Genomic DNA, 72,089 nt, shown 5'->3' on the forward strand with positions numbered 1-72,089 from the left:
GAAATTAATAAGTTGAAGGATTAATATGCTAGGACTTTTGATATGAAGGATCTAGGAGCAACAAATGAGGTTTGGGTATAGAAATACACAGAGACAATGAACATGGTAATCTTTGGTTATCACAGGAGAAATATCTGCAAAATATTCTCACTATATCTAGTATGAAAAATGTGAAACTTGTTAATATTCTTTTGGCTTCCTGTTTTGATCTTTCTTCAGGCTTACGTCTTAATACTAAGAAAGAAAATGATTATATGTCTTGTGCACCACATGAAAATGTAGTAGGAAGTTTAATGTATGTGATGTATGTAGAAGACTAGATATTTCACATGCATTGGTTAATGTTAGTAGATACATCACAAATTTAGGTAAGGAGCATTGTAAAGAAGTGAAATGGGTGCTTTGATATCTTAGAGACACAAGTAATTATTGTATCACCTATAATGGTTGTAGTGATTTAGTGTATGGTTATGTTGATTTTGATTTTATAGGTCATTTGAACAAAAGGAGATCTACATCAAGTTATGTATTTACTCTTGTAGGTGGAGCAATTAGTTAGATGTCAAAACTCCAAGCAATAATTGTGCAACCTGCAACTAATTCCAAGCTATAATTATGCAATCTACAACTAACTTAGGATATATGGTTGTCTCACATGCATAGAGGCAATTTGGTTGAAGGGTTCTTTCATGAATTTAGAAAATTGTAGGACAATGTGTTTACATTATGTGATAGTCAAAGTGTTATCCATTTAGCTAAAAATTAAGCTTGCCATAGTAAAACTACAAATATTGAGATTAAGTACCATTTTTTAAGATATGCTATTAAAGAAGGTAGAACATCTCTCGAAAAAGTCCAAACACATAAAAATTGTGCACATATGTTTACTAAATCATTGTTGGTAGAGAAGCCAAAGTTCAGTGTGACTTCTCTTGGTTTGCAAAAGGGGTGATACATGGGATTGGAAAAGTATTTGGTAAGTTATTGTCAAGGTGGAGATTGTCAGATAATGATAACAATGAGGAAAATTGGAAAAATAGTCTTTCTCTATTTTAGAAAAAGAAAAAGAATTAGTTTCAAAAGGAAACTTCTAAGTTTTTTGAAGGAAAAAATTAGGTTTTATTTTATGTTTAGATATTTCTTTTATCTTCAAGAGGTTATACGTATTTCTTCTCTATGAAGGCACATAATAATATTTTAAAGAGAAATATTGTAGCAACAATTGTGAAGTTGGAGATATAATTGTTTTTCCTCTGAGTAATAAGATTACTGATACTTTTCCTATGGATGTTTTCTTGACATATTGTTAAGGTTTTACCATGTATATATGTGTATTGTTGGTTGTTTTTATTCTTCATAATCTCTCTCATTATTTCTTTGCATCTAATTTGTGTTGTAAGTTTATTGTTTATGGTTAATGCTTACACTTTCATAACAAACTCTACCTAATGATGCATATTTATGTTATTCAATTATCAATTAAAAAGAAAATTTTAATATTATTTAATATTTTTAATTGATCATTAAATACATCAAAAGTGTGATCTAATTTCTACAATACAATTCAATTTGGATAGGCAATTAGTAAGAATCATGCAATTTGATTGCTAATACTTGCAAGACAATTGAAGTATTTACAAATCCAAAAGTAGTGGAGATTTTCCTTCATTGTCAAGTAGTTTTTCACTTCTAATAAAAAATACCTAGCACAATCAATATCTACATCAATAATGACATGTTGATGACATACATGGAATAATGCATTTTAGTCACATGAAGAAAATTTATTTTCTCACTCAAGCATCTAGTTGGAATGATACCTAAGAGATTTTCTAGATTGAAATAACTAAAAAAACAACAAAAAATTAATACTTCATTCCATTTCACCAAAACTCATATGATAAAAAATGTTATATTCTATTACAAGTGATTTGCATTTGCAAGCTTGTCTAATTCTGATTGAGTAGAATTGGAGACTACAAGACTTCCAGTAAGTTGATTGTCTACAGATCAACTCATTCTAGATCTGTTGACTTACTCAAAGTTGCATGAATTAAGCTTGTGAATTTACCAAGAGTTTTCATTCAAAGAAAAATAAAATACAAATATCAAAATAATTTTGACATATTTATTTTTTAATCTACTGCTTGATCTTATTCTAAGGAAAAAAAACATCATTATTTTTTCTAAATAGATAGTGGTTATTTGGAATATAAAAGTTCCACTCTATGCAAATTAGGAAGCATCAGGGCTAGATTAGTGTATACTGATACCTATGTTGATGCTTCTATTGGAGAATCTTGTTATCCAAAACTAGTATTAAGAGGATGGGTGAATCAGTAAAAACTTTTAAACCAATTATGTATGCGCCAAATTGTATAACCTTTAATACTAGTGTTCTAAGCAATAGAAAGACAATATAATTGATAAACTATAAAACCTTTCAAGCTCACAAATAAACACATACATCAATTATAGATGGTTTTTTTCATATAGAAACCCTTGACAAGAGGATGAAAACCATGGTAGAAGTAATATACCCACTAGCCTTTTGATGCATGTAAAAGGTTTCCCTGTTACGAGCTACACATGTTCTTTATAAGAACACATTCTATTTAGAATGTTCATAACCTGTTAGGATTAAAAAATCTTGTTAAATCTACCTAGTAGGAGGATTTACAAAAGCCCCTTCTAGGAGGTACCTTGTAAGAGGATTTTTAAAGCTTGCTATTGAAGCTTGTTCAGTTAAGAGATTACAAGTAGATGCAATGGTAAGAAATAAATCTATTGAATGAGCTAAGAACAACACTATCTTGCCTTTTAAATCTCTGTGATAACTCCTTGATCATTATCTCACTTTCTTCCTTTCTCTTTCTTTGTGAACTGCAGTGGTTCACTCTGTCCTTGTTGTCCTCAACATGCAATATATTATTTGTATCTATTCTCTACAACTATGATCTTATTCACCATCTTGCACTCACAATGTGAACAACCAATTCAAAATTGAAGTTCAATTATCTTTATACCCTCTTCAATCTAGGCACCATAATACAAAAAGAAAATCCCTCTAAAAGTAGATGAATTCAAAATTTCAATTGCATACCCCAGATGGTCATAGATTACCCATGACACCTACTAGTAGGGGTATAGACTAGTGGGATTTCAGTCCCATTATGAACCTACATCTATCTTTTATGCTTGCATCCATCAAGCACTTTGACTTGGACCCCTATCACATCACTCTTTTCGGCTATCCTTTCATCTTGTCACATCCTCTATGACCTTTCATGCTTAATCCTCAATTCATTGCTTCATTTATCTAATGATTTCCTATCATTACTTTAATTAAGTCACAATACACATTTTAATTAGTGTAGTCTTATACCAGTGGTTGCATTGATTTGCAACCTCTTCATCTTCTCTAACTGGTTGTCAATCAATGAAAATTCTCAACATCTTGTGATGCTACATGATAGTCATCACCATTCACTTTTATGCATGCCAAGTGGATTTATTAAGTCCAATAATATCCCTCTTTAACATTGAAGGAAAAACCTTTTAACTATCCTTGGATCATTCCATTAGAACCTTTTTTGTTCAACTTTCTTTCTTCATTCCTTTGACAAACTGGTAGAAGAATCTACATGAGTGTGAACTTAGTAAAAAATCATTGGGAATTCCCCTCAATGCAAACTCCTCTTCCTTGTCTATATTCCTTTTATTATGCTTCTCCCTTATAAGATGGATTCTTCCTTTGTTCATTCTCCCCTTATTGGTTCTATTGGCTTTCCTTCTTATGAGTGGTCCTTCCTTTCACCTTACTTTTCTCTTACTCTCCCCTTGTGTTTATAATTCTCCTTTCATTCTTTCTCGTGTCTCTTTTATTCTCCCCTTAATTTTTTTCTTGTTCATTCTCCTTCTTTCTCTTCCTATTTCCTATTCATTCTCCCCCTTTTTCATAGTATCTAATTTTATCAATCCTTCCTCTTTTTGTTATTAATGAAAACTGGTTACAACTTGTCAAATATATCTTTGTATTACCTCTATGAACTTGGAAGGCGTGCTTCCCATGATGCCTTTAGATTGGTGAGAGATACGGTGTCACTTCTTATATACACCAAGTTTTCTTTGATCATATCCAATATACTAACCAATGGCTTGGCTATGAGTTCCTTGACGTCTTTAATATGTCCTTGGATGATACTTGTTAGGGGTGACATAATTCTTTGAAGTTCAAAGAGATTGAGAATATAATTATCTTTTTTAGCCTTTACTCTTTGAATTAAATGGAGGGTTTCCCGAGTCTTAGCTATATATGTGGTAGAAAAATCAATCACTACATCAAATGTTCTTTGCAGTTGTCAAAGCTCCTATTGATATTTCTATATTGTCTATTCTAAATCACTTGAAAATAAAATTGGATCAAACACCTTTTGTAGTATAGGCGTTATGGCCTTAAGTGTCTGAATAATTTCATACTTTACCTCCTACAACATCACCTATCTAATCTTGATAGGGTTTTCAAGTTGGTCAATTTTTTTTGCTTCAATTTCCTCTTGTGTTATTTTCTTAATATCTCTAACCTATTCCTCAATATTTCAACTAAAAGAGCAATTTGACTGATTAGGCCTATTTTAGGATCATGGGTGGCCTCTGAAGCTAATTCCACAATTATGTCTCTAGTATTGATCAATCTTCTAGCCCTTTGTTGTCTCTTACTCATGACCTTAATATTTTTACACTTTTCAATTGGTCTTGAGTACTCCTTGATCTTTGGAAGGCTCATTTTCTTTACTCTTGTCTTCATTTCAACAATTGTCTCATCAAGTGAATTCGTCTCCACTTCAATTTCTACATAAATTTCAAAAATTTCTCCTTCTTCCTCTGAGTTGGATGATGATAGAGATATTGGGAAAATCATCCATCTTCTTTTATTCTAAGGTTCACTTCCTTCTATCATCGACTTATTTTTTATGCTTTATTATCCAAGTGTTTTTTCTTATGATACCTTGGATCTTGATGTTGTCACTTATCTCATAGGTGACCTTACCTCTCCATTGCACTTCATCTACTATTGAGTCATACTTTCTTTTTGATGACTCCTTTAGTTCATCTATTTATTCCTATCTAAGATCTTTTTTCTTGGGTGGTGCATCTTCCCTAACTAGGACCTGGGTCAGCTTAAGAGACTTCTCTTTCTCTAGTTCCTATTCTATATCATGAGATTATTCAACTACATGTTTAGCCATTTTAATGATTTCCTCTATCTTTGGGTTAGTCATGATGATAGGTGACTCACTTTTATCTTCACTTAGTAGCCTCCTTGGGGAATCCATGACATTTGTTATGTCCTATGCAATTGATAAAATACTACTTTCTAATTTAGAATCCAATTTTTAAACCTCAGGTCCACTTTACTACTTTAGTGGACCATGGTATTTTTCCTTCATGATTCTAACTTGATCCTCCTACCCTAAATTTACTACTAATTTGGGATTCTTTGTGGAATCCACCTCCTATGGAACTTGTTCTCTTTATGGACTTGTTACAACTTCAACTTGTCATATAGTTTCTTTCCCTTGCCTTGTTCATCTTTCTTACTTTTGTTATTCTTGATCTCTTCATTTGTGACTTTTCCTTTTGAGTCTTCTTGTGCCTTTGTGACTCCTCATTGGTTGTTTACAATGAACTCATCTATCCCCTTGGATACACCCTTCTAGTGCTTGACTACACTCTTATGATATTCTTTTAATTGACCAGTGATTATCCTTGATATATTATTTTTCCTATTCTCCATTTTTCAAATACTATGTCTCCAAGTTCCTTAGGAAATTGACTTCTAATTTATGAAGCTTTCTACTAGTAGTTTTTATGCTTTCTAGTACTTCTTTTACAATTTTTTAATTCTCTTTATTGAACTTGGAGAATCTATTCTTCAATATGGTATAATTATTATTTCTCATTATATAAGCTATGATTTCATTTAATGAGAGTGAGGGCGGTTTCCTCTTACCTTCTTTTGCTATCCTCATTACCTCAATATCAATCTTTGTCTTAGATGACCCTTTTGATAGTGATGCCAGTGAAGATTCCTTCTCAACCATCCATGATTGAGCCTTTTGTGGGGATCTTGTTGTAAGATCATCCACTATTTCTTCATCATCCATCTTTTCAACTTCTATGTCTTTGGATGACCTTGTCTCTTGACTTCATGTCACCTTCTTCAATGTAGTTTCCTCTTCCTCCTTTTTCCTAAGAAGTCTATCTCATATTTTTATGAAGTGCCAAAACTTGGGAAAATTAGGTTTTCTAGTATAGCTAGTAACTGATTGATGTGTAGTCTAGCCACTTCTTTTCTCATCTCATACTAAAATGGCTATCAACTAGTGAGTTCTTTGTTGCATAGATTACACAATAAATTTTTTTTTTTTTTCTATAAAGTATATGTCACTTTTGTATTTCTCCACCACACTAGCAATAATCCTTTCTTTCTTGTGCATTTCTTATTGAAATCTCTTATTTGCACAAAACAAAATTACCTTTACCGTTGAGTTTTCTGTACATTTTTCTGATTTGAGTTATAATTTTTTGTTCCTCTAACCACTTGAAGGGTAAGAACCCTAACAATTATCGAATGAAGTAGAATAATATGCATTATAATGTTGAGCCAATATTAAGAACTTGGTTGTTTTTATATGTGTTCATCTAATCTATATTCTCCATGATTTTCCTTTAAATCCTTCTACTCAGGTCAAGCGTAGTTTCTTCATGTATAATTTGATGAGATCTATTTGATGTGCTATTGGGGTTACTATTCTCCTTGCTTGAATGATATTTTATGCATCCTATCACCATAGCCATAGATCTTACACTAGGATTTTGAATGTCATTCACTGTGTGTTCCCTTCCATCACAATGTCCTCTTATGTGGTCTACAACCTACCTTGTTAGGATTAAATTGTTAGTTAGCTCTCTTCTAGTATATTTGAATCTCATTACTCTCTATATCACTTCATGATTTTATATGCTTTTTCCACCTCACATATTGGTCATGAAACTTACTCAACATAAATATCATCCAATCCTCATGAAAGAAGTTCAAAATGTGTATAGCTAAATGTAGGGTGGACTTATCCAAATATTTGTGTTCTTCCTTGAAAACCCCTTTTGTGAAAAATGTCTCATACAACTTGCAAATTATAACTTGCTAACACATTTAGTAAGAATAACATCAATACGAGTGAAGTTCTCCTTCCACTTATATTTCATCTCCTTTCAATAGGGTACCCTCATATTTGGTATGCTCGATGAACCTCCCATCTACCTACATCATTTTGTTGATTTGTTCAACCATTTGATATGATCTCTGTCTGTTATTTCACAACTTATCACAGTAGCTTGTCAAGAAACTTTGAAGGCTTAATGGATTTATAGTTTTCAAAGTAATAAATGGCTTCATATGCCACTATTTATAGCCTAATATTATAATGTTGGAGTTATGACAGTAAATTAGAGTTTTACCTACCACTCAACACATGTCATGAATGCTTGTGATTTGTTGAACATAAATCATGTTGATGCCCTTTTCTCTTGTGAGCTAAGGTGATGCATGTTCAATGGTACTACACCTAACACTCATAAAATTTAAGCATCACATAATGTGATTTACTAGTTTAGATACATGAACTGATGTAAGATTTTCCTTGTTTATATAACACCTTAAACTATAGTTAGATTAGTTCATCTTGGAGGTCACACCACTGACTGGTGAGCACACAACCTTCATAGGTATTACTACCTCTAGTTCTTTGTTCTTGTCAGTCCAAATCTTGGTGAAGTCCTCCTTAACTTCTTGTTGTCTACAACCTTGCTCTCCCTTTTTTCATCAAGGGACTTGCTATTTGGATTGCCTCCACTTCTATAGTCTCTAGTGAGATGTTAAATTTTATGACATTTGAAGCATATCATTTTGGTTCCTCTCTAAGTTCCAATGTTGTTTCTGTGACCTTTCCTCATCTTGAAATGTGATGTAAGGTGGCCTTGGTTTCCACAAGTTGAATACATTGGTGTAGAAAACCCATCCCTTTGAGTGGGACTCTTTCACTTTGAGGATGACTAGTTTGATCTTTCTCTAGATCTACAATCCTCAACCTTATGTTCATACTTCTTATAATAGTAAAAATATCAACCTATTCTTTTCTCATTAAATAATATTTTTAGTTATATGATCTATAACCATACCAGTGATAATTATGACAATACCCATTAAAGCTACACTAACTACTAGGTGATGTCTGTTTGAACTAACATACATTTGAAGTATGACATATCTTACCACAATAATAACAAGTAGATTTTCTGAGCTTTCACTCTAGGAAATGTCCTTCCTTTCTTCTTGAAGTTATATTATTTTTCTCTAGATGATTCACCAGCTTTAGTCTTGTAGTCAGCTTCATATCTAACACTGGTGGTACCTTTCTTTCTTCTCTGAGCTATCTCCTCAGTTAATTTGAGAAGTTTTTCTATCGACTGTTTAAAATTCTACTTGTGAGGATGATTGTGTTCCTCTCTTATCTAAATTATTTCTAGACCTTGTTTTTGGGATACTTCCCCAATTATTCTCTTAACCTCTAGGGATATTCTCAATGCTTCTTCAACTTCATCTTTGGCTAGAATAACATTGTCTCTTTCCTTTAGTTCTTTGTTAGTTCTTGTTGCTAACTATTCCTCTTCTTTATTCATATGTGCAATAGTTTTCTTTATCTTCTCACTGCTAGTCATGAGATAAGTTATAGATTCATCTAACACTTATGGTCCACTATAATCCTCAAGTTATTCAACAAGTTCATGACTTTCATTGAGATTATTCATTAGCTTCTTCTTCTTGCTCAATGAATCTCTTAACATATCCTTCAAATCCTCAATAGTGTTAAAATATTTTTCAAGTTGTTTCTATAGTCTAAATTCTTCCATTAGATCTTCCCTCTGTATACCAAAATGTTGACACACTTCAACAAACCCTTATTCTTAAGAATACCCATGAAACATAACATCTCAAGAGGAGACTTATAGCTCTCTATCTATGACATGCAAAGGTGCAAGTAGTAGTGTTGTGGCTCTTAAATGAGCCTAGCTATGCAACCCTTGCAAGGTGCAACATAGAATGAGAGATCCAAAGATGAGAGAAAGAATGCTAGCATCCAAGAATCACAATGCAAATGCAATACAAACTAAAGCTAAATGAAGAATTCTAATGCAAGCTAAACAAGCAAGAATGCAAGTATTACAAATCTTCCTAGTTAAACTATGTCATCTAAACTATAAGCATTAACATAAATCTAAGCTAGTATACCATGAAGCTACAAAGAAAGCAAGAGAATAAAAATGAAAGATGAATACCAAATGAGTGCTCCAAGTCCTCCAATGTAGTACCTCTCATGTTTGTAGTCTGTACCTTGTCTATTTTGATTCAAGAGATACTTGATACTCTTATTTTATGTACTTTGAGATGACCTAAGGGTTTTTATACTTTGATTTAGTATCATAGATGCTTTACTACTATGCTATTCAGTTTATCATACTTGCACATTGATGCCATTTTGAGATGACAGTAGATCTATGATGACATCTTATTATTTGGTATTTGGACATACTTTTTGATTATGTTATGAGATGGATTTTATGCTATGGTAATTTATGTCAGTCTTGTCTCTTTAGTCTTTATGCTAATGTAAGTGATGTAAATGGATTGATTAGGTATTTAATGCATTATTGCTTTGACTATGATATTATATGAAATTGTACTTGATCATGTGTTTTAGTGTGCAGGAATTGTATCCTTGGCATTGGCACATGGAGTTAGTGATTCAACTATTCATATTTTACCAATGTTGTCCCTATATGGTCGATGTATCCTTATTTTAATTATTTAAATTAAAACGTTTCAGTGATTATTAAATCCAAACTCATCTGCATTACATGATTAGACTAGTAAGTGTGTCTATGCATTTAGAGGTTCACATTGTCATGAAAGTTGTTAAGTGAATTTTTATGATTTTGGGTTTTCAGGCTTTAAATCTTATTGAATTTAATTTGTGGCATCTTTTCCTTAGGTGAATTCCAGTTATGAGGAATACCATATTTTCATTTGGGACGATTCAAAGTCTAGCTAGTATAACTAGCTATTTTCCCTAATTGACTATTCACTTAAAAAGTAAATAAGTTTTTAAAGAGGAATTTAATTCCTCACTTTTCCTATTTTGGATTTTTGAAATTTGGAGAGCTTTTCTAAAATCCTCTTCTAAAGGATTTAATTTTTGTTCATTCTGGGAGATGTGAGCACGAGAATTTTTGCAAGATCAGTCTCATTGGATCCAGCTCAGGTTAACCTTGCTTTGTCATCACTTTTGACAGTTTTAATAGATTATTTATTTTATCAGCCTGATTCCAGTTTTTGCCCCTTTCTCATGTAGGGCTTTCCAATTTTCTTGTTTCTACTTTGTTTCAGCTTCTATTTCTTGTAGCAATTTGTTAGGAGGTTAAGAGCTAGTGTTCTCCTCTATTTCTGTTTGTTGGTTTTGCCCTGTTGGTTGGGTATGAACATTTTCCTTGTTTTTGGGATGGGGGTTTGGGGTCTTATACTGTTATGCTGTTCATTTTTTCATATGGTGTCTAAACTCAAATATTATTGGATTTTTGGGGGTTTTGTACCCAAAGGTCAAATGGGTTTTAATTTCAAAATTTTTCAATTTTTGGGGTTTTTACCTCATTTTGTGTGTCACCCTATTTTATTAGGTTTTATTGGCATGAGTTAGCTCATGGACTTGGATTATCCATTTGGATGTTAGTGAGACCTTTATTGCACTTGTATGTTGCATTGGGATGCATGTTGCGTCCATCCTCCTGAGTCAGCTTCGATTGAGTGACTTTCTACTTGTGGTTTTAGCCAGTCCTTGTGTTATGATCTTCGTGATAGTGGTGCACCACACATGAGTACATGCACGTACAATTGTCAAGTGACTTGTGAGTCCCAATCTTCTATGGTACTTTTGAAAGTTATGATCATTGAGGTTGGGTTGAGAATTTGCATGCCTATGGGCACTCATTGTTGGATGAGCATGGGTAGGGTAGTGTAGCACATGGAGGGGGCTTCTATTCCACAAACTAGAGCCTATTTCTTAAGGGTTGGCATGTAGAATTTTTAATTAAGTGATAACTAAAGAAAACACTGGGTGGTAATAAAACTTAAGATAATAAAATATGTTCATGAGGCCCTCCATTGAGGAGTTGAAACACACAATCTGAGCTTGGGCTTGTCGATGCCAAGTGATTCTCCATGATGTTAGCCCCTACTTAGTAGCCCATTGAGTGTCTAATTAGGACCTATAGTTTATGCATTATCTCTATCTTGGTTTCAATCATCATACTACCTGGTGTGTGTGTTAGCCATGGATGTTTTCTTGTGTGTGTTTGTGGTTAGATCATTATCTCCATCAGCGCAATGATTTTGACCTAGGTTGGTCAAAATTTGGACCAACCAATTGGTCAAAGTTTTTCTCATCAAAATTTTGACCGACTTACTGGTTGGTCAAAATTTTGACCAATCTATTGGTCGAAAACTTTCCAGAGCCTTGGTGCAATTTCTACCAAGCATTGGTCAAAATTTTGACCAATGCTTGGTCGAAAACTACTAGGCATTGGTCAAAATTTTGACCAATGCTTGGTTGAAAACTACCAGGCATTGTTAGAAATTTTGACCAATGCTTGGTAGAAAACTTCCAGGCATTGGTCAAAATTTTGACCAATGCTTGGTCGAAAACTTCTAGGCATTTGTCAAAATTTTGACCAATGCTTGGTCAAATTTTTTTTTGAGGCATTCTATAAAATAGTTCACATGCCTTGCCTATGATTTGACATTTTGCATGCATCCCACACTCTCTCATCTTGATGATGGATTATAGAGAGTGGTCTAAAACAATGATGCTAAAAAATACACACAATCAAATCCAAAACAAACTTGCATTACAAATGGATTGTGGAAATCTGATATTGTTAATTTTGCATGCATGTCTACTAGGACAATCACAACTTAAACATATATATAGTAGAGATTATATATATGTTTAAGTTGTGATTGTCCTGGTAGACATGCATGTAAAATTACCAATATCAGATATCCACAATCCATTTGTAATGTAAGTTCATTTTGGATTTGATTGTGTGTGTTTTTTAGCATCATCATTTCAGACAACTCTTTGTAATCCATCATCAGGATGAGAGAGTGCATGATGCATGAAAAATGTCAAATCATAAGCAAGGCATGTGAACTATTTTATAGAATGCCTCAAAGAAATGTGATCTCTTTGCAACCCTCAAAGGGATTATGTTGATACGAGTAAAGCAAGGTTCTTCATGAAGATCTCTGGAGTTATTCTGTCCATCACTCTCTTTCCATCTACACCCCTGCTCGGATGGTCTCAATTCTAGTTTATGATCCTCCAATCTAGGCAAGGTCACCCCCCCTTCCTTATTTTGTTTCATCTTAATGTGCATCACATGGAACTTGAAGTTCATGTGGAAATGCTATAGAGCCTTTAGAAGTTCTTTTTCTTGGAGAAAAATGTTCACATGACACCTATGCTCAACACTATTATTAATTACCAGATATGCCCTAGATATTTTAGAAATTTTTTTTGTTGGTCTCACCCAGGAATGATAATTAATTAAGGAATGAAAAAGTTTTCATGCTATGAGGAGGAGAAAGAGGTACATAAAAAAAAGCCTTGGGATTCTTTTCTGTGATGGAAACATAACACTTCTCCTAGTAAGCCTTTGGTAATCATCATTGCCATCACCATTTCCATCTCCTATCATACTCAATGTAGCCTTTCATTTGAAGGATGGTGAGATAGGTCCATGCAAAAATCTCTATCAATATGATGACATAGGAGGTGACTTTGTGCTTATGGAAATGATTTTAGAAACAAGTCGATTGGTCAGGTGTGATGTTGGGATCAATAGAATGACTTGTTAAATGCCCTAACAATATATGTTGGACATATCACATATGTTTGAATGCTGTATTACTATATTTCTTCAATCCAATCATGATCACTTGTCAAGTTTAATGAATTGTCTTAACACAAAAAACAACTATTCATGACAACCATTAGCACATTATAGTATCAATTCATAAACTTCTACAACTCTTGGAAATATAGTTTGGCTATCATGGGTCAGCACCACAGGTTTTTCATAGGATTTCCTCTGATTTTTGTGGATCAAAAGTTAGTATTTAACTAGAAATGGCATATTAGTATTGTCACAAAAATTAGGGTGGTTGTTGCATCAAAAGATCGATGCCCAATAATAGATTCCTTAGACATGAGTTGCTCCTCTTAAATGACCAAAAAAGATCATAACATTGTTCTTAATAAGACCGATTATTCTTAACTTGTCTAGTAACACATGAAAGTTGCATTAGCTTACTCATTTATCATCTCAGATAGAAATGGAGTAGGCCGCCAATTTTGGTAGCCCTCTTTACAATGTTGAGCAAGGAAGATGTGTCTTACCAAACTGCAATTGTTCACACTGCATACAGTATAAGATGAATTAAAAAAAATCATTTGATAACTATTCACAAATGAAAAATACAGAAGATGTCCTAATATTAAAAAGTCTCTTCTCTCCATGGAAATTTGATGTGCTAAGTGCATATATCTATAAAGTTATGTGTGTGTCTATAAAGAGAGATAACATCAACAACACACTCTTCTCTTGCGTTCTCAAGAATACCTTTGTGAAAATTTAAAAAAACTCATATAAAATATCATACACATTCAGGTGGGGAAAAAATATATAGTATACCCCAGTGCTAAGAGATTTTGTAAAGATTAAAAGTGTGTCTATGATATTGGAACCATCTCATGGAGAATTGGACATTTGCAAGGATATGGAAATATTTTGGGAAAATGAATACTTAGACACTTCAAGATTCCACAATCCTAATGTTATAAAGAAATCACAATAACTGATGATAAGAGAATCGAAATACAAAACCTTATTTTTTGGTCCATTAACAGGACCCAACATTGAGATAACCATGGTCTATTGTCTCTATATTTAGATTTCATTCACACTCATTTGAAGTTTTTATTAGTAGTTTTCCAAGGATAGATTGTTTGGTCCTTTGAAGAATTGATTAAGAGGTAATAAAAGGGTATTTTAACCACTACAGATTGCTCCCTGGCTATAGTTTTATTAGCAAAACATTTAATTTCAAATGCACAATGATAAAAGTACAGCAACAAAGCAAAGTCATGGTGATTGAAAGAGAACCCAAAGATAGCATCTTTGACTAGCTTGAGATCCAATGATAGTGCCATAGCCTAAACTTGCTATGGTTTAGGCATTGGCTACTCTAACTAAATAAGTGTTGAAAGCTATTAGAAAAAAGTTGGGAAAGGTAATGTGAAGCTGAATAGTTAACTTGGAATTAGGAATGAAAAACCTAATTAACCATTAAAATGACTTGACTATTTATGAGCATATAGTAACTGTAATTCTAATTCATCTGATATCTCTAATCTTTTAAACGAAAAAATGCCCATCATAAAGAACATGTTATTTGCCTAATGTCTAGCTTTTTTTGACTTTGTTCAACAACATTCCCTAGTCCAACCAAGGTTTCCATGAGATTTGGAACACTTTCAACATGTCTAAACTAATGATAAGGATGAGTTCATACACGATTGCATAGTTTTGTCACAAATAGGCTACTAGTAGAGCCCCAATTATTAGGCCTCCTTCCAGATTTGTAGGGCTTATAACTCCTTCCCCTCAAAGATTCAAGTCACCTACTCTAAAGAAAATTTGCTACACTAGACCCATTCTCAAGAATTTTTGAGGTCTCAAGTCTTCAAATGACGGTACAACAGAGTTGTTAAAAATGAGGGTTTTTAAGGGTTTGGGCAGCCTCCCTGCTGTCCCCACTTTTTCACCACCTTCCACAACCTGTTAAAACTTCTTCTTCACAACATAGTATCTATTTGCACTCCCCTTGAATCCCTCAGAAGGGAAAGTCATGAAATTACTTCTTTTTCTCTTGAGAGCACTTTTACTGTTAAGACTTTTTTACAATTTAGGCCAATTGAATGATGCTTTTGAGATCTAGCATAAGATGGAGAGGAAGGGGATAAGTTTTGATATTTGTACTTACATAGTTTTCATACATGAGATACTCAAACACAATAATCTTATAGATGCATGCACACATTATAAATAAATGGTTAGGAAAGGCCTGCTTCCAAGGCCCCAATATGGTACTCTTAAAGTGCTCCTAAATGAGCTTTGTAGAGCGAGTAAACTTGATATGGTTGCTGATATTTGAGAATGTATGAAGAAGGGTGGTTCCCATATTAATATCTTTTCCTATACAATCTAGATACAAGCATTATGTCAAATAGATGAGGTGAAGGAAGCTGCTACACTATGAACATGGAAGAAAGTTGGAGTTTGAATGTTTTAAAACATCAAGGAACATTCAACCTAAGCTTCCAAGCATAGGAACATGCATACCTAAGGTAAAAAGTGCAAAAACTACCTACAATATTGGCTGGCATCACTTGTGCACATGGTCAATATGCATAATTGTAGGAGTTGATGAAATCCAACCATACAGTCGCCAAGATCACCTACATGCAAATAACCTGTCGAAGGGAAACCAAGAAGGAAGAGGTGGAGTTTGGAAAACCCTAAACGGACATGAGAGAGAACATATTGCAAAATAATGAAATTGTATTTACAATGAGAATGCAATTATGAGTTGTGAAAATACAATGAGAGATCCCGAATATAAAGGCCTCATGGGAGCTTTTAGAACAAGCTGGAAAGTGGTAGAAGATAAGGTTGACAACCAAGCATCCACAAAAAGGTGGAACAAGCTAGAAGGGAAAAAAATCCCATGTTGTCAACAACTCATCACTACATGCATTAAATACTAAATATTAAATAAATACATTAACCTAAGTAAGCTTAAGTAAATAGAATAAATAATAAATAAATAAATAATTATTTACTCTAACACCCCCCTTTAAGTGCAACTTAGGAGAATGCCTTAAGCTCACAAAACTAAGATAAAATGCAAAATGGGTCCCAGTAATGAGGCCATGTTAGGTATCCATGTACAATGCAAAGAGATGCAACCTCTATAAATGGGGAAAGAGAGAAAACCACGTGGGAAAAACCCTCCCCCAAAAAGAGGTAAGAACCTAGTGAAGAACTGAAGAAGCCTCCAACTAGGGGAATGTCCCCTAAAATAGGAACAAGAAGTGATCATGAAGAGTATCATTGAAGCATGAAGAAGCTGCAAAGTCTACCATCTAAAATAAAACTACTGATCTGAAGAACCTCCATGGAAGAAGAAGGCACAAATTGAGTGTGTCTATATGGTAGATGATCCATCTCACAAAAATGCATAGGTAGCCAACCAATGCAATCACCTCATATATAGGATCAACCACTAAATACATAGCTCACACTATTGAACCATCGAACCATAGATGCATTAGAACAACAAAATAACCCCCCTTAATGTAGATGGGGTGAGATGACAAGCAACTAAGAAGGTGGGCCAAAATCCTCTGCAAATAGGACCAAGAATGACAAAAGAGGAAGAGGTACAAACACCCATAAAGACATGGTCACAATGAAATTGCATAGGGCTAATTTTATGGAAGGGACACTCACTTGATAAAGGGAGAAGGACTAAAATAGCAAGCAACTATCCTCCCATGGTGCTTTATAAAAAAAGTGTAAGTACAATTGACACAAAAACAATGTTCATGAATCTGAAATGCAAAAGTGGCACTTTATCTCAAGGTGTATACAAAAAAGCTTACAAATGATGTCTACAATGATCAAAATAGGAAAAAAATTGACACAAAAGATAGGACAGCCCAAAACAAAAGAAACCATGCTAGGAAAATGATCCTCAAACCTAAAATACTCAAGATATCCACCATATAGAAAAAACACCAAAACTATGATAGAAAGAGCATGGGCCAGAATCTAAGGAAAAAGACTACATTTCTAAAAAGGTGACAAAATAGTTTTCCAAAAATATAACATTTTCAAAAAATTGACATGGGACGCAAAAGATATGCATGTCGGAGTCAAAAATAGAACTTCAGACTTCAACTAAAAAAATTGGCAACAAAACTGCATCAAAACCTGAAAATACCTACACTAATATCTCCATCTTAGAATTATCTTTTTAGCACTTCTTTCAGATTGGAAAAATACCTCTGTATGCTCAAGTTATGGCCAAAACATTGAAGGTAGGTCCAAAATGACCCTAAAGGAGAGGTGCAAGAAGGTCTATTGATGCAAGGATGATGTCATGATGACATCAAAAAAATGCTAGGTTAAAATTGATGGCCTGTGACTTGTCGCAGCAAAAGAAGTGGCCATGTTATAGTGCCACATGGCAGGTAGGCTGACGTGGCAGGGGCCACATGGAAAAGTGCCACATGGTAGCCCTGCCATGTGTCGCATGCTGTGTGGCTTGAAAATCCCATGCGGTAGATGAGTTGGCCTCCACACAAAAGTATGAGCTTGTAGATGGTAGAAAAGAGGCTATACTGGAGCTACAACCATCGGCGGAGATGACAGAATCTGGTGCCAAACTTGTCGAGGGCAGTAGACTAGGGAGGCGCCACGACAAAGGCAGCTGTTGAGCATGGAGGAAGGGAAAAAGGGTTGAGGTGGAGGGTGGGGTGGCACTGCCTACTGTGGGCCATGCAGGTGGCGTGGTGGTGGCCTTGCAGTGGCATGGTGGTGGCAGCCTTATACTTTTATTTTTTAAAATTTTTTCGACCCTGCGCATTTGTATAGTCTATACGGAAAGCCTTGCAAGCAGATTTTTTTTGCCTCCCGGAGCTCTATCTCCAAAATTGAAATTTTTTATATGAATCCTAACTATAAATGGCCTTCTGGATCTAATGGCAATGTCCATTTGGGCCCAAAGTGCTCCAAAAAAAAGCTCTTCCCACATATTGAAGAAAAATGCATAAACAAACTAGGGTTTGTGTCTCCGAATCACGGCTTAAAAAATCCTTCAACAAAGTAGTAGCAGGGAGGCTTTGATACCATGTAGGAGTTGATGAAATCCAACTTTGTAGTCACCAAGATCACCTACATGCAAATAACTTGTTGAAGGGAAACTAAGAAGGAAGAGGTAGGGTTTGGAAAAACTCTAAACGGACATGAGAGAGAACATATTGCAAAACAATGAAATTATATTTACAATGAGAATGCAATTATGAGTTGTGAAAATACAATGAGAGAGCTTGAATATAAAGGCCTCATGGAAGCTTGTAGAACAAGCTAGAAAGTGGTAGAAGATAAGGTTGACAACCAAACATCCACAAAAAGGTGGAACATGCTAGAAGGGAACAAATTCTCGTGTTGTCAACAACTCATCATTACATGCATTAAATACTAAATATTAAATAAATGCATTAACCTAACTAAGATTAAGTAAATAGAATAAATAATTAATAATTAATTAATTATTTACTCTAACAATAATAACCTATACAACTTTTAGGATATCTAAATACAAGTGATATTTAAATCTGCTTAATGGACCATCTATGTTGGACGTGTGAAAATGCATTGGCAATGGAAAAACTATAGTGCAGAATGAGAAATGAAATAATGCTACTTGGTAAAAACCTTGTTATTCATTTTTACTCTTTTGGTAAGGAAAATCAAAAGCATTAAGGATAACTATCATGTGCCCATGGAATAATAATGTGATGTATGGAACAATAAATAAGCTACAGATTCTAATTGTGTAAGGATAGCCCTTAACGTTTAGTGAGTTGATCTGAAGTGATCATTAGAGTAGGTTCTTTGGTAATAGGTTTGTAATAGTTAATAATCCCTCCTAAAAAAATAGATCTATCTTTAAATCAATGGAGATTTCATGAGAGAGAACCATGTCCAGATCCCCAAGTGACATCTTAACATACAATATTATCTAATATTTTGCATCCTTATGTGAATTTGGCATAGATAAAAGGAAAAGCAAAGTGCAACACCTTGGCATATTTGAAGATGTCAATACCACAAAATAGTGGTTAAGAAGGGAATAGTTTACCAAAAAAAATGAAGGTTTGGTGATCTTTGGCAACTGATATGCACATGTTATGAAGGGAATAGTTTATCGAAAAAAATGAAGGTTGGTGATCTTTGGCAACTGATATGCACATGTACCCCATTCTTGTACTTACAAAAAAATTAGATGGATAACAAAAGGTGTCCACCATATGCAGATTATGTGTATTGTACAAATGTGGCACAAATATGAATTTCATTCTAAGCTAATGTGGCAAACATAAAATTGTCCATTTAGAATTAAAAACTAGGAGAGTACTGCTATATGCCAAATAGGCCAACAAGAAATAGAGAGAACTGTTGGAAATATAGATGGAGTAACTGAGAGGGGGGGTGAATTAGTTACCACAAAAAAAAATCCATAGATCCCTTAGATGTCTTAAATAACTAGTTACTACTATCACTCAGTAGCCACACAGAAAAATGCTGTAACTCGGTAGATGAACTGTGTATTAAATTATTACTGATCTTTAAGCATTCATAATTATTAAAATGCATGCAAAAAGAAATAACATGAACACAAGAGACACCAAATTTCACGTGGAAACCCAATATGGGAAAAACCACCAAGTAACTAGCTACCAATTTTCACTCTTCGAAAGTGAGCCCTGTTAGGAGCCAACCCTGTTAAAGGTTACAAAACACACTATTAGGTGTGACCTTGTTAGAGGATTTAATCACCCTGCTAGGAGTGGCCTTGCTAGAAGACTTTAGAAAAATTAAGTAGAACTGTCCACCTTGTTAGAGGATTTAGAAAAATGGCTGCTAAACCAACTTTGTTAATAGATTTAAAATTCACTGCTACAATTGTGAGAAAGTAACAATGAGTGACCTGAATGAGATGCAACTAATTTTTGCTAATACAGATCTTTGTTCTACTTCACTAGATCCTTATTGATCAAATATGCCTTTTTTGCTTCTCAAGGATATATGATTCTTCTTCAAAATTTGCTCATGCTTCCTCTTCACATAATCAACTCACTTGCATACTCACTCATTCATACATCTATTCATACTTTAGGATTCACAACTTGACCTTTTATTTATACATTACAAATTGTCAAGTCAGCTCATTTACAAGTTACATTTACCAGTAAACAATACATTAGCCGGCTACAAACATTACATGCAACAATTAAACTTTATTTCCAAAACTAATGAAATCTTTCATTAGCTAACCTTGCTCGATAAACACTGCTCTAGAAATGATTTCTAGTGTTAACCAACTGAAGCTCGGTGAACACTGCGAACTCTGTAAAATCCTTTGGAGACCAAGTGAACTCTGTAAACACTAACTTTCCTTCGCTAACCTTGTAAGCTCAGTAGAGACTGACTTCTATCATAGAATCCTTCAGAACCCGAGTGAGCTTGGTAGAAACTGTCTTTATAGTGTAACTACCAGGAATGTTTGGTAGACTCTGTAAATTGCTTTGTTGACCATCTAAGCTCAGTAGACTCTGTCTGATAATTGATATGACATTTGTGTAACATCAAAGACAACACACAATTGATCAATTGTATCCAATAAGAATAAAATTAATGTTAATGAGAATCACTAAAAACCAAAAGGAATGGGCAAGGAATGATGGTATGGTTATTTGAAAGTTTAAATGAAATATTTCTTTTAGGCAGTAACTACTCCTATAAAGATATTGAGGCCCAAAAGAACATGTAATTGTAATGACATAAAGACTCAATTAGGCTTAACAAAATCCTTTTATTTGTAGTATGCAATTTCTTATAGGATAAACTAGTAATGGATCTCGCAATTTTGATATCAAAATCTAATTGTTAATCTATTTTTACATATACTCCAAAAAAATCTCTGAGTTTGATTGAGAAAGAACGTGAAACTGGTTCAATGTCATTGTGTAGCACCTTTCTGCTTGGTAAACTTCACAGTTGACTTTCCCCACATTCTATAGCAATTTGAATAAAATAAATTCTAGGAAACAAAATGAATGCTAACTAAATAGAGCTCTTAGAACCTTTTCAAACATTTAATAAAGGTCTTTAGAACTTTATTATATCACTATATTTATTAGCATGCTAATAGAAACTTAAATGCATGCAATGGAAGAGGCATTTCAAGGATGGACCCTCTTGAACTATCCTGGATGGACCCTTTCTATAGGCATTTCTATTCACAATTTGGAGGAATCTTCAAGCTATGGAAAACTCAAAGTTGGTATTAGGTATAGCTATCTTTGACAATTTCTTAGTTGACCTTATCATCAATTACTTCCTACAACTACTTTGGATAGTTGGGACACAAGTAGTTTTTGGAGATTACATATATTCATTTTTCCATGACAATTATGGCCCAATGGGTTTGGTTAGAAAAAGGGCTTTTCTTTCTTTGTGATATTTTTAGTCAAAGTATAAGTCTTCTACCCCATGCTTGGCTACTACATTGTGTTGATTGATTCTTGTAAGACTCTAGTGTATGGCTCCCAAAACTTAGTTTTAGTCCTTTAGACCGTGACCAATTAATTTGCATTATCAAGAATGTAAAAAGATTGATCCTCAATTATGTATATCCGATGAGCTTGCAATGTACACATTGGAATTGCATGATCACAAACAATGAAGACTAATGTAATTGGCACATTGAATAAGATGGGTCTTGCTAAGTGAGTTGGAGCAAGGTTAGTTATTATATACCCTGATAGTGACCTTTCCCAGAATTTCATTTTACAAGTTGTATATGCAGATCCTTAACACTGTCTGATTGTTAAAAGCTAAGAAGATTCTTATCTATAGAATTTAGTTGACCTCAACCTCTAAAGTCTATGGTGATCCTATTGATCATCCACAAAAGAAGGAATATTGGGGCAATGTCAACCCAATCGGTAAGCACTACTTGCACTGTTGGATTCAAGACAGTCCATCAAGTTCTCTTAGTTTTTGCTAAATATTTTTTGATTTGGACATGAGTAAGAAGTTGTTATGATGAAGGAAAGCGTGTTGCAGAAACTTTGATGTTTCACTATCATAGGCAGCATGGTTTAGGTCTACTTCAATGCTATCACTTTCACATTCTACATTTTAAAAATTCTTTTGGGTTATGTTGCTAATGCAACTTAAGACCATATATTTCTATGCATTTGAAAATATATACTTTCTTGTTTGTGATTTAGAGATCTGCATTGCTCAAATATTCAATACATATGGTCCACACATGAACATTGGTGATGGACATGTTGTTAGCAATTTCATTGCCCAAGCATTGAGATATTTGTTATTTTAGTTCAAATTTATTTTGGGGCAAGCTGTTTGATATTTTCTACACTAACTTCTCATAAACTGGTTGAATTCTCCCAATATTGTGAATGGTGACTTCTTTGGAAAAAGTTGTCTATTGATATATATAATTCAAAAGTTGAAGGTTCAAAAACATGTTGGATTGCCTTAGTTTATCTCAATTTTATAAAAAAATGTTTTAGATTATGGTAAAACTAGGTTTTGAAGGGACCCTGAAACCCTTTAACAAAAAGCAGAAAGATAAAGCATTACAACCCAACACGAAAAAGAAACCTACAACAAACTGTAGAACAACATCACAATCAGGTTTTACAGGGACCTAAAACCACTAGAAAAGTCCAAAAACAAACTAACCCAGGTTTTACAGGGACTTGGAACGACTAACAATCTAAACGAGAAAAACCAAAAACTAGGACTAGAGACCCCAACCAGTAACCAACACCAGACAGGAACAAAACTAGAGAACTTGACCCAGAGCCACTATTGTAGCTCTAAGATCATTTTAGCAGCTTCCTTACCAATTGCTACAGTCTCTTGAATGGTATCAACAACCGAAGCAACATCAACTTTCATTGCACTCTTCCTCGAGCTCTGCCTTGTTCTTTTGCTCGGACCCTCAACCAACATGATCTCTTCATTAGCCCTTTTGCCCAGGCTTGCAGTGGCCGCACATATACTCAAGGTGACCTGCTCCATCTTAGTGCCACTCTCCTTGATTAACATTGTGAGGTTCTACTCATAGTTGTTAAGTTTGTTAGGGATGTCTCCCATCTGCCCTTCTAGTTGGCTAAGTTTGGCATTGATAGTATCCTAGTTTTGTTGCAGAATTTCCACCTTTTTCTTCAAACCCATCATTTCATTATAGATCCAGGAATCTACTTTGAGCATGGTGTTGGCTTTAACCTTTGTAGAATGTAGGAAGGTGAGCATGGTATCCCTCTGCATTGAATCACTATCATCTTCAGCAGTCTTGTGTGAGGGGGAGCGAACATTGTCATTATTATCCTCCATTTCTGTTTGATCCTCCTTTCGAGCCCCGACAGAGTCCTTTATGTGAGCAGAGTCCTTCCTTTTTTCTTCCTCTATCCCCTTGATAGGAGAAGCAGTCTTAGCCGTATGGTCCTCCTTACTCTTCTCAACAGGGTTCCCAACAGTGTTATCTTCCGCTTTATCACCCCCACTAGATATAGCCTGGTTACCCTCATTAATAGATTTACTCTGTTCAGAATTACCTTCACTATTGGCTTCCTCTTTCCCTTTTTCATTATTACCTTCAGTCTCCTGGTACCTATCCAAATTGGAGCTTAAATCCCTGGCGTTAGTATCATCCTCATCCTCAGGGTTAATATTCTCACGGCTTTTCGATTTCTCGGTCTCAGATTCCTCATCCTCATATTTTTGAGAAGCTAAGGGTTTCAAATTTAGGGCTTTATCTTTACCTTTAACAGATTCACCCTTCTTACTCTTAATGGAGTCCTTCTTCTTGTCCTTAGAGGGAGTAGAGGCAATGTGTTTATTTTTACAATACCCCTCAATAAGAAGAATCAACCCTTCATGTAAAATAGGTCTGGACTCCTTCTTATGGGCTTCTAAACTATGAAGTAAAGAAAACTGCAAAAAAGAAGGGGAAAGATATTCTCTCTTTATGTCTAAAGTGATTTAAAAAAATAAAGTGGCATTTATGAACTCTTTTACTTCTTCCATCAAGTATGAAATACTCACGGATACAACAAAGAACATCCCTCCAGATCTCCTTTATCTGATGCACATCGAAGAAATCACCACTCTTTTCCAATTGCTTCTCCTCATCTCCTATTTTCAAAAAAAATTTGTAGGCTGCATTTGAAATACTGGTTTGCTTGGTGAATTTTATGCCTGCCGTGGGGAGCCCCATGATCTCTGCAATAAAATCCTCCATAAGTTTCATAGTAACACCATGGAGAGTGACTTTGTCATTGGACCAATTCTTAAAGAAAGCCGTAGTGATGTGTGGTTTAAAACCATTGAGTCACTCCAGATAACAAGTCACATTTCCTTTTTGTAGAATTTTCCATACATCCTCACAAGCGTTCTAGGCATCACAATTTTTTGGTTCCTGCTTGTGCGGTTTTCCCCCCATCTATAGAGAATAGAGAACGCACTCAAACCAGAGTAACCAGATGCAAAGAATGAAAGGGTTAAAATGAAAACTATTTTTTGTCCCATCAAAAGAGACTCCCTTTTTTAGAGATACGTGCAAAAACCACATTGCATTCATTTGAGTGTATTTCCTTGGGGGAAGAAAATCTGGCAATAATATGATCACTCCACGAAATCATTAACTTTCTAATCTTTACAAATATTTCCCACTTGTGCATGGATGGATTCATAATGAATAATTTCTTTGAGATCAACTTGGTTAGTTAATTCATTGGTCCACCTCACCATTTGCCCCATTAGGACAGCATAGTTGGCTATCCAATCAGCAACACCGTTGGCCTCTTGAAAGGTATGGGATATGACAACTTTTTCAAATTTTTGAATAAGGTATTTGATCTCCTTGATTGTGGCCTCTATCGACCATGAGATAGAACTTTTATTATTTAGGATATTAACAATATTTAAAGAGTCACCTTCCAACCATAAATTCAGACACCCCAAATCTACGACAATTTTCATAGTATAAAGGGCAGCCATTGCTTCAGCAATGTGACTATTAGTTTGGCCTATAGGGATTGCTATAGCATCTTTAACATTTCCCATATGATCTCTCAACAAACCTCCACAACCCGCACTTCCTGGGTTGCCCTTAGCAGCACCATCAAAGTTTCCTTTTATCCAACCATTAGGGGGGGAACTCCAAGAGATGATCAATCTTGGGTTATCACTTTGAAGTTTAGTATTTTTAGAAAGCATTGGATTATCAATAGGAAAGGTTTGATCAGGGTTCTTCAGAGATCTAAAATTCTCCTTAAAAGCTCTAATAATATTCTGACCAAGCACCCATCCTGGAAGCTCTCTATTTCTAAAAATTCTATTATTTCTTTCTTTCCAAATACCCCACCAGAGATGAGGAAGAGTAATTTTCCATAGGAATTGAACATCAAAATTCTTAGAAGGGCATTTCTAGCTTTTAAAAGAAGATTCCACATTGTTTTGATGAACCCAGGTCAAGTTCCAATACATTAGGATCTTAGTCCAGACTTGCTGGGTATAAGAGCAGTTCAGAAATAGGTGGTCTCTATCTTCAAATCCATTCTTGCATAAAATACACCTATTCACCAAATTTATACCTCTTTTCTGCAAGTTATCAAGGGTCAGAATTTTATTTTAAAGCAAGACCCAAAAGAAGATGTTAATTTTAGGAATGAGACCCTTAGTCCAAGCCTCAGATCAAAAGGGAAGATTTTCCTTATCCTTAGAAACAAAGAATGAAGAAACTTTGAATTTCCCACTAGGATCAGTATACCAAATAATCTCATCCTCAAAAGAAGGGTGGAGAGAAACAACATTGAGAGATAATTGGATGCGATTGAAGCTTTGATCAATGTCCTTCAAGTTCACCCAAGAGTCGTTCTGCCAGTAATTACTAACAAGAGTGCCATATCTCTGCTTGCATAGGTCAACTTGTGTCATATCTTGAACATCTTCAATCAGGGGGTGATCCTTAAGCTAGACATCTTCCCAAAATCTCACCCTAATCCCATTACCAATTTTCCAAGAGCACCCTTCTCCAAGAATTTTCTTTGTTCCCTACACAGCTCCCCATATGGAGGAAGGACGAATAACATTAGAAGAAGAGAAGAAATCAGAAAGAGAAACATAATTAAGAAGGTACTTGTGTTTCCAAATGGTACTCTACTCTTTGTTTTCATGGAAAACATGCCATCCTTGTTTAGCTAGAAGAGATTTATTCATGCTTTTGATTGCCTGACCGGTTTACAAACTTGGTCCCAAGCAATTAAAGGCATTCTCTTTTTTTCCTCTGAACCAGTCCATAAAAAATTCCTTTGAATTTTGTCAATAGCCTCAGCAAATTTAGTGGGGATTTTAAAAAGACTTAAAGCATAAGTTGGTATACTTTGGAGAGAAGCTTTAAGAAGAATTAATTTACCAGCTTGGCTTAAAAGGTTCCCTTTCCAACCAACCATATTCTTGCTGAATTTGTTAATAAGGTCTTCCCAAAAGGAATCTAGAGCCTTCAAGCCTAAAGGAAAACCTAGATAGGAAGAAGGGAAAGAACCTATAGAACATCCAAGGATTTTGGCAATTTTATGTTGTCTAAGAATAGGGGTATTGAGAAAAAAACACAACACTTTTATTCCAGTTAACCAGTTGGCCTGAGGCAGAAGAATAAAGATTTATTGCTTGCTTCAAATTTTTGGCTTCCCTGACTTCAGATTTCCCCATAAAGATGGTATCATCAACAAATTGGCCATGAGAACATATAAGAGGATGGGAAGAGGGTTGCAATCCCTTAATAACTCCTTTATGCACCAGATCCCAAATGTACCTCCCCAAACAATCAGCCATAATAACAAAGAGGATGGGGGATAAAGGGTCCCCTTATCTCAATCCCCGAGAGGGATTAAAAAAATGAGAAGAGCTACCATTAACTAGGACAACAATAGAAGAAGTAGAGATCAAATGATGAATTAGTCCAACAACCTTGTTGTCAAAGCCAAAGGCAATCAAAATGGTTGAGAGAAAAGAGCAATAAACTCTGTCATAAGCCTTAGCAACGTCCACTTTCATTACAAATCCTTGATTGTTAGAACAAGATAAGGAATGAATATTCTCATTTTTAGAAATAAAAGAGTTGAGGATTTGTCTACTTGGAGTGAAGCCATTTTGTTGGTCAGCAATGATCAAAGGGGTCACCAGAAGCAATCTAGAAGTAAGAACTTTGGAGATAATTTTATAGAAAGAATTACTAAGACTGATCAGCCTAAACTGATCAGGTGAATTAGCTCCAATTTTCTTAGGAATCAAACACAGAAAGGTGGAATTGACTTCCTTCAGCATTTGTTTTGCCCCAAAGAATTCCTTCACCACATCACAAACATCTTTTCCAACAAGTTTCCAAAGTTTTTGAAAGAAAAACATGGAAAAGCCATCAGGACCAGGAGCTTTATCTCCTCCTAGAGAACAAACAACTTTGAAAATTTCATCATTCTTAGGAATTGAGCTTAACAATTTGTTTTGATCCTTTGAAACCAGAGTGAGGATCACTCTGAGGAGCTTATCCTGGTATTCCATATTGATGTTGGGGTCAGCTATCATTAGACCAGAGAAAAAAGTCACCATATCATCCATGATGTCCTTATCCTCCTCAATCTTCAAATCTCCATTCATAAGATGTCAAATTTGAGATTTGGCTCTATGCTTCAAAGTGGATAGAAGGAAAAATTTGGTATTTTTATCTCCTTTAGTCAGCCATATCAATCTTGATCTTTGCCTCCAGTAGATCTCTTCTTTAGTAATGATGTCATGGTATTGAGTCAGCTTTTCATTTTCTTCTAAAAGAAGGTCTTGGGTATATCCCTCCTTCTGAATTTTATCCTGGATTTTTTGGATATCCTCTTTCAATACAGATTTATCCTCAAAAATGTTCCCAAAGTAGTTTTTGTTCCAAATTTTGACTTTCTTTTTGACATTTTTAAGTTTAGAAGTCACTCTGAAGAGAGCAGTACCATCAATTTTGATGTTCCACCATTCTTCCATTTTTCTTTCAAACTGGGGGTGCTGCATCCACATCTTCTCAAATCTAAAAGGAAAATTCATCTTAGGACGAAGCTTATTAGCTGTGAAAATAAGAGGGAAATGATCAAAACCAATTTTTTGGTGGGCTTCCAACTTGCAGATGAAATCTTTTGTCCAATCAGGAGAGATAAGAGCACGGTCAAGCCTTTCCTGAATACAATCATTGCCAACTCTCTTATTACTCCAAGTAAATTGAATGCCATGAAGATTCATATCCATTAAGCCCTCTTTGTTTATAAACTCCCTTAGGTCCATTCTTCCTTCAAGCTGGGTAGCATTACCTCCCATTTTTTCATGGTCATAAAGAGGGACATTGAAGTCTCCCATGATTATCCACCATCCAGAGTAATCCATACTTTTAAAATTGGATATAAAGTCCCAAACCTTCTTCCTTTGGCTTTTCATGTTGGGCGCATATATATTCACAATGTACCAGTCCTCTTTTTGATCAGCACTAGTAATTTTAGCAATCATAAAGTATTTACTAGCACTCAAAATAGTCCCAGCAAAGCAATTTTTTTCCCATAGCATCAGGGTTCCCCCTGAAGCACCTTCTAAAATACTAGGATTTATAGAGTAATTTTTAAAAGCTTTTATCTGCTTTGCTTTCTCTTTGTTCATCTTAGTTTCCTGTAGCAGAAGAAAATCAGGTTTTTGTTCTCTAACAAAATTCCTAACAACATCTAGTTTATGGTAACTGTTCAACCCCCTAATATTCCAGGTAATAATTTTTATTTCCATATTTTAGGGGTATAATCCAGAATAGTTTCTTGACAACCATCAACAATATTCTGCAAGCTTTCTAACTCCCTGGTTTTCTTAGAAGATTTCCTTCCACATCCATCCGAAGACCCAACATCTAGTTTCACCTTGGACTGCTGGTCTATTTTTTTTCCAAGTTTTACCGGGGTTGAAGCTTTGGGATTCACTTTAGTATGAAAATATAATTTATTGCTTCGAGTCTCGACCCCATTTATGTTATTCTTTTTTTCAGTCCTTTTCCTTGAATTTGGTTTAGGCTTTGAGATTACTCCATCTTCTTTGACAACTTCTAGGACAGGAGGGTCCTTAATAAGGGTATCCTGGGAACATAAAGGGTCAAAAACTTGCATCTCCTTGGGTTGAGTTTCATCTTCCTCACTATGAGCTCTAGATTCAGCCAAGAATTCTCCTTCCTCAAGCTTAATCATCTCATCAAGATCACCCCATTTATCCTCCATCTTTTGATAAAGAACAATTTTCTTTGATAAATCTAGCAGGTCATCTATACCTTATTCAGGCAAGATGGGATCTAGTTGTAAGCCATTCACTTCTTTTTCAGAGTTCATATTCTCCGTCTTAGACAGGAGCCTAGCCCCATCCTTGAGAAGAAGCTCAGAGACATTATCCACAACTGCTGGTGGAGCTTTTGAGTTCTCATTCTCTTTCTTCTCTTTGAGATGAACATGTTTAGGTTTCCAAACCTTCTTTTGCTGAACCTTAGTCTTTTTCACTTCCTTCTCACTACTCAAGTGGTTTTTACTCTTGGAGGGGCAATTTTTAACCAAATGACCCTGTTTCTTACAAGCATAACAAGCATTAGGAAGATCTTCAAAAATGATTTCATGGGTTTTCTTACCAAGCTTGGAAATTAAATCCACCTTTTCTGGGAGATGATTTAGATCCACCACATTCACATACAGTCTAGCACTCTGGAGTTTGGATCTGGTCGTAGTAGCTTATCTAGAGCCACCAGTTCATCGAAAGAACTAGCGATACACTTAAAAATGTCTTCATGCCAGAATTCAAGAGGGAGTCCAAGAAGTCTGGCCCAAATCAGGGTAGTTAGGAAAAAGGAATTTGATAAAACCATATTAGGCTCCCATTTTTTGATTGTAAGACCAGGGACCTCCACAGAGAACCAGATTCATATCTTCCTTACAGTTAAAAATAAATAGAAAGAAACCATTCAGCATGGGAGCTATGTCCACCTCCCTACGTATAACCCATTTCCTCTTAACCATTTTCCTTAGAGAATCTAGATCTAGTCTTGCCCCCAAAAATTTGCCCACCAGTGTGAAATCCATGGAGGAAATAGAGAAATCCACTAAGGGGTCAGGGATAAAAACTTGGAACTCACCTTTCTCCCAACTAGTCTTAGAAGTCACTAGTGGGAAAGAAGATTTGCCAGTTGGTTTCCTGCCGAAAAGTGATGACCAGGTCTTATGTTCTGAAGACCCTACCTTCTCTCCAATAGAGGAATTAACTTTATTAGATTTCACATTATCTTTCTTTTCCTCTTTGTCCTGACCCGACACACGAGAAGCAAAGGCAGAATCCAAGGGCGGGTCATGAACCCCACAAAATGTGTCTGAAACATGTCCAGACTTACCATCATCCCCAACAACTATGAAACTCAACCCAACAATCTTCTCAGGTCCCCCCATAGTTCCTCCAGGGTCTGTACCTCCTGCTAGGTTCTCCCCAACTAGTTTCCCGCTTGAATGCAACCTTGCTAATTCAAAAACTGTTAGAGTGCCCAACATGTTACTTAATGCTTATCTATGTAGACATGTGACCATTATCATAATTATGCTTGATGGGCTGCCAAACAACCAATTCCTTTTTTCTCTATTCTCATACCTAATGCTTGGTTGTTGAAATGATCATTTGTGGAGTCTATCCCTTCTCAAGGAGTGATAAATAGGAATAGATTTGATATGGATTGCATGGTAATAAGCTTTTGATGTCACCTGTCACTCATTGAGATATTTTGTTCCTGTGTAAAGGATAATGACTTTTTTGTCTGTCCAAGCTTGAGATATTTTTATTCGATTCTTTGACTTGTTATGTTTTTGTTATTGGGTAATTGATTTCTTTTTTAAATTGTCCATTCTTATGCCTTCAAATTTTATTTTTACTTGCAGAGGTGAAGAATTGATAGTTCAAGCTCCTGGAACTCAGACTCACAATTTTTTCTATGTTTCAAACATGGTATTTGTAGCTTCTATTAGCTGGTAGTTGGAGGAATTTTATTGGAAACTAGACTTTTATAAGATGATGCTATAAAATTCCCTGATCTTGTGACACTTAGTAAAATCTTGAAAGAATGAATGCAGTTTAATGCTGAAAATGGAAAGTTGAGAAATTTTCTTTCAACACTCCAGATGATCCTAGAAAGAGGAAACCTGACATAACAAAGGCTAAAACACTTCTAGGATGGGAACCCAAGGTTTACATTCCTATTCTCCAAACTTGTTCTTTGTAGAAATGATTTTCAAAATTTGGTTTGAATTTTCTAATGGGGTATTTTAATTTCAAGTTACTCTATGTGAAGGCCTTCCCCTCATGGCTGAAGACTTTTGTAGTGGCTAAATGTACCAAAGAAATCATAAATTATTAGTCTTTGCATGGAGGAATAAAGGATCAATGGAAATGGGTGTCTATTAATTCATCAAGAGATTGAATTTTCTTATATGGGAACATCTATTAATTAAACACTCAAGATTTCAATTCTTTCTTTTGCGCTTCATAGATTTGTTGCACTAAGGTTTATATCTATATTATACTTAGGAAAAGGGCAATTTTTAAAAATTTATTAGCTTGGTTTTTGCCAATCGAGCTTTCATTTAGAGCTATAATTGGTCTAGATAAGGATTTTGAGAAAAAAAATATAGTTATGTATCAGGCTCATGGTTATTTTTGTTGCAATATCTCAATCTTTTGCTGCTAAATCCTAAGGGTATGTATGGCTTTCATTTAAAGCTTCCATTTTGATATAATAAAGCTAGTAATAAGAAGGACAATGTGGTGGAAGGGAAATGTCCATGGTGTACTAGGAAAGAGAGAGTGTCAGTTTAATAATAGCTTGGATTTTGAATCCTTCCTCTCTTGTATTTAGTGCAGATCATGTAGAGAATATAACTTATGCTATACCTTTGCCGAGGATAAATAATTCCTTTTCTTTTGGTAATAAGTTACACATCCAATATGGTTAGTTGGCTGGCTTGACCACCATAAATAGGATAGTGCCAGGAAGAAATCCCAGGTTTAAATATCCTTGACCTAAGTACTATGGATGGAATCATAGGAGTTTCATGTCAAAAAAGGATATTATGCATGAAATCCTTCATAGCTTATTTAACCAAGGAGGTTGAGTTCCTCCCATCATGTATTTATAGCAGTAGATGTTTTAAGGATAGAAAGTTAGAAACTAAGTTGGACTTCTGACGATAATTTAATGCTCCAATTTTTCGAGGCCATTTTGAGATATACTTTCTAATATCTATTCATGTCTCATGAAAATGGAACTCATATTACTTGATTCGTTAAATTTTTTTGCAAGGAATGCTATAGTCACATATACCATCTAGGAAGATATAAAATTATTGGCATTATCCTAAGTCACCGACAACCATTCTGATACTTTCCAACACAAAATGACTATAAAATATAGGAGATGCTAGACAAGCTAAATGGTATATTTGATCCACCTCTACCAACAAGGTCTTAGTCACATCTATGAAATATAAAGCATTATCAACAGTAGAATATCATTTGAGTTGCATGTGAGCAAGGGATTCTAACCTCTAACATCATCATTAGTTAATAGTACCAATGTAATGGAAAGCCCATCATGACATATGCAGCTTGAGCTAACTATATGCCTATACCTAACAACAAAATATTTAGAAAGACAATGAGGGAATATATTGAATGCTCAATAAACTTAAATGGACAATATAATTTCCATGATAAAAAATTAGATATAACTAGCATGCAAATCACTAAGAAATTATGACATGAATTATTGACATAAGTATAGCATGCCATGGTTGAAAAATATTCCTCTAATAATTTTTTTTTCTAAATTGTTGCTTTCATAACTATTTTGTTTCAGAATGATAGAAACAAGTATGCAGTAACAAATTACAAGTCATGTGTCAGCTTAACTTAGAATATCTATGAGAAAATTCTTAATAAGCCTATATTTGCTAGAAATATTTGCAAATACATTGGTAAAAGCTACATCTATAGTAGTTGAACCAGCTCCGCAGCCCAAGCTAGGAAAATTTCCAGCTAGCATCCGAAGCCTATTACATCAAAACTCCTTGTACATTCTTTAATATCTGTATCAAAGTATAATTACAAACTAAATGCTGGAAGAGAAAATCAATTCAATACAAATTTCAAATCAAAACCAACATTGATATTTCCTTACTTTAAGCATGTCTAGAATCATATAAAGGATACTGAGACTTCCAACTTTTATGTAGAATGACATGCATTTTAATTTTTAAATTACAATAAAAGTTTCAAATGCAGAATTTTGAAAGATATTTCAGATTTCCAACTTGTTTTATCTTTGTTCAACTAGTTACAGACATACATGGTGAGCCATCAAATTGATGTACATTAAACTGGATCACACACTAATGTATGTACCATGGGTGTAGGTAGATTTGTAGACTTTGGATTACCATTGAGCTTGGTCATGAGATCAATCTTAGTAATTACCTTGAAACTAGCTACCTTATATAGATATTCCCCAAAATGCTGCTCCAACCTAATATAAGATCATTGTAAACATAGGAGAAACTTGTGAAGAAAATATATAAAATCTCATATCATAAAGATTGAATATCATAGCAATGGATCTCTGAATAGATTAAGGTTTATCAAGACCACAAGTTGACCCATTTGATATTTGTCCAAAAGAATCACTTATCAAGTTTCAACTTCAGTCTTTATCTAGGGTCATCCTCAATGATGCTTAAATAGATATGCCCCAATGTGCAGCTCCAACTAATCCAAGATTATTATAAATGTCAAGAAACAAATGAAGAAAATATACAAAACATCCATATCATGAAGATAGAATATCACATTGGTTGATTTTTGAATATCATTAAAATTTATCAAGATCAGGAAGCTAATCCCTTCAGATTTTTCTAAAGGAAACAAATTATCAATTTTTAACTTATGCTTTCATCTTTTTTCTAAACCTATGAAGGGTTGAAATATTGTCACTCCCCCATTTGGATGATTTGATTCTTGGAACAGATCAAGCCATCGAATAGGGAATAATCAAGGAAATATGTTTGTAGAACAATAGAAAAGGATCTCATCTTTTTTGCGTTGTAGTTCTCTTAAGTGTACTAATTTATTTATGCATAAACACAAGAAAAAATTGTACCTTTGGTTTGATGCATTCCAATTAAGGTCCAAAAACACACCATGGAAAGGAACAATTTGAGATTTTGTCAAAGAGAATCCAAATTTTTTTTATTTTATAAAAGCTTGAGGCAACTTAAGGTCATTTTTGAAAAATAAAATTAGGGACAAAGTTATCAATGTTGGTTTCCTTTCCTTTATCAACACAAATTCTCTTCTTGTTAACTATTGAAGACTATGATTGAAATTTTGTTAACTGGATTGTCGATTCTCATGTTAAACCTAGTTCAATTCTAATGTTATGTACTATGATTTTATAATTAGTATATTGAATGACTTGCGATGTGAATAATTTAATTTGCACTATTTTTTTAATTTTCATCCATCAAGGTATGGATCTCTTGTCCCTTGCCATCATGGAAGCATGCTCCTATATTCACTTCCATCACCACCTTGGAAACAACATGGAGTATAACACAAACAAGCTTTGGTCCCACAAGTTGAGGGCTAGAAGGCACTAAAGGTCGAAGATAATTTACGCTGTTGATTCATACTCAATCTAAGAGATGATTTAGATCTAGAGTATTCATTTTGTATTAACTATTCATACATAGTGAATGAGCCATATTCATGTATTACAAGTGTCTGAAAGAAAATAAAAAGAATCTAAGAGAAAAACTCAAATTGTACAATTGGAACAATATTTCCTTCACCCTTGTCAAGGAGTATAACCATTGAACTTGTATAAAGCTTGGGAAAGGCTAAGGTCAAACACATCTAATAGCTTAATTAATTAAATTTAGGATTCCTTTGACATTTTTTACTGAACTCTAATTCAAAAAGCTAACTTTGGAGATGAAACAAATAAATACCAAATGCATTCAAAATTTTAATTGGATGTTTGAGAATTGAGTTTCAATCAAATAAAAAAGTTAAATTCATACCATGACAAATGAGTTCAAAATTTGGGTGTCCTATCCATTTTTGAAGATTATCTTTTGATCCAGTGAAGAAGTTGTCAGGGACAATCACCTGCCCAATTAGATTTTTTGACCATAAAGTTATTAGTAAATCACAAATTAATTCTAAAAATAAGGAACATAAAGAAAATCATACTTATATGGTAAACACTAGAAATACAAATTTAATTTCAAGAAGAATGGTAGACTACTTCAAAATGCAAATGATATTAGAAACCAAAATAAGTGTGTCCCACAACATTAACCAAGATAAAAATGATAATATAATTGTTAAGGATGTAAAGAGTCATGTTTTCAGCACATGATCTTTGTCCTATATGTAGAAAAGTATATCTTTTAAAAGTGTCAGTTTAGAAGACACCTCATTGTTTCTAGCTTCCATCAACCTATATACCAAATGAGATCCAATGAATCCAACTCCTCCAGTCACCAAAATTTGCAGCTTTGCCTATCATCACGAGTTCAAAAGTTACTCTTAGAATGTCCATAAACAAGAAAAAACTCAAATTTTAAACAAAACCAACACTAACTTGTATCACAAAATCATATATTTAATCTCATAGATGCATCATACATAAAAAAAATCTCAAAGCATTTCGTGTATAATATTTTTCTTCATAATTGCTTTGTAAACACACAAATGAGAGTGTGTGTCAACACATAGATGTATACTAACCAAATATAATTTATCAAATAAAAAAATTAGAATTAGTAATAATCTCTTGGTCTTGACCACCATTTATGAAATTGGAATTATAATCTATTGTTCTTTGCCACGTCAACAAGTATGTTTTTATATATTGAACACTTATACATAGGGATTTACATATGCTTAGTACAAAATTGTAAAGATTACTCAAGGCTTATGCTTGTGTTAAGATTAAGTAAGAAAATAATTATATATTTAGTTTTATATATGTATTATAGATTTTTTCCTAAACTAACACATGTATTGATTCCTCATATGCATATAATTCAAGAAACACTCATTATTTAAAGACACAAATATGAGCATGTGCAAGCATAAACATATAAAACAAGGTAAATTCCACTAACCCATAACATTTGGAAGAACTGTACTCTCTAGCTCTTCAATATTTTCTTTTTTTTAGATGTTTACTTGTGGTAAACAATTATACAGGGATTTTATGTAAATTGCTTGCTCACTTAGAGACATGAGGATCGGGTATAGGTCAACCCATGCAGGGATAAGGATGATATTGTAAATCACAACAGATGTAAATTTATCAGGGTGTATCTTTATTGTATATACATGTAGTCACCAGAACCTGTGGCTATAGGGATAGGGAAGGGGAAGGGATCCTCATCTCTCTATAGAAGTTTCTCAATTTCTGTGAATCAACTAATTTTGAGTGAAAGTTAACAACACTAAACTCTAATGCTTGCATGATGATTAAGATAGAAAATCTATTATAGATCAAAAAAAGATGGTAGATCTATTGTCTAATTCCAAAACCATATAGATATTTATATAAGTTTCAAATTTTTGAAGTTAAAAAGAGCAGCCTACTAATATTGTTCATGCAATCAAAGTTGTAAATCTTGAAAATAATGGAATGTATCACAGATTCACAATTCGAGAAGCATACAGAAAACTATTTCCAGAATGAGATAATTTACTTCTTACTTCAGTAGATTGCAACTCAATTATATTGTCCCAATAAACTATTTTCCAATCATCCAACTTAAAATTAGTTTGAAGGTATTAATCATTCCAAACCTAAAAAGAACTAAACAAATTTGTAAAGGAATTCGTATGAATGTTTTACATCCCCAAGATTATGAATATGTGATGCTCCTCCCAATATTTAGAACATGCTCCTCCCATTATACAACGTAGAATAAGGCTTACCAACTTTAACTTAGGGTGTATACAATTGTAGGGAAATAGCCGATCATGTAACATAAATTCTAGAAAATACTTTTCCAACTTCAAATTCTTTAGTGTAATTGATTTAAAAAAAAAAAGATCAGTACCTTCTAGTGCTCTACAAATTATTTATACATAATACTTTACTCAAAAGAGCAGCTGCATAGCCAATGCTAGTGCATAACTCACGCACATTTTCTAAATATTATTCCTAATAAAAAACAACTCCAAGTCTCATGGCATTTGTTCAATATTTTTTTTTATCATGTTGAAGGATTATTATAAAATGATACCATAATTATGATATACTATCTAACGGGCCCTTAATACAGAATAACATGATCTAGCCTCATAGACATTCACCATACATTGAGCATAATTTTTGATCATTGATAAGAAACCTCAATCTGATATGCACACACAAAACATTTTTAACATGTAAACAAATTCTTAGCTGTGAGAATTTTGAATATCTTAGGGGAGAGGGCAATGGAATCATCTATTCCTAAAATAGTCTTGGTACAAGATCAAAGCATACTCAATTCAATTTTTAAATAAACACACAGGAAATATGAGCACAAAATACCTTTGAGCGCAAAATATGTTGTTGCCAAGAAATCCTGAAACACATAATGTGGTACGAAGCAAGCCAAAGCCCTACAAATATGCAGAGATCACGTAGTAAATGTAATCATGAAATACAAAAATTAGATGAAAGAAACACAAGAAAAAGATGGAGGAGAAAAAAAAGGTAGAAAAATGTGATAAGTACCTGGATTCCTCACCTCTTCCTTGATTCCCACCTCTTCTTTTACTATTTCTTGTGCTTGTGCAGCTCTTGTGTGTGTTAAACAAAACAATGAAATAGGCCAAAACCCTTTTTAATTTTAACATGTTAAGCTCGTGTTGGTCAAAATTTTGACAACACTTAGTGTTCATCAAAGTTTTGACCAACATGGGCATGGATTTTAAAAAACATATTTTTCCTTCCATATTCTGACCAATCTAAAATATTTTAATAGATGGTCAAAAATTTTGGTGTAAAAATGGGGTCAAATGTACTAGTGTACGGGTTCCATGTGGTTGGGAGGCATAGCTAATTACACCACTACTAGGGATAGGTGTATAAAGATGATCTTTTTCCCTAGTGCGACAATTGCTGAATGTTTTCACTTGGTGCTTCAGGTTTTGGAGTATGCTTTCTTGTGATTTATGCTTTCATTGGGATGCTTGCATATCATGTTTAGATGATGTTATTTATTGACACATTTCCTTATTTTGATGATTAGCATATGATAGATGATGTTATCTGTATTCGTAGGATTATCTTATGCTTTACTTTTAGCATGTTAGATTTCCTTATGCTTATCTTGTAGCATGTTTTAGTATTGACATCCTTTTATGATAGTACCAAAAATCTGGTCAGTAGCTTGGGATGTTATGTGTTGGGGATGACTAGGGCCCATGATGGTCTTATGATGCTATTATGGTTGGGAGGAACCACGTACTTAGTTTGGTTGTACTATTCATTGTGATGTTATTTTTATTTATTGTGATGTTGTTTTAGTACACTATGATCTTTCCTTTTGTACTTTCTCTTCACTACTTGTTAGATGGTTCTATGCTACTTTCATTTGTCAATAGTGTTCTCGAGTGTTTACGCCTTGAATTATGGATCCAGTACTCCCTGGTGTGGAGGAAGTTCATTCATTAGCTTTTGACCTTTTCATTCTCTGGCTTGCTATTTTGGGATTTTGCATGAAATCATGCTTTCTCATACAAGAATGCATGATCTTGTGTGTTGTGTTGGATTTCTTTGCATGGTATTGGGCACTTTCTCATGCGAAACCCAAAACCAGTTTTGGGTGTCTTGGCTATTTGGCCAAGCATCTTCTCATGCCGGTTGGTGCACATCCTTGCATCAAAAGGTATTTCTTCATAGGGCATGTTGCACATCTTTGCACAAAAATCTATCTACTATTGGTCCTCACATGAAAAATAGGGGGCATCTCCGCTAGTTTTCGAGGATCAATTTTTGGCGATTCTAGTACCCTTTGGGTTTACTTAATTTTCCATGTCTTGACAGATCTAGATTCTAAGTATTTTTTTCATTTTGGTTTTTCGTTTGCTGTTGTGAGTGCATCAGTTTAGGTAGTGGCATTTGGAGATTCACTGGTTGCTAGGGTGGTAGTTAAGCCTTCCATTGCAATCTATTTGATCCATGCATGATGTTGTCATGTGCACTCATGCTCTTTAAAAAAATTAATCTTGGCTTATTTTCATCCTTGTTCAAAGGATCTCTAGGTGGGGCATTACATCCAAAATCACCAAGAAAATTTATAGCATAACATTAGCATAAAAAACCATAGCTTTAGAATGAGGAGAGAGCCCTCCTTTTAAAGATAAATGGATAGTTGAGATCAAAAGTCAAGAAGATCTTAATCAAGGGTGGAGAATTCACCTTGAGTGATTTGTGTGCACAAGCATATCACCTAATTAAGATCAATGATGAAGTTCAAAAAGGTGAGAGATGTGTAGAGGAGAATGAAGAGTCCACCCACCTTGGAAAGTCTACACCTCATTTGAGACAAAAAGCCTAAAATAGGAATAATGCTTTATGTGTTCACGCTTAGGATAAGTGGGAAGTGGGAGCTTCATTTAATTAAAAGTGGGCAAGTTCTTTTAATTAAATAGGAGATTTAGGATAATGTGGTCAAAGAATAGGTTATAATCAAATAAATATAAAATGAAGATTTGATCAAAGATGAGTGATTAATAAATTATGCAAAATTGCTAAAAAGGGGGCTCATAGTCTGATGACCATTTTTTGATGATTACACTTTCCACTATTTGACTAATGTGTGATCAATCTAGGAATACATTACCTCAAAGAATGAAGAAGCCAAGCAAACAATAGATGAGAAAAATTTGACTTTGACAAATGAAGCATAGAGAGATAACATATCCTGAATGCTCAACCTATTAGCAATATGATTGAACATTAGTATGGAGATAAAAATTATCAATACTCAATATGAGCACTAATATGTCAAGCCAAGTCACCAAAGCATGCAGATGAATCAAGAGAAAATGGAAAGGTCGAGCATATGCTCCTAAGAAAATAGATAGCCATAACAAAAAAATAATTTTCAATAATGATAGAATATTCCTTCCCCCTTGGGATAAAATTCAAAATGAGTTAGAGGAGATGTAGAAAGGAGCTAGATATGTATCAAATCAAGATAAAGCAAAGTCTAAAATGATAGATAAGTGAGTAAGACCAAAGAATGACCACCAAGTAATGAAGATTTACCCCAATTTGACTAAGTTTGAATGAGAAGATAAAGCATGAGCATGGGGTGAAAACAAGAAACACGATGAAATGAAGTAAAATAGAGTGAAAGAAAGTAAAAGTGATGATTGCCCCAACAAGATTCAAAGATTAAGCCTCAAAAAGTGAGCCAACTATGTAAAAGAAGAAATAATTTTGAAACACATTTTTGACCATTAAAATGAACCCATATTTTTATTTTGATCTCAAAAATGGATTCAAAACATTTAAATTAGCTAGGGGTGCAATTTTTGCACTGTGACACACAAATTGTAGCATAGCCAATTGCACAACTAGCCTCCACAATATGGTCCATTGGTAGGTATTTAACATATTAACATTTTTTGAGTGATTTTGAGCATCATATCATGTTTTTATAGGGTTTTAGATAGGTTTCCAAAAAATATCGTATGATATTTTATAAAGTATCACACCACTATAGTGTAGATTATCGCATCATAGCTTTGGCATCAATATTGTATCATATCCCTATTATGAACTATATCACATTAGAACCACCCATATATTGTACTATATTGGACAAAGTATTTCACTAGAAAAAATTAGCACATGAGTATAATATAAAGTATCATATGATACTTGTTTAGCCATTTAATAAGTGTTATGCAAAATTTATGTTGTTCATCATTTGTAAGTCTTAGTTTCTTGTTCAAGTATCTGAGTTATGATGTTATTAGTTTCATTTTGATTCTTGTTTGATAGGTGTTGACATATGAATGTGTTTTTTCTATGTAGGAGGTGTTTCCCTTTAATATTAAGGCACTTGAGGTAGTAGGGTTACAATTGGTGCCATGGATAGATGCAGTATATAGAGTGATACTAGAGAGCATAAAATTTGAATGGTTGTTGTAGTTGCCCCATTTCTAGGAAAAGCATGGACTTTTGACAACTCTAGTAGAGGGGTGGCACAACAAGTATAACACCTTCTATCTCATGATTGGTGAGGCAATGATCACTCTAGAGGATGTATAACACATCCTATGAGTTCCATGTCATGGAGATTCAATGAGTTTTTTGAGAATGTTTAGTTTTCACTTGTATTTATTCTCATGAGTATTAGTACTAATGTGAGGTTTATGTGTCACAGGTTTACTTTGATCACTCTCCAGTAGATGACAGAGTCACATTATGAGAGTCATTTTGAGGTGTTAACATCTTTGATAGACACATTGTTTGGGGGTAGATGATTTTAAATTATGGGGATCAATATCCATTGGCATGTATTTTATGTTCCCTCATAGTACATACACTCATTACAAATAGGATTTAGTGAGGATTCTTGTGTGGGTGGGGTAGATTAATGATGGATCTGGTGGGGAGGCCGTGATAGATGGTATAGGGACCTACCATCCTAGTAGATACATATAATGAGCTCCATGAGATCGTGTATAGGGACAAGAGGAGCTAGGCATATGGGGCCATACTGACACATGTTTGGGCTTGGGATCACATTATGATGATTTGACCAATGGTGCAACCACAGGAGAGGAGGTACCCATACATTTATAGGTATTCAAGGTTCATTGCACAACCACAAAACAATGATGTATCCTTTTACAAATGGATACTAGATGAGATAGCCTCATTTTAATGGATACCTTATGTGGGATGCAAGGGCTAAAAGGAGTCACACACGGAGCTTAGGTATATGTTAATACAACAAGCCTTTAGTAGGGAGACACATAGGGGTTGTGGAGAGCTTTGTGATCAGTCACGTATAGTGACAATTATAGTTTGGGTGGAGGTAGAGAGTGCCTATAGTGATAATGAATTATGCCTAATTATGAGAGGAGGAAGGATGGTTACCCATGTTATATTATGTCACATTCTTACATGAGACACATGGATTATAGTGGAGGGCATGGAAGTATCTCCTAGCACTATTAGACATAGGTGTCTCTCTAGACTATTCCAGAGAGATGGGGAGGTGGCCATTCCCACTATTCATTGTGCCATATGCACTACTAGGAAATTATGGTTGAGGAGGAGATGATGCATATGATGGGGGTGACATAGGAGATGGAGGGAGGGGTGGGAGAGGTAGATATAGACCTAGTGGCTCCAGGAGTCCATCTAGTTATTAGAATAGGTCAAAGAGTAGGGCTAGAGTAGAAGAGGATGAAGAGGAGCCTATAGAGGAGGAGCAACTCATTAGATTCCCTTGAGTGGATAATGAGTGGGGTAGAGAGAAGAGGTAGGAGAAATCAATATGAGAAGAGGGAGAGGACCTGATGGATCAAAGGATTAGGGCCCTGGAAGTGGAGCTGCAATAGACACATATGACCACAGATGTGAGAGATCAAAATGAACAATGCTAGGGTGAAGGCACATACATGAGAGAAGGTTTTGCAAGAGGACCTAGTTGAGGCTTGACAAGATGTGGATCATCAGGGAGTGAGAGAAACATACTATCAATTTGTGCATCTAGATGTAGTGTTGGAGGGTTAGCGGGTGCCTCTCTATTATGATGAGAGCAAGGAGGTTAGAGGGAGTGATTCTACCACTAGATAGGACACATGCATCTCCACCTCAACCACACTAAAACTATAAGGGAGGGAGTCAGTCTTAGCTTCCTTTAGGTGTTATGTCCTTGTGATAGTATTTATGTATCATTTTGAGAGACACTTATCCTTATTTTAAACTCATGTTGGATGTATACTAGATATTCCATTATTGTATATGTGCAATTTTGGATTATAGATAAACATTGTGTACTTGTCACTTTTATATGCTCATGTGATGGATGTATATATATTTCAACACTTATGTTTATGTTCTCATGTGATGTTGATATGTATACTTATTTTATGTTTTTATGCATGTGGATGTATTGATATATCTCTCTCATATGCTTAGCTCTATGTGATGATATAGACTCATGATTTGAAAACTTAGCACTTGGATAGATTAAATATGATGATGAGATTAACCCCTTGTGATGATAGGAATTAAGGAAGCCTTAAGTTTATAAGATTGAAGAAAAGAAAAAGACATGGTCAAGAAGAAGTGAAAGGAGATGAACACATTTAGCTTGCACGTCCATGAATGATAAAGAGGAATTTCTCAACATTCAAAATGAAAAGCTAAACTAGAAATGAGCCCTAAAATACAAGTTAGTATGCAAAGGTTCAATTGCAAGGGTTATATCATCGAGCTTATTATGGACATTGGAATATCATACAATCATCACTAGTATAACTATGGGGATATGAATATGATCTAAATCATATAAGTATGAGGGAACCCAACCTATACATAAAAGAAATATAGGTCAAGATGACTAGTGCACTTAGATTTCCTAAGTTTAATGTAGCAAGATTATGCTTGCATTGAGAGACAAAATTTTGAGATGGCCATAAGAATAAACTTGCAAAAATAGACAAGGATGATATATTGTGGATCTTAAGTGTCAAGCAAGACAAGCAAGAATCTCAATACACCTAAGATAAACAAGGTATACCCAAAGGTAGAAACAAAAAGAAAATATGCCCTATGCCCCCAGTCTCCTAGTCCATGACATTGTTGAGAGACTATTAGGGAGAGAACATTCATCGAAAAAATTGTCATCGATAGCACACAAAGTAAAATGAGTCAACAAGTGTTAGCTAGTGTTTAGTTTAAGTGTGTGTGTGTGTGGAAATTACATGACCATCTCTTTAGGACTCAAGTTTGCTAATGAGAAGTATCAAGACATCCTAGACTGTAGCTTAACTATTTGATAAGTGTTGAGATATACATGATGTCAATGGGGAAAGTATTGAATTTTTTTTTGAGAGAGTTTCCAAAGAAAACCTAACACTTCAAGGAGACCCATGCCAAGATTAGACAATCCGTTCTCCATAGAGCTAGATGAGGATCAGTTCAAAGCCAAACAAGGAAAAAAAAAGTGAAACAAAAATTTCATGAATGCAAGAAAGATCTTGAAAGAAATAGATGCAAGGGTCTCAAGTAGTGCCTATTTCTAGATTTTCACCACTTGGCAAGAATTTTTTTTTTTCCAGGACTTTTAATAAAAATTTTGTATTTTTTTTGGTGATATATCAAAGATTATATTGCTAGGTTTTTGATAAGATGATAATTTTTAGGACATTTTCTACTTTTTAAAATGATTTTCTCAAGACAATATATGATTTTTTTAGGATCATAAGCTATGTACAAGAAGTGAGCAACAAAAGCACTAAGAAAATAGTTTATTGAGGTACAATATGTTGATAGGCTCGGGGAGTTGTTCTCCCTCAAGTGTAGAGAGATGATATGTGCCAGATCCAAATGTAATAAAGGCTATGTAGGAATCCAACCAATTAGGTTCTAACTTACCCTTATGTTCTCTATTTTGATGATTTTTTAGATTTTTGCTAAGGACAAGATCTCCAACTTGAAACTCTCTAGGATGAATTTTCTTATTATAAATGGTAGACATTATTTTTTGGTAGGCTTTCATATGATTAAAACTAGCCTTATGATGTTATGTAGGACCTAAAGCTCATATATCCTTGTAGCTCTTTTATCTTCATCTATAATTAGCCCTTTCAAGGAGACTCATAAGGATTGAATCTCAACCTAAGGTGGTAAAACAACCTTAGAACCATAAACTAGAGAAAAAGGAGTAGCCCCAGTTGGTGTGTGTATGCTAGTTCCATATGCCCAAAGTGAAAGATTGATCTATAGATGACAATCTCCCTAGTCTTATGCAAAATTCTATGCAATATTTCTAGAAATATTTTATTTAAAGCCTCAAGTTGACCTTTCCCTTGAGGGTAATAGACAGAGGACCAACATTATTTAATTTTAAATTATTTTGCAAAGGTGTTGAAGGTTCTTATTCTTGAATTGTCCTCCATTATCAATGACTATGGAGGAGGAAATTCTATAGCAACAAATGATGTGCTTTAATACAAACAAAGCAACATTTTTCCCTGTAGGAGTAGAAAGCAAGACAACCTCAACCCACTTGGTGAAGTATTCTATAGTAGTGAATAAAATTATGTCCACTTGATGAGCTATGATGTATTTTTCCAACTAGATCAAAGGCTCAATGTTGAAAAGGTCAATGTTGTAATAGATAAAATCAATTCACATTTAGGAGAATGAATTAAGTTACCATATATCTGACACTTTTTACAGGACCTAGCCTAACATACAACATATGCTTGCATGGTAGACCAATAATAACCAGCTCTTAGCAACTTTTGAGAAAGTGCAAGGGCATTAGAAGGTGACATACAAATGTCATTGTGGACTTCAACTAATGCTTGTTTAGACTCATCTATCTTTAAACATCTAAGGAGCATTTTGTCCTATATACCAAAGACAAGGGTATAATGGGAGGAATTATAAATGAGTTGACATTTTTCATTATGAGTGAGGTTGTCAAGGAAAACTTGATCATGAAGGTAAGAGTAAATTATAGCATAATAGGAAGAATCATGACCAATAATAGTACAGATGACTCATTTATTAGGAGAATCATAGGTAGGGTAACATAGCTCTTCCACTAGGAATTCAAATCAAGATTCATGTTCTTACAGTTGGAGAATGTATGCTAAGGTAGCCACAACATCTACAACCTCACTTTTAGACCTAGGAATTTGTTAAAATATGACAAAGGTAAAGTAGTTCCTTAGATCATATATCAACTTCTTATATGGAATCAACTTGTTATCCTTGCTTTGATAGTCATTGCTAATCTAATTTATGACAAGTTGGGATTCTCCATAAATATGTAACTCAGATGTCCTCCATTCCATAGCCAATTTGATACCATTGGTGAGAGCCTCATATTGTGCTATATTATTAGTGCATGGGAAAAATAGCTTATGGAACTTATGGATTGTGTATCCATAAGGTCTAATGAATAGAGTACCAATGACAATGCCATTTTGGGTATGAGATCCACCAAAGTATATTTTCTAGGTTCTCTCCGTGATATACATAATTGATGAATCTAGGAATCTATATACATAGGGACATTATCTTGGAATGAGAAATCAATGAGCTGATCTCACATTCATCATTCACGTTCATCATTCCAAACACATATAGATCCTTTATGCATATTCTTATTGAATGTTTGAGATCTATCAACCAACTAAGAGATGAACCTCCTTATAGATTGTAGATGTCTTGGAAGATTTTTTAATTGACTTATGTTTCTAAGAGGTGACATTTTCATTATAGCTTGGACTTTATCAGGATCAACTTTGATGCCCTTAGTGGATATGATGTAGCCTAGCAATTTTATGGAGGCGATACCAAAATAACACTTCTTAGGATTGAGCCTAAGTTGAAATTGTTCCATGTGGTCCAATATCAAACTCAAGTAATCTAATGAGTTCTTCTTTGCTTGCACTTAACTAGGATTTCATCAATGTAGTCTTCCATATTTTCATGCATCATGTCATGAAAGATAGTTGTAATATCTCTTTGATAGGTACCACCGACAATTTTAAGACTAAAAGGCATAACATTCCAACAAAAGGTACCACAAGAGAAAGTGAAAGCTACCTATTCTTGATCTTCAGGAGCTATTTTCATCTAATTATATCCCAAGAATCTATCCATTAAGGAATACATTTCATAAGCTGCAGTCATCTCCACTATCATGTCAATGTTTAGAAGTGGAAATTCATCCTTTGGAAAAGCTTTGTTAAATTCTAAAAAATATGTGAAAACTTGAATGGACTTGTGATGCTTTGAAATATTTATAATATTGGATATCCATTTAGTTTAGTCTATAACTCTGATAAATTTTGCACTTAGGAGTTTTCAAGTTCAGCTTTCACTAGTAGGGCAACATGTGGTTGCATTTTCCTTAGTTTTTTCTTGACAGGTTTGACACTGAGAGCTGTAAAAATGTAATGCAAGATCAATTTGGTGTCAAGGTCAGGTATTCCTGCATATGTCCAAGAAAATTTTATTTTATTTAAAAGAAAAATAAAGTGAATTGTGCCTTCTCTTTGGTTGAGAGTGATTGAACTAAATATATAATCTTAGGAGACTCCTATGTACCAAGTTTGATAGGCTACGTAGGCTCAATTAAGACTAATAATATATCATAGAAACATGTAGTGCCTACCCTTGTTCACATCTTCTCTGGACATATTATTGCTATTGTTATCAGACTTTGATGGACTAGTTTATGTAGATGGATTAGTGGTATTGTTTTGACACTATCAGACATTATATTATGGATTCAGTTATCATGTGATGAGATCATTTAGACTTCACATTTCATGTATGTATGATGATCACTATATTGTTTTTGGTTACTGTTGATGATTAGTTAGATGGTTGATTATCTTATGTGCTTTATTATGGATACTTACCCCATACTTGCATGTGTATGGTGTGCGTGTTTTCTTATTGTATGGTGTTTCTGATGTGGTTAAGGAAGGGAGTCGTAGTCACCTGCTTAGTCAGGATCTACACGATGCACCACTTCCTGCCATTGCCTGTTTAGCTTAGCACTATATATTTTGTATGTACATGCATGGCTTTTCTGTAGGTTGCAGGTACCGGGTATCGACTTCCCTGAATTGCTAGGATGAGCGTACCCTATTATACTATCTCAATGATAAGAGAGGGGAGATAAATTCTCAAGTCCAAATCCCAAACCCTAAAACCATTTGTTCTAATGAGTTAGGATAAGTATTTGAGTTGAGTACCCACTGAATGTGTCGGATGACATATTTTGTAATTTTCAATCTTTTAGACTGATTTGGTATGAATTGTTCCATGATGGGTTTTCATATTTTATCATGAAGGTCCATGGTGGATTTTCTATTAACTAAGTTTTAATAAATAGATTTAATTAACAAATTAATTATTTGAGAGATTAAATATCATGATTTTGATATTTTGATTATTAATTAAAGGAGAATTAATTGAGAGAAAAAAATTAAATTAAAAGAAAATTAAAAATTAAAATAAATAATAAATTATAAAATATTAATAAATTAATAAACAAATATTAATAACAAATTATAAAATATTAATTAATTAATAAACAAATATTAATAATAAAAGTTATGAAAAAATTAAAATAAAAGTTATGAAGATTAAAGTGGAAGTTATAAATATTTAAATGGAAATTAATTTAAAAGTTATTGGAGTTATAAGTTTGCATGGGAAATAATGCAGTTTCCTATTTTTCATGTGTCAACAACACGGGGTTTAGTGCATCAATTGAGTACATGGAGTCTACAACCCTAGGGCTTATCTAAAAGGATGGAAATAGGTCCATGCTTAGTTGGCGATATCTTCCAGCTGATTCTAGAAGCATTCTAGGGTTATCCGAAAGCTCTTTATATTCGGGCATTCCTTAATAGCTTGGGAGAGAGCGGGGACATAGCGTGGATAGTATGGTTAGCGCGGAGAATAGTTGAGGCATTGGAGGATTCGGGAAAATTTTGAAGAAGGGAAGCTTGCTCTGCGGGTTGTCTGAGGATAAGCGAGTTTAGCATCAGAATCCGGGTAGATTCTTGTGATTTCATTATGATACTTCTGCATCTTGCTTTCCCCTGTCTTCTTCGTATTTTCCATATGTCTTCATTGTGCATTTTCAATTTGGGGCAATTAAGTTTTATTTAAGAATTCTATATGTTTAGATCTGAAAATAATATGGACTAGGGTTGCAATTTCATGGACAAACCCATTAGAATTAGTCATTAGAGAAATTCTTAAGAGAACAAGTTCATAGAGAGGTTCTGAAAATGAAAGCTTGTAATTTTATAAACAATCTGAGATTTTGTATATTATATATATATATATACATAAACCTTGTTATATATATATATATATATATATATATATATATATATATATATATATATATATATATATATATATATATATATATATATATATATATATATATACGTACATATATATATATATATATATATGATTTGTATTTATATAATTGTATCCTTATTATGGTGAAATCACAACTTGTTAAATCGCACTGCGATTGTTTGATTTCATAAAAACTAATGCATATTGGGTGGGGGCGGAATTCGCACCCCATACCCGTGTATTTAAGGGGTGCACGGTACCTGCTGCACAGTGTACCCGCGACTGCAATGGTCGTAGGGTACTTGCGACAGCAGGGTACCCGCGGCAATGGTCACCACAGTGACAGCTGACGGTATATTGATTCGGCTCTGTTCTAAGGAAACTTTGTTATTCGATTTCCTTATGAATCGAAATTAATAAAACTCGGTTCCGTTTTTTTATAAAATGCAAAAATATTAAATATTATATTATATATGTACGTATGTATATGTTTAAATATAAATATATATATATATGTATATATAATATATATATTAAAAGATTTAAAGTTGTTAATAAAAGATTTATAAATTCATCTCTTTTTAATGATGAATAGTTTTGTAATTTTATAGTTTTAACTATTATGAATTAATAGTTTAAGATTATAAGATAAATGAAGCATATGAAAGTTAAGTTAGTGGAAACGTCTTTTAAATGTTATATTTGGAAAACTGAAGTTAGAGGGAATTTTTAATCCATCCAAAAAAATTAATACATGGAAAAACGTAGGAAAATGTTCTTTCTCTAAACTTGGAATACAAAAACTGAGATTATGCATATGAATTCAAATTTGAAAACTTAGCAAACCAAAAACATGTGTTTACATTGTGTATTCATTATACTAATGTTTTGGGTCTTGGGTTGACTAGTGTTGACCGGTATAGGACGTCTACCAGAGGCTTGGGGGTTATGTGAATGTGATGTCTTGATGATGTTTTCATTCGATCTTTATAAACCCAACCATGATTATGTGATGGAATGCTCTATGAGTTGATTGTGAATACTGATTGTTATAGTTGAGATTTCTTATGTCTAGAACCCTTGACTTAACCATTATTTTGGTCATCGATCAGTTGTCCTGGGATATATTCTAGTCGCCATGGTGGGACTAATATGTGGATTTATTATTGATGATGTCATGATGTGACATGTGTTGACTCAACCATTTTGGAGTCTTCGATCAGTATGATTTTGTGATATATTTTGGTTATTGAGAACCAATGGATATTTTGATTATCAATGATACTTCAGTTGCCAATAGAGAGCTGTTGTGTTCATGATTTTCTATGGATGTTGCTCATGGTGATTTGATGCTTTTATGCATATTTAATGATTTTTAATCATGGATATTTGTTGATTCCTTATTATGGTGATTTTGTGGACTTTCTTTATGATTATGATACCATGAGCATTAGGGTAGGATATCTGCATGTAGTGTCAAGAAGTGGCTTGCAATGGGGGCCGAGGCCCTAAGAGGCTACCACGGTAACTCATTGTAAGTTGGTTAATAAGTGATAACATTCACACACTTAACACTGACTGAATGAACCTAAAAAGATAAGAGTTTTGGTTCTTTCCCATGCCTTGAGTGCTTGTATAGGCTAGGATGGGAGTAGAGAGAATGCATGGTTGCAACCTTGCATTCCATAGTATGCCTTGTCAGTATGAAAGGATACTAGTGGCCGCATGAGATCTGTATGGAACCATGGAGTTTAGCTAACTGCCAGGGTAACTTGTATGAGATAAATGCGATGACACTTTCCCGCTTGCATAGTAGGTTTCTACATGTCATTGTGTGCCTCTGGGAAGTAGATGTCTATTTTGTGATTGGAACCTTTGAGTTAGTATACTTTTAGGATTCCTGGACTTTAGAGTCATGTGCTATGTGGTTTTGATAACCTATTTTGGGACTTGAGATTATCTCCTCAGCACGGTGGGAGTGGACCACTTAGGTACCACGCGGTCGGGTGGTAGTGTATTTTCCACTCTTATCATTTGAGATTCATTGAGACTTTGTGGTTAATGCGTCCTTCGTGATGGTGGATATGTATCCTTTCATTGATGATTAGCATATATTAGATGATGATATCTTATGCTTTACTTTTTATGTTAGTAGGATGTTAGGAATGTTACGCACGGAGGGATGGCTAGGATCCACGATGGTCTAATGATGCTATTAACGGTTGGGAGGAACCGTGCACTTAGTTTATTTATTTGATCTTTCTGATAGATGTAAATGACTTTTATGATGATGTATCATGAGTATCATGTGATGTATCATGGATTAGAATAGGATGATGTACTTTATTCTACATGTGTATATTCTTTTAAGCCTTCATATCCTATGACATGTACAGTGGATGAATGAGCAGTTGGATATGTAATAACTGAACATTGGACTTATCATATTATTTCATGTGGATGTTGTACTAGATGGATTCATGTAAGTAATTCATGTTAAGGGGATCTTAAAGAATGTAATCTGTTGTATATGTTAAGTTTACTCTTTATATGGACATTGCTATTACTTCCGTTATTGTGCATAAGTTGTATGTGGTAGTGACTTTTAAAAAAAAAAAATGCTACCAAACTTAGTGAAATACTAGGTTAATTCTTTGGATCCCTTGACAGGGCATTACAAAACAACTTGGTAGACTAGAAAGTATCTCATCTTTAGGAACCTTAAAGAGGTTTTCACCCATAGATACATCTTTATTTTTACAATTTTTTGGTTCTAACATTGCCACAAAGTGGTTTTCTCCATCAGAGATCCCTTTTTTCCATTTTCCATTTTAATTTATGACTAAGGTGCTTGATATTTGACTCAACCATATTAATAGCTAGTTCATTCATGGAAGAGACTACTAGCTCAATAGCATTTAGATAGCAATCAATCTCATAATCATTTTGAAATGATGGTAACTCAGGCCTTTGATTTTGTATGGACTAATCGATAAGGTCAGGATACATGAGAGATAATGATGAGGAAGCTTCAAGTTTATTGACACAAAAGGAATTATCTCTAGTGACAAGAGAATTTGAGTCTATAAGGAAATCTCCAAAGGTTCCTAAATTGGGATAAGACCTAGGAGAATCAATGTGGTCCACTAAATAAAATTAAGATTTGAACTCTTCAAACCCTACGAAAGATTCACTAAATGCTTTGGTTTGGTTGGTATAAGAATATACAACATCTATTCCCACTTCATGAGATGCATTAGAAAGATAATCCCACTCATATTCATTTGAATTAGTACTTTGGTTGTGAGCTACAAGATGAGCAATATTTCTTCTAATTTTCTCTCTATTATGATCCTCTATGTCAAACTCATCAAATTCATGTTGTCTAGAAGTGGAAGCCTTAGTAGTGTGCTCATTAGGTAGCTCATATTCCCTCCAAATAATGGAAGTAGACATAATGAAATCATCCTTTGGAATAGTAGTAACCATAGGTTGAACCTCATCATATGAATCACTAGTTGTAGGAGGTTCTTCATTATAGATAGGAAGATTATTATCAACCCCGTAGCCTAAGTTAGTTGTATCCTCACTCTTGCAACCTTTAGTATGACTCATAGGTTCAAAAAGGGCATGTTTATTATTAATCAAAGGTCCATGTTTGGGGTAACCCATCTTCTTAAGAAATTGACAGCCTTTCCCATATCTCTTAGGAGGAATAGGCATAGCAAGTATAACCTCTTTGACTTGGTCTTCCTCTCTATATATCTAATACCTAATAACTTGATCTTATTTTTCATCTTCTAATGTGACTGAGGATTGAAGGAATGTGCATAGATGGTGATAGATGAGGATGAGGGCTTCATGCTATCATATGAGTTGCCATAAGATTGTGGAGAAAATGACAATGCATAAATAGAGTCTAAAGTCTATTACCCATACCAATGCTCATCATATTTATTTTCTTCTCATAAGAATCAAGAGAGGATCTAACTTCATTAACAACTCTATTATTTAGAACTAGTGATTTAATGGTAATAAACATACTTCTTGACATATAGTATCTCCAACAATCAAAACTTCATTATTGTTAAAGGGGAACTTTATACATTGATGAAAGGTTGATGACACCACTTGCACATCATGTATCCATGGTCTCCCTAGAAATTTTTTATATACAATGGAATGTCAAGAACTTGGAACACCACATCCTTTTCCACAAGACCAACTCAAACATGGAGAACAATAATACTTTAAGAAAAATGTTCAACCTCATCATAATCTTTGATCGTGATCTTGTACCTAGGATCAATAAAAAATTTATATAGCCACAACTATTGAATAACATTGAAAGAGACAATATTTAACCTTGCACCATTGTCTAGCAACACTCATCAGACTTGGGTATGATGGATTTGTACTTCAATGTGTAATGAAAGGTTGTGAGGGTGGCTAAGTGACTTATCATATTCTTCAAAAAATGTAAGGTAATATGGAGAGGATATGTGATTCACCATATCTTAGAACTTATCCACATTAGTATCAGTAGGTACACTAGATGCATGTAAAAGTCTTTTCTAGGATCTCCTTGTGTAAAGAAGACTACTCTAGCAATTCAAATATATATATTAGAGGGGGTGTCCATTGAAATTGACTAATTATATCATAAGTAGGATTAGTAGTGGTATCATTTTTCTTAGATGAGGTATCTTGTTTAGAATTATTTGCAACTTTAAGGACAACCTTGGACTGACTCCTAGTGACAAAAATTAGTCTTTAAGCATAGGAAGGAGAGGTGTCTGTAACCTAAGTGAAACTATAGGTCTATTGTTATCAAAGAGTTAGTAGGAGTCAATGGATCTCAAAATCACTTTGGGCCTTTTGTTATCTATATCATAGTTAGGTTCTTTATTGAATTTGGGCCCTATTATGTAGACACTCTCCTCAATAGTTTTAAGCACGTTTATGACATTTATGGTGTTGATGTACACATAATTGATCTTGGAATCATTATCCTTTCATTTTCTTTTCAAGTTTCTCCTTGTTCATAGTTTGGTATAGAGTCTTTGAAAGCTTTATGATCAGAGTTCTTAACCAACCCATCAATAGAAACATTCCCTTCATCAATAAGATTTTGTATCACATCCTTAGGCTTAAGACAATTATCCATGTTTGAACCATTATTTCTATGGTATTTAGAAAAATGATCATCTATTCACCAAGGAGTTTTGACAATGGGATAATATGGTCTTCAACTATCAAGTAGAATAAAAAACTTTTTAGCAAGAAATGTCTTCAAGATCACATTGTATGAATCAACCAATGGGGTGAAGTTACATTTAGGTTTAGTAGACTTTGTAAACTTAGGTTTGTTAGAAAGTAAATTCCACCAAGATAAATAAGGGGGGGGGGGGGGGGGGGGGGGGGGTGAATGAATTATTAGATCTATATATCTCTTACCAACCTTATTAAACCTTAAGCATGTGCACAATATAATCATCAACCATAAGAAGATACACATACACAATAATGCCATATATGTTAAAAAGGAAAACCCTTGATCAGAGGGAAAACCTTGATGGGGATGGTAACCGTAAAATATTGTACTAATATAAAAAATCCTTGTAAGAGGATGGACTCTATTAGGAGCCAATTAATTACATTCAATACATATCAACCCCTATTAGGAGACTTTGAATTCATGTTAGGAGTTGTATAAGGTAGATGGACCTACTCTCCAAAGAGTTACAGGGAAAGACCACCAAATACATTGTCCAAATCATCTCTATATTATTCATTGTAGAATAATATAAATGAAATAACTTGAACTCCTTGTTTGTCCTCTTGTCTATACCAAACCTCTTAAGATCTCAATAGTAGATCTATAAACTTTCATTGCATTGATCCCTTTGATCACTCACACACATTTACCAAATTCACATATCACTTGCTTAATTCCCACTTGCATAATCACTCACATATCTTACTCATTTCACCACAAGAAAAACAACCTTCCTTTATATAATATCCTCAAAATAATTAACTAAGTCAACCTTTAGGCTTCCCCAATTAATTATAATAGGACCTCATTAAGATATTACAGTTCATTACATCTCTTCTTAATTACAAATCACTGTGAGCTCATAGTAAAACAAAATTCTCACACATACAACCTATGACCTCACACACTTGCTAATATTATCATCAGGTTGTCTATTGTAACTATCTAACTTCATTCATCATGATTCTGTCCTTGTTAAGAGATACAATCCAATAATAATAAACTATTTCTCAAGTACTCTATCTACACAACCTTGTTCTCTGTCTACTACTTTTCCAATCTTCACAGAAATAATACTATGTTGATATCAATGAAAAACACAGTCATGAATGTAACATGTCAATCATGCTAATGAACTCTCCAATGCTTAGGATACCCCCCAAAAAGAATACAATTAACATTTTTTCTAATAATATCCCCCTTTGACCTTGATGGAAACATACATGAAAAACATCTAAGTTCCAAGAAAGGGAAAACACTTAATGCACTAAAAGTAGTCTCCACTCTAGGAAAATCTCTAGTCTTCTTCAAGCTCACTTCTACTACTTCTAATCTTCCAAGAAGAGTTTCTCTAGTAAAATTTTTAGTGCAAGGTATCACTTTCTCAATCATACATGTTGTCTACCTAAATAGTTGTGTCAAGGTTTTTAGGATCTTCCATATGATCTCATCTTCATCTTTAGATTCATTGCAAGACTTAATTCCTGCAACAATTTTTGATATTCTATCAATATAGTTTCTTACAAATTCATCTTCCACCATCTTAGCATCTTGAAACAAACATATCCAATTTTGTAATCTTATTCTCTTAGCATGTTATTACCTTCAATAGTAGATTCCAAGGCTACCCAAATTTTATGATATATTTCTAAGGATTTTACTTGACTATATTGATTCTTAGGAAGAGATGACAATAATGCTTCTCTAGAAATCATAGTGCACTTAAATAGATCTCTTTCAACTTTACTCCATTCTTCAAGTTTTCTTTCTTTCACAATCTTCTTTTCATTCTTTTTCATCAACCAATATCCTAGACCCATACATAGAAAATATGTCTTCATGTTCACTTTCCATCTGTCATAGTTAACTCCATAAAACTTAGGACTTTCCTTTCTGAAATGACCCACCATTGATCTCCTTAAGCTATTAATATTTTGTTTCAAGGACTTGATGTTCTGATGCCAATTGTTAGAAAGTAAATTCCAACAAGATAACATAGAAAGAGGTGGGGGGGGGGGGGGTAGGGTTTGAATTATTTATCAACTCAATATAATTTTATCAACCTTATTCAATATTAAGAATAAGAGCAATATAATTAGTAACCATAAGAAGATACACATACACAATAAAACCAAATATGTTAATTAGAGAAACACTTGATTAGAGGGAAAATTCTAGTGGGGATGGTTCCAACAAAATGATGTACTAATGTAAAAGTGCCTTGTAAGAGGATGTACTCTATTAGGAGCCAATGAATTACATTAAATACATATCAGTCACTACTATTGTGGTTTCACAATGTACACCCCATTTCTCCTAGAAATGGGGACCCCATAGTAAAATTTTTGTTTCTTAGACCCCCTAGTTCAAGGCTTGGGTCATTTTGGGAACTCCACCTAGAGTTTTGGTCAAGATCTAGTCCTCTAACTGAGAAAATCTAGTGCCAAAATTGGTTTTTTTTAAAGAGATAGGTCTTTTTGTGCTAAAGGGCATGCTAGTGCACCTAGCACACATGCACACCCATTAGGGGTGTGCTGGATGAAAAAGTGTACATTCACTCTTTTGGAGATGTGCACATGCATAGGTGCACACCTCGCAAGGGTACTCACTACCCTGAGACCCCCTCTACTTCTCTCATTACTCTTTGCACCTCCTCCAGAACTACACCTCCTAAGGTGTACATTGAACTGCACACACAACACAAAAAACCCAAGGAAAGGTGTGCATGTGCATACTTCCCCAAGGTGTGCACGTGTGCACCTTTCTCTAAAAAATAACAAAGGAATATATAAGGGTGACACATGTGCACCCCATCAAGGTGTGTATTTGTGCACCCTTTGCACAAAAAAAACATAAGGATCAATTTTTCCACTTTGCACTTGAAATGTGCACATGCGTAGTTGCACATGTGTGCATCTCATCAAGGTGCACATGTGTGCATGCATAGTAAAATGGTCATAGAACAACCATTAAGAACACCTTGCACACCTATAAGCATGTGCTAGGTGCACTATTTTGCATTCCAAGCTTTTGCGAAAGAAATTGACTATTCTAATTATTTTCGAGTGTTTTTTTTTTTGGCTAGGTTTTTTATTATTCTGATTCCTGTGGATTCCTCTTTTAGGTTTCTCAACACAAGATAATATATGTTTGCTTCTTTGTGCATATAAAAAGGCATCCTCAACTTGTCAAGGTCATAACTTTTGACCTAGAGCTCAAAATTCAAAACCATTTACACAGTTGGACAGAAGAACTAAAAATCTAATTTGTCTCTAAAATAGCAAGTCTTTAGCTACCCAATTTTAGAGATCATGGAAGTTTCAACTTGAAATTTGTAGCAGAAGACCTCTAAAAAAGCCAGTTAAAAATGCCTAGAAAATATTGTTAAAAAGATATGAAAAAGTTTCAAACATTTGATCATTCTAGATAATATAAATCACTTGGTCTCTAATCAAGAAGGATCAAGCAATCAGAGAGAAGAAAAAATAAAGAAATTTTCACTATAGATCAAAGATACAGAGGTTGGACACATGAAGTAGAACAAATTCCTCATCTTATGCAATGGTTGATGACAAGATTCAACAAAGGTACCTTGGAATTTCAAATAGAAGAAGCAAAAGGAGTTCAAATTTATGAAAATGTTTGGCTATAAAGAGGGTATAAATCTACAAAAAAAGGAAAAATAAGTACACTAGAGTGCTCCTAGACCTCATTTGAGAAAAACCCTTAAATTATTTTCAAAACTGAGAACTTTGATTTTTTGGTGAACTAAGTACCTTGCACAAATTTCACTAAGGTGCACTTCTCCAAAGGTGCACAAGGTGTGCTTCTTCCAAGGTGTGCTTCTCCAAAGGTGCATTGGAAGTTTTTGAAGAAGTCAGAGGTGCATCGATAGTTAACTGCCAGTTCCAAATTTAGAGCTTTCCATGCACCAAAAATGCATTCTGACAATAGTTAACTCTTACAAACCTCCAAAGAAGGTTGATATTCTATTTTTGGAATCTCTAGAGACTCATACATCATCTTATGGCTTTATTCTTCTTATTTTCTCATGCTTTCTTTTTTTAAGAACATTTAAAGGCTCATGCACCAATTAAATGATATAGACAATGGTGAAGTCCTACTTAGCACCAATTAGAGAGTCAATTTGTACATAAATAGAATTTTTTTTATTAGTTTAGAAGCATATATTTTCATGAAGATATATCTCAATATCAACTCAAATTAAGGAGAATATTTCCTATAAATTGAGGAATTAAACATGTATTCTAGGCTATTATTTTGATGCAATAATAAATGTTGTTGGTGCTATCATTCTGAGTATAGTGATTCTTGTTAGAGTGTGTTATTTTTGTGGATTATTGTTCATGATAATAATGGATTCAATAGTTTTGTTGTGTTTATTTCATCATGTGATATTTTAGTTCTGGTGTTTGCCATGTGTTGATGAATTTCGCTGATGTACAGAGTTGGAGAAGAGATCACCCTATTGTTCCTACATAGCTTCTTGTCTTGCATGAGTGCACTTTTTGTGGCCTTGAAATTTGATAAGAAGCGAACCATCTTTTGATTTTACTAAATTCCCATTGATGATTGCATTAGTAGATTTAAGAAAGAGCTGCTCCTACTTTCATTGGTTTCCTACCTAATCTTTTCAATGATTTAACTTGCAAACAAATTGTTATTGTAGTTTATGTCTGTTAGGAATTTCCCTTTCATGCTATTTATTTTCATCTCTCATTACCTTATCTTCATTATTTTCTTTTCAAACCCTTGGTTAAAATAGGAATTCATATAGTTGCATTATTAGATTGCATTCTTTAAGAATATAAAATACCTAAAACATATCTCTTTGTGGTTAAGAAATGGCAAGCAGATTCAATATCTTATCTGAAATTGGTTTGAACCAATAAAGGCCTCTTTGTGAAAAAGAACATTTATCTTCAACTAAGAAAATTCTAGTAGGTCACAAGATGACCTGGAACCTTGGAGTTGATCCTAGATCAACTTTTCAAGAGAGGAGTTTGAAAGGATTCTTGCCATTAAGCATCATGCAAAATGAAAGCTCAACAAAAGTGGTGCTAGAAAGAGGGGATAAAAACCATTTAGCTCAAAAATCTAAGTTTCTGTTTGAAAATTCTACAATTTTTGAAAAAAATAAAAATAAAATCCAAGTCTGTGAACTATCCAAAGGTGTTCAAGGTGCGCTATTTTGAGAAAGTGTGCTTCTATAGAGGTGTGCTTTTTCCAGAATTGACACAAGCTAGAAGATCTTGATCCATCATCATTATCCACTCTACATTTTGCTTCACACATTCCACTCATTATGCACCATGTCTTTCTTCAATACCCAAATTTCACCTTTGAATCTAACTGGTTCATTACATGACTTGCCCAAAAATCCTAAAAATTTTTGCTCATGGTTCATCTATGGAGAATCAAGAAAAAAAAAAGATCATATTAAAATTTTCCAATGAAATCTATAATCAAAACTAAATTCAGCATATGGACCTGGTATGCCACCTTTTTCCTTACACTTTGGGGGAAACAACATTCAATTGGTACCTCAATCTACCACCAAAATCAATAAGGGATTGAAACTCTTTTGAGAGCAAGTTTCTGAAACAATTCAAGATCTATATTGATCCAACTTTCCTACATCATCAATTCATCTCAATTGAGAGGGAACCCCACAAGACTATTTCATTGTTTAATCATCACTTCTATAGGATGTATAAAAGAATGGAGTTTCCATAAACTTTACCACAAGAGGCTGCCATCTAGATCTATTTTGGAACAATGGATTCATTAACTTATATTTTTATAAGAAGGCTCCCACCTAGAGATGTTGATACCATTAAAAAGGTCTTCAAAGATGTTACATTCACAAAGTAGTTTATAGCTTCTCCAATGCCAACAATTACATATTTAGGGTATGAGCCCCAGAAGACTATATTCTTTGACCAAAAGACTTCTCCACCTGCTAAACTTGAGAAAAATATGGCTAGAGAGGTTAAGGCCATGAAGGAGGTAATCTCTCTTGTATCCAATGAACTCATCAAAATAAAGTTGAATTCCTCAAGAAACCAAGGAAATCATCCAAGACAACTTGTTGCCCAAAACAATTATTCTCAAAGTCAAAGTAGAAATTTTGGCCTTAACAGTAACATCAACAATGAGAATAATGTTATTATAGGTATAAGTCCAAGTGAAAATGGATATGGATGCAATGATGTTTCGGATGAGCCTCCCCAAATCATGGAGGAGCAACCTTTGTAGTTTAGTGCAATGGTGTTTGAATCATGTGATAAATTTGCTAGAGGAAAAAATGATGAAGATGATCAAGATGAGTTTGTGTTCCCATTCAATGAAGAAATTCTTCCAAGTGTTGATGTTTCAATAAGTGTGGATATGCCAAGAAATTTTGAGGACATGGAACATTTTGAAGTTCCAAAACTCTATGGAGTTGCAAAAAAATTTCAAAGTTGCAAAAAGTGATGGAAATGCAAAAGATCCTAAGGTTGGTGAGATTGTTGAATCGGGAGGTCATCAAGAAGAAGATGCCAATGCTTCGTATTGTGATATTGATGCCCTGTTGAATAATGATAAGATACCTCCCTCAAACAAGATTTTTCATTAGAAGAGATTGATAGAGTGCTCAATTTGGTCTCCAGCTTGACTAAGGAAATGCCTATTTGTTTGTATTCAACACATATATCAAACCATGCAATAACTGAGTCTTGTAGAATCTATCTATTTCCATTCAGAAGAAAGTTGTCATGATCTCTTGTTAGCTTGGGAGATTGCAATGGAGGGAAAGTATGATTTTGAACAGTCTTCTTTGGGATATGAGGCAAAAAACATCTTGATCAATGATGCTAATGAATCCTATAATTTGAAAGGAAGGTTGATGATTGATTTTCCTAGTTTGAAGGAACCTAAAGTGTTTCCATGTGCATGTGGAGTTGTGTACCATTAGATAAGACCACTAGAAGGAGAAATTACAATGTGTGAGTGTACCCCCTATGGTGGGGGACTTGCTAGATTAGGTGATATATTCCCATTATCCCTTTTATTTTGATGATTTTCAATTTGAATATGATGTTGAAGGTAAGAGAACTTGTTTGTGGATTAATCATGGCTATAGAGAGTTACCACAACTTCTTATTTTGTGTGATTTGTACCAAGAGTTTGAACCAAGATTTTCCAAATTTTATTTTTTTGAGTACAAAGACAAGACAAGATTTTTTAGAACTATATTGGGTGGTTCATTAATATTGTACATAATGAGAAATCTATTGACAACCACCCCACATTCTTATCATTCAAGGTTTTCTATATATAAGTTTTTGTTTTTGTTTTTTTAGTCTTTTTAGTCTTTCTAGTTAGGTGTTAGTTTTCTTTGAGTCGAGTCCTTTTGTTTGGGTTTTGTTTCTATTTGCTTTTTTTTAGTTGTGCTAGTCTAGGGATTAGGTGCAATCAAGACTCATTCTTGATGCATTTCATAAACCACTCCTTATGGTTTCAACTTTTAGGAAGAGGTATTTCTTTATCAAAACATTTAGATGATTGTTGTTTCTTATACCACATGGAGAACATATATTACTTCTAGATGTAAAGGACTTACAGTCTTGAATTCAAAATCATAGATCAATAGTTCTCAACACTTGTCAAATTTAAAGATTGACTATCTTGGTGTTTTTAAATTAAGGTTGACGACAACAATGGATAGTTCAAACTTGCTAGTTCACACAAAAGGTCTTTTCAAGGAATTGCTAAGGTCACTATTTCACGTGAGAGTTTCCAAAAGTTCTTAAAAGAGGAACATAGAGGTTATAAAACTAAGGAAAGAATTTGAGAAACAACACCAATGCCTTGGCCACACAGTCTAAGCATGGTCAAGGTATAGAATGAAAAATAAAGGTGGTGTTAAGAATGAAAGATTCCAAAATGTCTAAAAAGGGTAATCTAACAATGGGGATATGCCCTCCAAAATGACTATCCAACATCTATAAATCACTTTCATGGAAGAATCAAATGGAAACACTGTGAAGAAGAATTCAAAAGATTACTCAGGACCCCAAATGCAAAAAAATGATAACTTGTTAAGAGTCCTCAAAAAGGATTCTCTCATCTGGTCAGATAGTGATTGATACACATGATCTGTGAGAACTCTTGATGAATGAAATAGTGGAGTTGAAGATTGTTTCCAAGCTGTTATAGACTTATGATAGATTGCATCTTGAAATGTTAAAGGAAATGAATACACTTTCCACACATTGAGCTTAAAGATTCAAGATTTTGAAGTTTTGAATATCAAGGAACTTAAAAGCTGTTTGAAGTCTTCAAAATTTAGTTGTTATTTGACACATGTTAGATGAATACTTGCTCATAGAAAATGCCTTTGTCATTTCTTCCTTTTTGTTGGGGCTATTTATTGTGGTTTTACAATGCACACCCCATTTCTCCTAGAAATGGGGACCCCCTAGTAAATTTTTTGTTCCCCAGACCCCCTAGTCTAGGGCTTAGGTCATTTTGGGAACTCCACCTAGAGTTTGGCTCAAGCTCTAGTCCTCTAGCTAAGAAAATTTGGACCTAGAATTGATTATTTTTTAAAGAGATAGGTCTTTTTTGCTAAAGGGCACACTAGCACACCTAGTGAACATGCAGACCCATTTGGGATGCATAGGTATGCTAGATGTACAAGTGCACACTTTACTCCTTTGGAGATGTGCACATGCATAGATGCACACCTCTAAAGGGTGCGCACTACCGTAGGACCCCCTCCTCTTCTCTCATTACTCTTTGCACCTCCTCTAGACCCACACCTCTTAAGGTGCACATTGAACCTACACACACAACACAAAAAACTAAGGAAAGGTGTGCATGTGTGCACCTCCCCAAGGTTCACACAAGCACAACTTTCTCTAATAAACAACAAAGACATATATATAAGTGTGTGCACATGCACACCCCATCAAGGTGCACATGTGCACACCCTTTGCACAAAAAATAATAAGGATCAATTTTTCCCCTTTGCACTTGGAATGCATAGTTGCACATGTGTGCACGTCATCAAGTTGTGCACATGAAAATCTGTGGTAAAATGGTCATAAAAAAACCATTAAGCGCACCTTGCACACCTATAAGGGTGCACTAGGTGTGCTATTTTGCATTCCATGTTTTGGGAAAGAAATTGACCATTCCAATTATTTTCGAGTGTTTTTTTTTGGGCTAGATTTTTTGTCAGTTTGAGTATTGTGGAGTCCTCTTCTAGGTTTTTCAATAGAAAGTAATTAATGTTTGCTTCTTTATGCAGATAAAAAGACATCCTTAACTTGTTGGAGTCATAACTTTTGACCTAGAGCTTGGAATTCAAAACTATTTACATTGCTGGAAAGAAGAACTAAAAATCTATTTTTAGCCTCTAAAATAATGAGCCTTTGGCTATGTACTTTTAGGGACTAAGGAAAGTTTCAACTTGAAATTTGGAGTAGAAGACCTTTGAAAAAGCTAGTTAAAACACCTAGAAATTCTTGTTAAAAAAATATGAAAAATTTTCAAACAGTTGATCTTTCTAGATAATTTGGATCACCTAGTCTTTGACCGGGAAGGATTAGTTTCTCAAAGAGAAGAAAAAATTGAGCAATTTTCAATACATATCAAAGATTTAGAGGTCGGATACATGAAGTAGAACAGGTTCCTCATCTTATGCAATAGTTAATAACAAGATTCAACACAGTGTCTTGGAATTTTAGATAGAAGAAGCATAAGGAGTTCAAATCTATGAAAATTTTTGGCTATAAAGAGGTTATAAATCATCAAAAAAGGGAAAAAGAAGTACACTAGAGTGCTCCTAGACCTTGTCTAAGAAAAACGTAGAAATCATTTTCAAAACTGAGAAATTTGATTTTTTGGTGAATTGAGCACCTTTCACAAATTTCACTAAGGTGTGCTTCTCCAAAGGTGCACCAAAAGTTTTTGAAGAAGCCAGAGGTGCACTAATAGTTAATTTCCAATTCCAAATTTAGAGCTTTCCATTCACTAAAAATGTATTCTGATGACAGTTTGACTCCTACAAACCTCTAGAGAAGGTTGAGCTTCTATTTTTGGCATCTCTAGAGACTCCTACAACATCTAATGGCTTTCTTCTTCTTATTTTCTCATTCTTTCTTTGTTTTAAGACATGTAAAGGCTCATGCACCCATTACATGATACAAACAAGGGTGGAGTCCTAGTTAACACTAGTTAGAGAGTCGATTTGTACATAAATAGATTTGTTTTATTAGTTTAGAAGCATACATTTGCATGAAGAGATCTCTCACTCTCAACACAAATCAAGGAGAAGATTTACTATAAATTGAGGAATTAAATATGTATTCTAGGCTATTATTTTGATGCAATAATATAGGATTGGTTCTCTCATTCTAAATGTAGTGACTCTTGTTGGATTGTATTATTTTTGTGGATTCTTGTTCATGATAATAATGGAGCCAATAGTTTTGTTGTGTTGATTTGATCGTGTGATATTTTAGTTCTGGTATTTTTTGCATGTTGATAGATTCTGCTAATGTATAAAGTTGGAGAAGAGATCACCTTATTGTTCCTACATAGTTTCTTGTCTCAAATGAGTGCACTTTCTCTAGCCTTGCAATTTGTTAAGAATTGAAACATCTTTTAATTTTACTAAATTCCTGTTGATGATTGCATCAGTGGATTTAACGAAGCATTGCTCATACTTTCATTGTTTTCCAACCTAATCTTTTCAATGGTTTAACTCGCAGATGTGTTGTTACCCTAGTTTATGTCCATTAGGAATTTCCCTTTCATGTTATTTATTTTCATCTCTTGTTACCTTATTTTCATTATTTACTTTGCTAACCCTTGGTTAAAATAGAAATTCATATAGTTGTATTATTAGATTGCACTCATTTAAAAATAGAAAATACCAAAAACATATCTTTTTTGTGGTTAATTTTGAAATAGAAAGTAGATTCAACATCTTATTTGAAATTAGTTCGAACTAGCAAAGGCATCTTTATGAACAAACACATTTATCTTCAACGGGATGGATTCTAGTAGGTCACAAGATCGTCCTATTAGAGTAATAAGATATTTCATTATTAATTAAATCATTTTGATTTAATTATTAAGTCACTTATTATCTCTAGTTTACTTAAGCTAAAATTTAGGCATATAATAATTAATTGTTTTATTAGTTATTAACATGCAACCTAGGTTTTAGCATGTAAGGGTTTTGATCTTCTTTTATAAGGATTGATCTCTTTGTAATTTCATTCATTCGTCTTTGATAATAGTAGTTTCTCTTTTTTCTCATCATGAATGTCTCATTTATGGATATGGCAATTCCAACCTCCATAGCTTTTTGCTTCTCTCTTCTACGATAGGTGTTTTCATGTAGGTGATTCTTGGGAGCTGTGGGGTTGATCTTTCATTAACTTCAACATGGTATCATATCTGTAACAGTCACTAGGAGTTGCTGTGGTCAGCAGGACTACCGACAGTTACCACTAACCGCTGGCAGGTTTTTTAACTATAGTGCTAAAAAAAATATTTTTTGCAATTTTTTTAATGAAAAACATGCCTTGAAGTGTGTGCAAAGTTTGTATGGCCCTGCTAGGACAAAAAATCCACGAAGCCCTCAAATACTTGCATGTAGAAAACCTATCACAAAGAAGAAAAAGACAAGAGGAGATAAGGTTTGCTCTAAAAAATTACAAATTTTATTCTTAGATAAAGAAAATATTTAAATTATTACCAAAAATCAATCCTTATAAAAGGAGATCAAAACACGAAAGGGTGACCTAAAAAGTTACAAAGGGTAACCTAAAAGGTAAAAGCTATTTGATAATTACTAATTAATTATAAAATAGAGAATGCAAAAAGTGCATAAAGTGAAATCTTAAGAAGGGAGAAAAGATAATTTAATTAATGAAATTAAATTAACCTTTTTCTCTAACACCTCGCCTTAAAATGAGCAACAATGTAGCTAAAAACAATGTAGAAAGAGCAAGGAAGCTACAATGTAATGTTGAAAGCAAACTTGGATAAGTAGAGAAAACCCTGTGGGAAAAACTCTACTCCAAAAAGAGATAGCTGAAAACCTAGTGAAGGACTACAAAAATCTCCAGCTAGAGGATTGTTCTAGAAAATAGGAACAAAGAGGAATCATGAAGAAAACTACTGGAGCATGTAGAAGTTGTAAAGCTCTGTCAAAAGTAATTACTAATATGAGGAATCTCCACTAAAATAGTACCTGACCAGGTAGACAAGACTATAATATGCATCAAATCAAGAGGCAAACAACCAAACTCAAAAATACAGATGGAATGAGACACAAAAGTCGAGTTGATCAATCAAACCAAGGAAGCATGAGAATCAATAGAAGAACCCCCCTAATGCAGACAAGGGTGAGGTGATAGGAAACTGAGAAAGTGAGTCAATATCTCTTGCAAAATAGAAAGAACCAAGAACATCAAGAGTGAGGAAGAGGTGCACACACCTATAAGGCATGTGTCATCAACACATCATGGGGTTAATGTCATGGAAGGGAAAGTCACTTGAAAAAGGAAGAGGGCACTAAAAGGAAAACAACTATCCCCCCATGGCACTTTATAATGTTGTGTGAGTACAATAACTCACAATGATGAAAAAGATCTTGAAGATGCAAGGAGTGGCATTTTATCTCATTGTGTTTGCATAAACATATTTACAAATGATATCAACAATTATTAGAAAGGGAAAGAGATGATACAATAGATAGTACAACCCAAAAGAAGAGATCCCATGCCATGAAAATGATCCTTAGACCTAAAACACTTAAGATATCCACCATAGTGAAATAAAGCAAAAAACATGATGGAAAGAGCATGGAGTAGAATCTGGAAGCTAAACCAACATTTTGGAAAGAGAAAAAAACCAACTTTCCAAAAATATAACATTTTCAAAAAATAGAGATGGGATGCTCAAGATATGCCCCCTGGAGTGAAAAACTAAACACCCAACTTTGACTTCCCAAATAGGAAACCAAATTGCATCAAAACTTGAAAAATCCTACACCATTGTCTATGTCTTGGAACTAGCTTTTTAGTCCTTCTTTTGGATTGGAAAAATACATCTATATGCTCAAGATATCACAAAAAAACCAATAGGGATCTTGGAAGTGTATCAAATTTTTATTTTTGTTTTTTATTAAAAAAAAAACTTTTTAAAAAGAAGGCACCACTAGAGGAGTAGCAGCATGGTTGTACTTTAGGTGGCAGAGCTATAGTGGCAGTGGTGGGAGGGAGGGGCCATTGGTAGTGGTGGCCAACTAAGAAATAATGGTCATCGTGAGTCATTACAGTCAGTAGTACCATTGATGGTTGCCACTGGTGATTATCGCTAATTGCTAGCGGTCTTAGTGACCGCTAGTGGTTTTTTTAAACCACATTAGCCAACAATACAAGAAGTTGCAATTTTTTTATGGGCCTCAGATTGCATGCAGAGTTGTACAACCTTGTTGGGAAATTTTTTTTGCCTCTTGGATCAATGTTGTCCAAAATGGATGAACTATATATGAAAACATGGGTTTTGACGTCTTTTGAATCCATCCATGAGGTATGTTTAGCCTAAAGCTGCTTTGAAAATTAGTAACCCCTTATTTTCTTAGGAAATACACAAAACACTCCAGATCTGATCCATCAAATCCTTATTCTCCTTTTTTCTCCAAATATTGAATAGGCTACAAAAAATCTGGCTCTAATACCATGAATGATTTGAGAAAATATGCAAATCAAATCCATGAAGCCCTCAAATACCTACATGTAGAAAACCTATCATAGAGAAGAAAAATAAAAGAGGAGGCAAGGTTTTGCTTTGAAAAAATGCAAATTGTATTCTCAGATAAAGAAAAGATGTTGATTATTACAAAAGATCAATCCTTATAAAAGGAGATCGAAACCCGAAAGGGTAACCTAAAAGGTAAAAGCTATTTAATAATTACTAATTAATTATTTAATAAAGAATGCAAAAAGCACATAAAGAGAAATCTTAAGAAGGGAGAACAAGTAATTTAATTAATGAAAACAATTAACCATTTTCTCTAAGGATTGATCTCCTTGTGATTTCATTCATTCACTTTTGATAATAGAAATTTCTCTTTTTCTCATTAAGAATGTCTCATCTGTGGATCTAGAAATTCCAACCTCCATAGCTTTTTCTTCTTTGTGATAGGTTTTGTACATGTAGGTATTTGAGGGCTTCGTGAATTTTATTTGTGTATTTTCTCAAATCCTTCATGCTAGAACCTTGGAGTTGATCCTAGATCAAATTTTCAAGAGGAGTTCAAAAGGATTCCTATCATTAAGCATTATGGAAAATGACAACTCAACACCTTTTAGGAGAGATTGAATCCTATTAGGAGATTCCAACTGCATTAGGAGTTGTAGAAGGTAGATGGACCCACTGCCCAAACGCATTTAGGGAAAGACCATAAAAAATACTATCCAATTGATCTTTTTTTTATTCCTTGCATAATAATAGAAATGAGAAAAGACAAACTCAATCTCTATCCTCTTGATTGGACCAAACCTTCTCAAAATTTAATATCAAATATTTGAACTTGCATCACACTAATCCCTTTGATCGTTTACAAATATTTACCAACTTCACCTATCACTTTCTTTATTCATAGTTGCATATTGAATCACATCTCTTACTCACTTCACCCCAAGGAAAATAACCTTCCTTTATACCACATCCTCAAAAATAATTCACTAAGTTGACCTTGACGCTTTCCCAATAAATTATAACAGGACCTCATTAAGATATAACAATTCACTACATCTTTTTGTAGTTAAAAATCATTATAAGCTCACAGTAAATACAACTTATCACACATGTAACCTTTGACCTTGTGCACTTTTTCACATCATCATCAAGTTGTCTACTATCACTGTTTAACTTCACTCATCATGATTCTATCCTTGTTAAAAGGTACAATCCAATCATTAGAAACTACTTTTTGAGTACTCTATTTGCACATTCTCCTCTATAATTCTTGAATAACTCTCATATGTATTATTCTCTTTGAACATGTACTTTTCCACTTCATCAAGACACAATGTAGAATGTATCCTCAACTATGATGAATGTCATCCTCAATACATATTCTGTATGACCTCGTTCTCTATCTGCTACTCTACCGGTCTTTACAAAAATAATACTATGTTGATATCAATGACAAACATTGTCATGAATGCATCATGTCAATCATGCTAATGAACTCTCCAATGCTTAGGATACTCCCCCAAATGAATTCCATCAAAATTCATGCTAAAAAGGTTTTTCATAAGTTTGGGATTTGTTGGAATCATTCACTCTTGTAGCCTCTTATTGCTTGGTTGCCAAGATAGAATTAGCTACGTTGAGAGAAAGTTCTTTGGTCTTAGGCACATCCACAACACTATCATTAAAAACATACTTATTCTTGTTCCATGTTTTTCCTTTGTCCTTACCATTTTAATCTTTTTTTAGTACTATACCCCCCTTCTTGATAGAAACATATTCAATATATCAATCTTAGGTACCATAGTGCTAATAAAGATACCAATCTTTTCATTTTCAGGGATTTGATGGGGATACCTAGAGTGTAACCTTCTCCATCTTTGCAAGTATGTAATAAAAGGTTCCCCTTGTTTTTTCTTGATGTCACACAAGTCTAGCATGATAATGGGGTATTATATGTTGTATGAATGATGTGGAATGAACCTTTATGCAAGCTCATAAAATCTCTTAAGAGGAGGGGAGAGTTTAGTGAACCACTCCATGGCTTATCCATTCAAGCTCCTAGGAAAGAGCCTCATGAGATATGTGTCTTCATACATAAAATCTATGCTAAGAGCATAAAAGTGTCTAACATGATCATGCAAGTCACCATTTCCATCACATTTATCATATTTGGGAACCTCTATATCACTTGGGAATGACATCATGTAAAGACTCTTGTCAAAAGGAAGACATATGGTCTCAATGAATGATGTCTTAGGTTTTACCTCCTCCATTTTCATTCATGCAAGTTGATTTCCTAAATCTTGCACTCCTTTCTTTATGAGTTCATTTTAAGTTGGTTATCTCTTTCAGATAAGTTGTTGGAAATCAAAATCATGGGGTATTCTCCAACCTCTATTTGTCATAGATGCAAAGTATTGATCCCCATTTTTTTCTAGTGCTTTGAGCATGATTCTTTGTAGATGTTAATTTTGTTGGAATTTAATGAGCTCTTCACAAGTTACATCATTGTATAATTCACTCTCATGATGTGAAGGTTGTGAGCATCTAGATGGTGATGCATAGCCCTCAACATGTGACCTTGGGTTCCTTAAAGGAGTATTACTAGCATTGTTTACAAAGGGTAAATGATTTTCAAAGGGTTTTCTAAAGGAAATGCTAACATTTTGATTCTCAAAGTTATATGTGTAAGTGTTCCCAAAGCCTTGAGTGTTGTTTTTATGAGTGTCATTTTCTTCATGAGCATGTGTAGTTATCCTAGAGTATATGCACTTAGCTTGTTTCAGTTTCTCTTGCTCTAGCCAAGCTTGTTCATCTTGAGCAGCCCTTTTCTCTCTTTTAATGTCTTCTTTCCTATTAAGAAAGAACACATAGAGGAGATGAAGTCTCTCCTCTTGATTCATGGTGAAAGACATAATGTTCTTGGCTCTAGGAGTGTCAAGGAGGGTATCAAAGGAACTACCAAGGTGACTGATAGGATCATACCAAGTGGCAAACTTTTCTTCCTAGACTTTGTCAAAAATTGGTTCACCATCAAAGTTTTTCTTATGTGGACACCTACTCAGAGAAGCTAATTGTTCAAAGAAAAATGAAGGATGACCTCCATGAAAAAATTGTAGCCTAATTGTAATTGACATGTAATGGAAAATTTTAGCTTAATAAGATGACACAAAGTCACCTAGAATTAAAAACTTGCAAAGTCAAGATCTTAGCTTATCAAGAAAAATAGCAATGATAATATCTTGTAAAGAGTGTCCAAGAAAATTATGACACTAGTGACTCAAGCTAGGAGCTAGGCAAGAAGCTCAATAGAAAATAGCCAAAGAAGTAGGATAAAAGGGTTTGACAAGTGAAAAATGTATGCAATCAAGTTCACATACCAGGAGCCAAGCTAATATTTTCACCCAGAACATAGTCAAACATGAAATTTTTAGCCTAGGAAAAAAATAGGACCAAGTGCGGATACCCCTATTTACTTAGAACATAATTTAAGATAGGTTTTTGGAAGAGATAGACTCATGTGATAGAGTTTGAAAGCCAAGATGATACTAGTTTTGCAAAAACTTATGTATGACTATTTCCACAATACTCATGCAGTAGTTTTTAGTGATATAATACTTAACAGGTCATGTGTTAGAGTGCAAAGTAACTGTGCGTAAAAAA

At 34.2% G+C, this 72,089-nt stretch overlaps 1 pseudogene; it reads left to right on the plus strand.

Moving 5' to 3' along the window:
- Nucleotides 1-21,768: 21,768 nt before the first annotated feature.
- Nucleotides 21,769-31,542, plus strand: LOC149578507 (UDP-glucuronic acid decarboxylase 5-like; annotated as a pseudogene).
- Nucleotides 31,543-72,089: the final 40,547 nt, after the last annotated feature.

Source organism: Cupressus sempervirens, chromosome 1 (assembly GCF_028749045.1).
Source record: "Cupressus sempervirens isolate cs-2001-9-10 chromosome 1, ASM2874904v1, whole genome shotgun sequence".
In the NCBI taxonomy this organism is placed as follows: Eukaryota; Viridiplantae; Streptophyta; class Pinopsida; order Cupressales; family Cupressaceae; genus Cupressus; species Cupressus sempervirens.